Source organism: Homalodisca vitripennis, unplaced genomic scaffold (assembly GCF_021130785.1).
Source record: "Homalodisca vitripennis isolate AUS2020 unplaced genomic scaffold, UT_GWSS_2.1 ScUCBcl_3667;HRSCAF=9336, whole genome shotgun sequence".
Taxonomy (NCBI): Eukaryota; Metazoa; Arthropoda; class Insecta; order Hemiptera; family Cicadellidae; genus Homalodisca; species Homalodisca vitripennis.
In genome coordinates this window covers 1-53,236 of record NW_025779784.1, presented here as the reverse complement: position 1 = coordinate 53,236, position 53,236 = coordinate 1, and the positions used below count along the sequence as shown (strand labels likewise).

The window sequence follows — 53,236 nt, the reverse complement described above, 5'->3', positions numbered from 1 at the left end:
CAAAAAATATGTTAATGGGATTTTTAAAATCATGTATTTTACAAAAAAGGCATCAGCAAAATTTGGTACCATCTCTATTGGTTTTAACCGTAAATCGCAATTATGTGAAAACTGTTTGTAATCTTCACGTGCAATTTTAGAATTCTGGGCTCGATAACGTCGAAACCGTCGGTCGTAGCTCAAAATACGTAGTCTACAAGATTTAGAAAAATTATGTGATCCTACAAAAAGTTCCTGTAACCTTTGGTATTATATCCATCGGCTAGGCCGCAAAACCTGATTTATGTGCAAAACCTTTGTTATTATCACATGAAAATTTAGTTTCCAGTCTCGATCGCGGCCAAACAGTTAGTCATAGCTCAAAACAAGTTGTATCAAGAAATAGCAAATGATGTGCTCCTAACAAAAAAGGCCCAGTGACTGTTTGCCCTATCCTCAATGGTTTGGCCGCAAAACCGGTTTAAAATAATTCTGTTTCCTGGATCGATAGCTGCAGAATAGTTAGTCGTAGCTTATTTTAACTTTGTTATCAACAGATATACTTAATCTTCTGATAAATATTGCCCTCTTTTTATTTTAATTGCACAGAAACAACATCCTCCAGTAAAGAACGACTTAAATTTTTACCCTTATGACTAATAACCCCCCTCCGAATTTCTTATATTTAAAATAATACACAACTTATTACAAGTTCATTTATTTTGAAGAAAATTTTAATCTATACAAAAATTTTACATGTTTATTACACTTTGTATCTCACCACGTTTTCGCCAGCTCTTCCTTGATAAGCTCATCCAAGTTGCGTTCATACAAGTTGCGTTCATCTTTAATTCTGCTCTGATCTGTTTCAGAAAGTCAATCATTACGATAATGAACATCACGTAATCATGGTGAAAATCAACTGTCCGGTCTCGCCCATCTCCTTGAACATGGCCTGCGTCTGCTTCATATTTCACGAGTACAATTTTTGCGTGCTATTCAATAATATTTTTTTCCAAAATAATCTTGTTGCATTTCCATGGATACTAAAATTCTTATTGTCATTAAAATAAATTAAAATACCACTTATAAAACAAAGTGTTTACGTATTATACACAAGGTTGAGCTATTATCGTGGCATTTCTTAATAACTTTTTTAGTGATGTCTATATATCGTTTATCAGGGACTCTGCCCGACCTCCTTTTGGAAGCTAAATATATTCTTTCCTGAATCAATTAGATGTAATGTAGTTCAGAGATTAGATTGTTATCAGAATTTCGTCTTTACCATAAAGTTTCACTGTCTTTTACACGACATCCCTAATTTAGAACTATTGAAAATCGTTTTATTGCAATAAGATAAAATAAAACCCAGGACAATAGAGGTTCTTCTTGTATTTGTCAACTGCTTCAGATATTTAATAGACTATTTCGTTATTTATTCTTATGTTATCAGGTTAACATACTTTTGGCAGCTAATAAGAGTAACAATACGTTACGAAGCACCAAAATATGATAAAAATAATAAATGCGAATTTCTGACAAAGAACACAGATATTCCATGTACTCATGTTATGAAATCAACGTATGTCATGTTGTAATTCTGAGTGATCTACGGGTTGAAAGTAAACTATTGTACGTCTTAGAACATCAAGATAAATAGATACAGGCAACAGAGTATTCTCCTATTTTTTGTCTCTAACGACAGGTACTAGAGGAAACATTTTGTGTGTAATGTTATTTGAACGATCATATTTTAAGCCTAAGTGAGTTCCTTTCGAAAGCAGTGAAGTATGATGGATTACAAATCCGCTACTTACTCTATAATGACTTAATTTTCATTGATTTCGAACTAGATGACCTCCTTATTATACATCAGCTTTAATTACTTTAATTTCTATTAGTTTAAATTCAATATTGAAATATTGTGTATTCTATTTCTGATTGTACATTGTTCATGTCCGTGTTAATACTACGTAGTACAGTCGTCAGTGAGAGATTTGTCAGGCTGAGGTGATGTGGCAGTAGCAGTGATAGTGAGGCAGTACTAAAGTGATCGCTCACTACAGTCTGGAGCTCAGTTGATTGTAACATTGTTCATGTCCGTATATTACTACGTCGTACAGACGTCAGTGAGATTGTCAGTCTGAGGCAATGTAGCAGTAGCAGTTAAAGGGAGGCAGTTCTAAAAGTGGTGGTCAGTCTAGAGCACAGCTGCTAGTACATTGTTCATGTCCGTGTAATACTACGTAGTACAGTCGTCAGTGAGATTGTCAGGCTGAGGTGATGTGGCAGTAGCAGTGATAGTGAGGCAGTACTAAAGTGATCGCTCACTACAGTCTGGAGCTCAGTTGATTGTACATTGTTCATGTCCGTGTAATAGTACGTCGTACAGACGTCAAGTGAGATTGTCAGTCTGAGGCAATGTAGCAGTAGCAGTGATAGAGAGGCAGTTCTAAAGTAGTGGTCAGTCTAGAGCACAGCTGCTAGTACATAGTTCATGTCCGTGTAATACTACGTAGTAAAGTTGTCAGGCTGAGGTGATGTGCCAGTAGCATTGATATTGCGGCAGTACCTAAAGTATATTGTTCATATCCATGTAATACTACGTAGTACAAGTTTTCCAGGTTCAGGATATTTTGGCAGTAGCAGTGATAGTTAGTTAATACAAAAGTGATTGCTCACGCCAGTATGGAGCACAGCAGATTGTACATTTTTTCATATCCATGTAATACAAAGCAGGTAGGGGTGGCACACCCTTGTTGAGGCTAGCAAAAACTTGTGGGATACTTAGGGAACGAACCCTACCAATCCAACACTCATCTCCCACAGTTGATTATAACCTATCGAAACATCCCAGAAATAGCCCAGGCACCCCAGAATCTCAACATTTGCGGTTAATGATGTGCTGCTCCTCATAAGGTTGATCAGATTTAAATGAAACATCGGTTTTTTTCTGTACCCAAAGGAAGGTTTTAACTGGAAGGTATAAACCAGCCAGAATGTTAATCCCTGCTGGGTTTATTCTCTAACACATAATATATAGTGTTGGCAGGATAATACGTATTCTACTATCAGGGCAATGAGGGTGAGAGATGGTACCATTATGACTAGCACTCCCCCTTTCCTGGTACAGAGTAACAGTCTTCTGAAAATGAATCTTGAAAAAGAAAGGTTTACAAGATATTTTATTCCTCCCGTTTTACAAGATCTTCCAACCTATACCAGCCAGTTCCAAGTTCCATAAAACCACCTTTAAAGTTAGCTAGTTTATACATTAATTCCAGCTTTTTTTGGGGGGGGGGCCTACGGAAAGTTCCACTTCAGGAGGGAATATCATATGATTGACCGCTTGGAATTTGAAATGGGGACATAAATAGAGGTCTGAATACTTATACACAGCCCCATGTGAAACTGACTGACTGATATACAGATACAAATTCTAACATAGTTTCTAGAAGTGCTAGAAACTTGACATTTAGCACACAGGTACCGTTTGCAATATAACCCACAGGAAAAGTCTGAAAACCGGACATTTTTACTTTTAAACCCCTAACAAAATTTGAGACAATTCGTGCATTTTTCACCCTTGCAGGCCTTTTTTGTAAGCCCGTTAGCGGGCGAACCGTTGGAGCTAGCTCGGATCTGACGAAACATCTTTAGTCAGGAATGAAGTGAACTACAAAAAAGGTCTTGTGACTTTTTGCTCTATCTTCCCATGGTAGATGCTCTAATATTTGACATTCCAGAGATTTATTTCGCCAAAAATAATGTTTTGAGCCCGATAGCGGCCGAACCGTTGGTCTTAGCTCAAATCTGATCAAATTAGCAAATTGCGATCTACAGAAAAGTTCCAGTAACCTTTTGCCCTATCTCCATTGGTTTGGCCTAAAAACGTGATTATGTGCAATTTTTGTGTAATGTTTACGGGATTTTATTTTTGGGGTCGGTAGAGGTGAAACCAATGGTCGGAGGTCAACATAAAACAAAAGTTGGATTTAGTAAATGAGGTGATCTACAAAAAAGTTCCAGTAACTTTTTACTCTATCTCCATTAGTTTGACCACAAAACGCGATTAATTGAAAAATATTTGGAAATTTTTCGCTTATAAATTTTAACATTCCGGTCTGCCCGAAAAACCTGTTTAAATGCAAATATTTTATAATGTTTACAAGAGAAGTTTGTTTCTGAAGGCGGTAGCAGCCGAACTATTGCTCATAACTTAAAATCCTAAATTTTTCAATAACTAGACAATCTAGATATCTAAAAAAGGTTAGCTTGCTTTTGTCGTATATGCTTACGTAAGCCCTAAAATCTCTTTTAATGGCAAAACCTTGGTCGTAATTAGCAATTTCAGGAGTTGTAAATATAATGCGACTATAATTTTGTGTAACCCGTTCTGGTTTCCGGATTTAACTTGTGTTACTACGTGAACGAGTGACTACAACCCCACATCGTCAATATGGCTGAGCGTCAGCGAATCGTCAATAGTAAATAGGGACATAGTAGTGGTTAATTCATTTAATGAAATAGTGATTCATGGTCAACACTCCTAAGTAATTTAAACCCTCTGATCAACTTTTTATATTGATAAAAATTACTGTACACATATTTCTCGTAGCAACAGGACACACATTTCCCACAAAAGTAACCTCACGTACTTATTAACCCCCCGACAACATAGATCCCCCTCTCGGGAATTTCCTGGTAGATGAACTCCTTGATTAAAGTTAAACCCCCGATCAACTTAATAATATGTTAATACAAAATAATGCGATCTACAAAAAAGGTCTAGTGACTTTTTGCCCTATCTCCATCGGTTTGGCTAATAAATGTTTAATATTTTGTAATTTGTACATGAATATTTTGTTATTGGAGTCGATAGGGGTTGACACGATTGTGCTAGTTTAAATCTCAAAACATTTATAAATAGCTATTGATACGATCTACAAAAAAGGTTCAGTAGCTTTGTGTTGTATATCTGTCCAGTAAACTTGTTTACGCTCTCAATGGCAAAATCTTTTTTGTGAATTGGCAATTTTTGGGATTTTTGATTTTTTCCGACTAAAATTATCTATCTTATGTATCTTTAATAACTAAGCTAACAAAACGCCCTCAAATTCAAAACTCTGGTTGAATCCGGAATGAATCAATAAAATAGGTCTACGTTAAACTTCCAGATCCCTAATCTAATGCTCGGACTTAACCTGTCTCCGAATTCCACTTATCTCCGCATTTAGCCAACTCCCCAATCTATTAGGGGCCTGGGGGCGTAGCCCCCATCGAGCCGAAGGCGAGTTGTTTTAATAACATCCTGATATACATCAACACAGTGATCAAAATCTATAAAAAAGCGATTAGGCAATACAATTTAGTTGAAAAACTAGAATCGCGTAATACTACAGAAGTTGTGCTCAAAGTAAAGAATCCAACTACTTTCTAGTTCAACACATATCCTTCCTAAAGAGGGCCATTAGTCATTAGTCATTCTTTATTTGCACATTACGTATTATATGGGTACAATGTACACAATACAGGTGCATCGTCAAAGAAATAAAAAAAATCTAGCCTAACTAAAGCTAAAATACATTAACCCTTTGAGTGCCGGAGCATCGCTGTCAGCGATCCCGCATTACATGCAAGAAATGCCAGAATCGCTGTTAGCGACTTCTGCAGTAATGCTTATATTTTATATAGTATTTATCTAAATTGGCTCAATGACTATACATAACGCATACATCCAAAGGCTTCAACGTAACTTTTGATGTACCTGTTGGTTTTGGCAGTTTGATGGAAAAATAATTTTTTTTATTTAATAATGTGTATAATTTCACAGTTATTACAAACAAAAAAATTACAAATTAATACTTAAAACAAATTTAAACTCCACTAACCGACTCATTACCAGTGTACTAGATTCTTCTGAGTCACAAAGAAGAAAAGTCTTGGAAATTTCATTTGACAAGCAAACTCTAGGGGTTTGACTTTTTATCAATCCCGTACTATATAAATCTAATCTATCTATAGTTCTCTAACAGAAATGGTGTATTATTATATTATTAAATAACTTAAAAGTTTCATTATAATGTTTGTGTCCATCGTTATAATCAATACCAAAAGTTAGTAAACGGTGAATGAACTATTTATAGATGTCGTTTGTTGGAAGCTGGTTTGACATCCTGTGTGGTTGCTTGGTTTTTAGAGTTGTAATATAAATTAAATACAATTTCTTAACATATCAACTGTAATTTAAGTGAAAGTTAAAAGTGACTAGTTGTTAAATAAAAAATAGGTTTTGTTTTAATTCAGTGTTTTGTTAAACAAAAATTTTAAACATCCTGGTGAGTCTTTATTTTTAAACCTAACATGAATAAAGTAACTGAAAGTTATTAACTGAAAGACTTAGTGAAACCTTTTTTTGTAAACAGTAAGTTAAAACAGACCATTTAGACTATCATAAAAGACATAAAATTCCAGTTTCATTTTCAAATAACTAAACTACAACAGGAATATAACATATAACCTATACTTTGAGAAATACATTACTTTCATTATCCTAATAATATTTTTATTTAATCAGCAATAATCTAAAACAGTTAAATGTGTTTTAAACCTGTGTTTTTAAAGTTTAATATATATATTACTTAAATTGAAATTGATAATTTGTCATCTTGGAAATAACAAGTGACTGCATGTCTAAAACAGACACGTTTTAATAGTGACAGACAGGAACAGAACTACAGCTAGAGGGCCACTCTTATCTCAGAACTGATTAGCTCAGTGGTAAAGTCTGGCTTTTAGTGAGTGAGTGGATCCGAGGTCAATTCCCAGCTAGACTCTTAACTTTTTGCAGCCAACATATTTATTCATTAAAGAATTACTTTTATTTTTAATAGAAAAAAAATTTTTTTTTTCATTAATTTTTTATTATTTATTAATTTATTAATTTTTAAACTAAGAACATTAAATTAACATTAGATTACTCAGTGTCAGCACTACTACACCAGCCAGCTTATCTACTGTGTTACTGCAGCTGTTTGACATACAGGGTTGATATATTATGTCTGGAAACACCCAAATATATCCTTTAATAATTTAAATATAAATTTGAAACCTCTTACAATCGTGATAGAGATTGGGCATCTACTTTTTGGAACAATGTTTTGTTTATGGTCACACCAACAGGGGACGTCCCTGCCGAGGGTATCGTGAATATTCTTAATGGAAGCCTATACCTTGTGATACATAATTTTAAAGGTAATAGCTTACTGAATTGAATGCCACAAACCGCATCTCAAAGGAATTATTCTATCAGAAAATAGAGCATTTTTAGTATTGAAAATTTACTGATGTTCAAACAATGTAATTTTAACATGGTTCTTGCCACAAAATGTGTTACACTAATTTTTTAGCATTTTTTAAATGTTCAATTAAAATAAAATAAACAATTTATTTTAAGCTGGTTTCATTAGTACAAATTTACCAGTTTTTATTACAATGAATAAAACTTATGAGTCACTTTCTCTGATTACTTATGAATCTGTACTTGGTGTTTTCCAGTCAGCAGGAAGGTTTTAAAGAGACAAAGGTCACTAGCCTATGAGAAACATTATTGTGTTATTAATCATCTGGTCTACAGGTTTCAGTTTGTTGAGCATGGAGCTTTCACTAGACAGGTCTAAGCTTGGAATTACAAATGGACAAAGGTCATATCATTCCTGTCGAGTTAATCAGTGTCTCTGAAGCATTGCTGTGTCAACAAGTTATCTAATTACAGTAGTTCAGTTTTTATTTGGCATTTTAATGGAATTGTCTGAAAGAGAACGAATTACTCTGTTGATGATGCGAGGATATGGCGATCGTCAAAGATCTTATCGGGAAGTTTGTAATTTGTTTAATGACACTTTCCCAGAAAGGAATCCCATAAGTGTTTCAACAATATCAAAAACTATTGAGCGTTTTGAAATGACAGGGAGTGTACGTAATCGGCCAAAGTCGGGTAGGATACAATCTGCAACAGATGAAGAACATGCACTAGATGTTTTGCAAACATTTATTGAAGACCCACATACATCGCTCAGAAAAGCTGCACAGCAACATGATATGCACCCTATGTCTGTGAGTAAGATTTTGAAAATTAATAAATACAAACCATTTAAAGTTCATTTAGTCCAACAGTTAAGTGAGGATGATTACGACAGAAGAGTTGAGTTTTGTGAACTTGTGATGCGCAAATGTGATGACAATAGAGATTTTCTGACCAACATACTATTTTCTGATGAGGCAACTTTTTTCCTAAATGGCAATGTTAACAGGCACAATTGCCGTTACTGGGCTAGTGAAAACCCACATTGGATTACTGAGTCCCATTCACAGCAACCACAAAAACTGAACGTATGGTGTGGAATTTTAGGTAACAAAATTGTTGGACCCTTTTTCATCAATGGAAATTTAAATGCCGAACTTTACTACAATATGCTCCAAAATGAAATAATCCCAGCTATTCAAATTGCATCAGGAGAATACTTTGATAATGTATGGTTTCAGCAGGATAATGCTCCACTCCATTATGGGAGACAGGTAAGAGAGTATTTGGATTTAAGGTTTCCTCATAAATGGATTGGCCGAAGAGGAGAAATCGAATGGCCTCCAAGATCTCCGGATTTGTCACCAATCGATTATTTCCTATGGGGTCATTTAAAATCCAATGTTTATAGAAGAAAGCCTCATAATTTGGAAGACCTAAGAAACAGGATTATAGAGGAGATTGCTTTGATAACTGAAGAAATGTTAGGCAACTCTGTCGAATCATTTTACACAAGATTGGCTCATTGTCAAACCGTAGAAGGAACACAGTTGGAACAATTGCTTTGACACCAAATGCAGGTAAAACGTTTGTTGTAAGACTTTTCTAACAGCATACATTATTTTTTATTTGTAATAAGAAATCAATAACATAAGTATTTCCATAATTGATACTGTAATAAAAACTGGCAAATTTGTGCTAATAGAACCAGCTTAAAATGAAATTTTTGTTTTTATTTAATTGAACATTTTAAAAAATGCTAAAAAATTAGTGTAACACATTTTGTGGCAAGAACCATGTTAAAATTACATTGTTGAACATCAGTAAATTTTCAATACTAAAAAATGCTCTATTTTCTGATAGAATAATTCCCTTGAGATGCGGTTTGTGGCATTCAATTCAGTAAGCTATTACCTTTAAAATTATGTATCACAAGGTATAGGCTTCCATTAAGAATATTCACGATACCCTCGGCAGGACGTCCCCTGTTGGTGTGACATAACAAAACATTGTTCCAAAAAGTAGATGCCCAATCTCTATCACGATTGTAAGAGGTTTCAAATTTATATTTAAATTATTAAAGGATATATTTGGGTGTTTTCCAGACATAATATACACCCTGTATATCACAAACCCTACGATGTCTAAGTACCCCTGTGGCATCTGTAACATTGGAGTGAAATACCAAGCTATCCGCTGCTCTGGACTCTGCAATTTGTGGTATCACTCACGATGTCTAAATTGGCCGGAAAAAAAACTAAAAAACCTGACCCCTGAAGAAACCATATCTTGGATATGTGAAAAGTGTAAACATAGCTCAGAATCTCCTAATATTAACATAGAAGAGCTTGAAAACAAAATTCAAGACCTCTCTGAAACTAATAATCTGGACCATGAAACGTCTCTATCTATCGCTGCAGAAGTTGGAAATGCCCTGTTATATGAAAATAAAATACTTAAAGAAAAACTTCATCAAGAAAAACTGAGAAAATCTGAGTATCAAACTAGAACTGGAAGACAAACTAATAGCAGCAGAAGAAGTAACCCACGACCTCTCCGCTGAAAATATCAAATTACAAGAAGAAATAGATTTTCTGAAAAATAAGCTATACGCTGAACAAAATCATAAACAAGAACTGATTGAGCAAACTGAAATAGAAAAAACACAGTTCTGTGATCAAATAAATAACCTATCCTCACAGAACTTGAATCTCATTACTCAAAATAGCCAACTTGAAGAGCAAGTAAAACAAGAAAAATCTAACTTTATCTTACTAAAGGAACAAATATACGACCTTACAAATAACATGACAAACCTCAAAAAAGAACTTGAATTAAAATCCAATTTGTTAAACAACATGTCAGAAAACTGTGAAGAACTTGCAGAAAAACTTTCTGAACAAGCCAGAACGGCCCATGAACATCTAAAGAGTTTTCCTAAAGGCTTCTAAGACAGCTCTTAATAGTACCAGACTTTATGCTACTAATAATGACATTCCAGATAAAACCCTACTTTTACACAGTCTGACGCCCAGTGTGACAGGGAGAACCAGTCAAACTCCGACACAAAAAACTGACCCACGAACTGACCGAGAGAGACAGCCAAACTCTGACACAAAAACTGGGTTACGAAATGACCTGGAGAAACAGACAAACTCCAACCAAAAAACTGAGCCATGAATTGACTGAGAGAGACAGTCAAACTTTGACACACAAACTGAGTCATAGTATGACTGGATCCGTAGACAAGATGCCATTTAATAAAAGGAAACAGCCTTCTAAAAGAAGTGATAAGAGGAATTTTTTCAGCGTCTCCCTTCAGGTCGCAAAAAGTGCACGGATATCCAGCAAGAAACACTGCACTCTAACTGGCAAATCCAGCACAGATCAATCAGAAAACCCAAAATTTGAACTCAGTAAAACACCACCCCTACATGCAAAAATAAAACCTATAAATCAAAGTACTGAAGAATTTTTTGCACAAAATATTAACTTCTACTGCCAGGTTATGGGTAAAAATAATGACCTTGAACCAGTTATCAGCAGGACAAACACTCCAACTACATCACCTAATTCCTCAACACTTCAACTGCAGCCTTTTTTAGTAATAAATCCCACTATCGAACAAACAACCTAAATAAAAAATCTCTCTCTATACTCCATCAAAACACAGACCGGATTGCAAACAAAATTGACAGGATAAACGCTCTCCTATACACGCATAAGGCTGACGTAGTAATTCTAACTGAACATGGTCTAAAAAAAGAAACAATGCTCAACACAAGAATAATTGGTTACTCCTTGCTAACAGAATATAGCAGAGAAAATCACCTAAAGGGAGGAGTTGCAATCTTCATTAAAGATCACCTAAAAAACAATAGCACAGCTCTTAACATCCAGCACTTCTCGATTGAACTCACATGCGAAATGACTGCCATAAATCTTAAAATAGGTAAAAGTCTATTCACGATCATAGGGGTTTACAGGACAAAAAGTAATCTTGAGACCGGTCTTGAAGCAATATCTGATGCTTTGGAAACCATACAGACACACAGACATCAAGTCATCTTAATGGGGGACATAAATATTGACTCTCTTAACAGAAATCATGACTCTACTTTATTGACTGAAACCTTAACCAGCTACAACTTATATAGGCTAGACCTCCCACCTACCAGAATTACTCCAACATCAAGGGACGTCAATTGACTGTGTATGCAGCAACATCCCAGAAGACAACCTAAAGGTAGAAGTAATTGAAACAGGAATTTCAGACCACACAGGGCAAATATGCACTATAAATCATACCTCACCCTCCCCTATGAACCACACTATAGCAGAAAGAAGAAATATGAGCGAAGAAAATCTGATGTCTCTAAAAGAACTCTTAAACCAGCAAAACTGGACAGAGGTCTATAATACCAACGAAGCTGATGAAGCCTACACTAAATTTAGTAGCACCCTTCTTACCGCCCTTAACGAAGCATGTCCAAAAATAAAATCAAGACAAGGAAGAAGGAAAAAGAATTATGCTCTGTCTGACCCCACAGCATACCAGTTGAAAAAGGACTTTCCTCAAAGCACAAAACATCTATAATACTACAGGTAGGGAGGAACATAGGCAAACTGCCATATTATTAAAGAAGGAATACGATCTCCAACTACGTCTCTTGAGGAAACAAAACACAATATCAACAATTGCAACGGCTGAAAACAAAACAAAATCAATACGGAATTTTATTAATCTAGAAAGAAAAGCAAAATCAGACAACAGTGCCTTAACACATCTCAACATAAATGGAAACATAGTATCTGAACCATTGGAAATGGTAGACCACTTAAAACACCTACTTTATTAATGCAGCCGATCAAACAATAGCAAGTAAAAATCCAAATACTAACCACTTAACAGAACCAATCCCACAGGGAAATATTCCCAACTTAATCCTAAGCCCAACTGATCCAGAGGAAATTTCCAAAATTATCAATGAACTTAAACCAAAAACTTCCTCAGGTTATGATGAAGTCTCCTCTAGGCTATTAAAATTGTGTAAAGACGACCTTATAGAGCCTTTAGTTCATATTGCTAACAAATCATTCTCTACTGGAACCTTTCCATCAGCTTTGAAACTTTCAAAAGTATATCCAAAACACAAACAAGGATGTACAGCACAACCATCTAATTATAGACCGATATCCTTAACCCTTTGAAGGCCAAGCCATAAATTCATTTGTACTTCTAAACACCCCAGCCATTATATCCAGATTACTTGCCAAAAAGGCCAGCCTCAAAATGGCACTTTTGACACACTCCTACAAACACTGGTGTAAACTCATCTATAAATAGTAGTATCTTAGTGATGTTTGTTTTTGTTTTATTTAGTAGTATATATAAAAGCATCAAAATATATTTTTTGTAACAATTAAACTTTTTTATTATTATTATTTTTATTTATTTTTTTCAAAAAATTAGGATGTTTTTTTTATTTTTTGTGTTTGATTGGTGACAACTAGGATAAAAAAAATTATTTCAAGGAAACCATTATTATTATAAGAAAGTATACATATTTTCAAACATATATAGAAAAAATCATATGGATATCTTCAGAAATAAAGTTTTTAGAAATATTTTTATAGAAAACTACAACACAGCACACCATGCGAATCAACATGAAAGTTTGGTATAACAAGTGTTTACCTTGTAACTTCTTGTTTGTCCATAGGCCATGTGAATTACTGTACAATGGTCACCTTATTAGTTTTCTCTTGTTTACACAATTGTCTTCAAAACACTTTATACATGAACATTTAAAAATGTATAGTAATAATAATTATAGTTAACAAATCTATATACAATATTTACACGGTCTTTTGTGCTTCTTTATGCACATTTGTGTTTATGGAAACACTCTGCATGTACTCCTTTGGTACATTTTAAACAATGCAGTCTTGTTCTCCTTCTTTGATTTTTTGTACTGCAGACACAGCAATTCTTTTCTTTCTTTTCAGGAATCTTATCCATTCCAAACCGACTAAGGGGCATTTGGCCATCACCTCCTCCTAAATTAGCTGGAATGTTCTTAGCAATTAGCCAGTCTTGAGCAAGTGTCTCAATAACATTTATTGTGAAATTCAAACGTGACTTAGGTTTGTCTTTGCAGTTCATTTTGTATAGAATATAAGAATTCAAAATCATTCTAGACAAAATATTGAATGTGATCTTACGCCAATATTTTACGGTACGCCTCTCGTCTAGATATGAATATAACATCTGGTCCGTGGTGTCGATCCCACCCATAAATTTATTATACTGGTGGATCATGTCTGGTTTTTGTTTTTATTACCACTTTTGTTCCCTTATTCTTGCTTACTTGTACGTTAGCAGCTTTGCTATCAGAAGACACAAGAATCACCTGACTTTTTTTGAGATGACTTCTCTCTATAAGCTAAACCTAAAATTTCCTTACTCCTCATGTATCTTTTATCCCCTACCTTGTATTTTCCTAACAATTCATCAGGGATTCCTCTCCTATTCTTCCTGATTGTACCTGTTACAAATGTCATTTTTGAATATAAATATTCAATTAGAGGAATGGACGTGAAAAAGTTATCAGTATACAAGTGATAAGCCTTGTTCAGATAGTTCCCCATGTCCAATAATTTTGTAACTACAGTAAAAGCTAGACCTCTTTTTTCTTATGTTTTCCTGGTCTTCATTGCTTTTAGCTCCTTTATAACAAAAGAATGCTAAGCAATAATTTGAGACGGAATCACACAGCACCCAAAGTTTGATCCCCCATTTGTGGTGCTTTTTGTTAGGCATATACTGCAATAGTTGGGTATGATTTTTGGTTCCAACTAGAGACTCGTCAATGCTTAGATGCTGGTTAGGGATATAATATTGACGGAAAACTCTATTAGCATGGTCTACAAGTGGCTGAAATTTTGCTGTGGGGTCATAATATGGGGTACCGTGTTTTGCCAATTTTTTATTGTCAACCATATGAAAAAATCTTAAAATATCTTCAAATCTATTTCTGCTGAACAATCGAGAATACCATGGTGTAACCTGAGAAGAAGAAGAAGCTCCAGTACATATCTATAGAAGGTTTTTTATTCAGTCCCATATTCAAATTTGCTGCTATGAAAGCTTTCATTTCCGCAAAAGAAACTTTTTCCCATACCCTGTTCATTCCACTACTATTTATGGCATCTTGAGCATAGCGGTTGGTCTCGGTAACAAAATTTTCAATAAGGTTATTAGTGAGAAAAAGCAGCACATACATAATGGGAGCTGAGTCTGGAGGTGGGCAATGTCTTGGACCAGGAATCTCATTGAATGAAAAATCATGTTTAGGCCTAATAGATGAATCATCATTTTCACTGACAGGAACCCATATTCTTTCTGGAGAATAGGCTAAGTCACTATCATTAGGAGTAGCATTAGTACTACCCTTAGGCCTACCTCTAGGCCTTGGAATATTTGTTACACTAGGGCCTAAGCTAACATTTTGCTCAGAATCAGAACTAGAACTCACATCAAAAAATCTAGGCCTAGTTTGTAGGGGCACACCAAATCTGGTTTGTGATGTAGACGGTCCTAAATTGGCAGGATCGAACGTAGGATCATCGTCCGTATCGTCCAAGTCACTAGTGCTGTCTTTCAGAAGAAAAGAGATCATAATTGGAAGTGTCATTACTAATAGTCCCTTACATTAGCATTTTGAAGACAGGAAAACAATGTGTCCTCACTTACAGGCGATGCTTCACGACGTCTTTTGTTACTCATTGCTAAATGTAAACCAGAAAAGAAACATTACTAAACTTCACAGCAAATGTAACATAACCTCACATTACAACGTCTAAGAACAAAACCAAGTGTACAAAGCCACAACGAACAAACAGCTGCTACCAAAGAGAACCGAACATCTTGTTTGACACGTCACTGCCTTCTGAATTGCATCTTTCTACTGAACAAAAAAAAGTAAAAACATTTTATAATAATTATAATAATTTGAAAGGATATATGTTTACGTTTCGTTTGATATTATATTACAAAACCGAAAATAAAGAGGTAAGGGAATAATTTAATCAAATGAAGGGTGGCCGATTTCTCGGCACGATGCCGTTTTCGAACTGATTTTTCTATGCCGATATCTCGGCTCACGGCCGTTTCGGAAAAGAAATTCGAGAGCCAGTATATCGGCCCGTGGCCGTCAAAGGGTTAATTCCAACCATATCAAAAGTTTTTGAAAAAATAGTTCTATCTCGTCTTTTAAAACACCTAACAAACAATCAACTTCTGACAAAATACCAACATGGTTTTATGCCTGGAAAATCCACAACCACTGCTTTGATTAGTCTGGTGGAATTCATCATTGACCAACAGGAAGAAGGAAATACAACTACTGCTATTCTGCTTGACTATAGTAAAGCTTTTGATTGTCTTGACCACAAACATCTCCTTAAAAAGCTGTCATCACTAGGAATTCGGGGAAACAACAAAAGAGTGGTTTAAAAGCTATTTAACAGACCGAAAACAACTGGTGGAGATAAAACACTATAACAATGGAAAACTAGAATTAGTAAGATCACATCCGAAGAAGATCACAAGAGGAGTCCCTCAAGGTTCGGTTCTAGGCCCTGTTCTGTACATACTCTTTACAAACGACTTTCCTAAACTCCTTGAGCTCTATTGCAACTGTTTTAATGTACGCAGATGATACAGTGTTATTACTTGGCAGAGAAAACACAGAACAACTAGAAATTGATTCCTTCACAGCCATAAATATGGCAATCCAATACTGCCACAATAATGACCTTGTCCTCAATGAAAAGAAAACAAAACAACTAGTACTAGGAAGAAACAGAGAAGTTGTCACACGAATACCAGAACTTGATGAAGTTAGCTCCACCAAATACCTTGGAGTTACAATTGACGAAGACTTATCGTGGACACAACACATCAACTTACTCTGCAAGAAACTTAGCACAGGACTGTATGTGCTGAGAAGAGTGAGAAGTATAAGTGACACCACAACTACCAAGACTGCATACTATGCACTCTTTGAGTCACACATACGCTATGGAATAGCTGTATGGGGAGGAACAACTAACACTAACCTACAACGTGTCTTCCTAAAACAAAAAAGAGCAATCAGAATTCTAGGGAACCTTCAACCAAGAGAAACATGCAGAGACACTTTCAAGAGCCTGAAGATCCTCACAGTCATAAGCATCTACATTCTAGAAGTTGTGACTTATATACACATCAAGGCGCCAGACGCGGCAAGAAATGGAGCACAGATCCACCACTATAACACCAGGCACGCAACCAACTACTGCCTTCCTGTGCATCATCTTAGTAGGACTGAGAAGAAACCCAGCTACACTGGCGCCAAAATGTGGAACTCTCTACCAGAAGACCTTAAGAAGACAGAAGTACAAAAGTTTCCACACCGCCTGAAGAGTTGGCTTCAGGACCGACCCTTCTAACAGCCCTAGCAGAGTTCTATAACTGGAAACAACATTTCAACTAGCACTAACTTGAAATTATTTTACCACTTTGATAGAGCATTCTAACACAAACTTTGACATGTCCATTTTTTAACTCCAACTTGTTTCATTTTGTATCGTCAATGTTAACTTTAGATTTTTTCATTCTATTTCATATGTACATTTTTCTCTGTAGAAGTTTCATATGCAGCCAGATTGTATTCATTTAACACTGCTTTATTTTTTAATGTTTAACAGTTTTAACATTTGTGTCAAGTAATAATCACTGATCATGTAACATTACATGTTTTATAATATGTTAATTAATGTTCTACCACTGTAATAGTTAGTAACTTTGTATTTGACGCCATTACTAATCTTAACGATTATGTAAATAAAGAAATTTTGAATCTTTGAATCTTTGATGCTTTCCACAGTGGATTGTTACATGAAAGAGTTTGGGTACTGCTTGAAAGAAAGCTGTAAGAATTATTTCAGGATCAAACTGAATTATGTAATAACATGGACGATGTGGAGTACCAGACGAACTCGGCAGTTGAGGATCCTGATTACGAGACCAACCACGCCAATGGAGTGCTCACAACCGGATTGGAATACATTTTTATAAACTTATGTACTACAATATTTTTTTTTATCATTTCAAATAAACATTTAAATATATTTTGTTATAATTACTCACCACATATTTGTAAATAATAACTGAATTTGAATGAGTTAGCGGAGATTTATATAAACTTTTTCACATTTTTATAAACTTTTACATTCATTTTGGTTTTCACATTTACGTATAAATATTGTTTATATGTGTCCAAAACGAATAAAATACAATTTACTTAGCTACGATGTATTCAACATTCCCACTGCCAAAAAAAGGCGCTCCCTAGTGCGAGCGGTAACTAGAGTTACCAGCTGGCAAGGAAGACTGTCCTCAGGAGCTACTGGTAACCACAGTTACCGCATTCCCAAAATGGAGAGAGTGATAAATTTTGTGATTTATGAGTAAGTTTCATATATTTCTATCATATTTCATCTAAACGTAAGTAAAAATATATTTTTAAAATTTCAGCATATAGGGAACTCTATATAGGGATTTTCAGCAGCGAACGTGTTAATCCTTTTTACAGCCCTCAGGAGATTTTTGGAATTTGTCAAATTGCTTTTTTAGAATTGTTTACTCTTTTATGCTGTTTGTCTTAACTCTTTACAGTTGCTTTTTTCATGTTATTTTAAATTAGTCTACAACCTCTTGTTGTTATTTATACATATTTTATTAATTGTTGAATTTTACTTTTGTTGATTAATTCCATTATTTTAAATCTTTTAATTGTCATTTAACTGAAGTAATTTATTTTAACTAATTGATGGCGTTATTTTAACAACTCTTTATACACCTTAACATACAAAAATTATCAAATTATAAAGAATATGAATTTGAAGTGTAATAGTTTATCTGTATTTCATAGTCTAATAAATATAGTGTATATCTAGACTTGGCGTTGTGCTGCAATACTGACGTTGTTAATACTTGTAAAAAGTTTTTAAAAACAATAAATTAATTGACTGATTGTAAATTGCTTTATTTTATTTGCTAGAACAGGGTTGCTACAGGAGTCCAATAATGAAATTCCCTGACTTTCCCTGATTTCCAGACCAAATTTTTCATTTTCCCCTGACTTTTTTGACGCAATCCCCAGGGTTTTTAGCAATTAATGGGTGGAAAAAAGCGGTGTTGAGGCTAACAGGGTGGCAAATATAAAAAAGCAAAAAATAAAGTGAACACAGTGTACCGTAAATTAGTTAATTAAATTTCATACAATGTAAATTTCGCAACCTAATCAGCCAGTATAATATAATATTATTTTACATCCAATGTTCCGGAACTAAATTATTGGGCGGAGTAACTACCTAATTGGCACGCGTATGAATTTTTTCTTCTAACCCTTTGTAGCAGCCCAACTACGTAACCGATCAGACCTCGCGCGCTTTGTCCGTAAGTAAAATTTATCTTTTCGTATTATTAAATTAGCCCTTTGATGCCAAACGTATAAAATGAATGTAACGTAAAGTAAAGATGTGAATAGTAAAGTAACTTACCCTTGAAGATCTTTTATTTGCTTGATGGAGATAGATAAAGGTTGTGGCGTCGTCCTTATGGCGACGAGCACGTTGTTATAAATAGTAATTTGTATCATTAAATGGCTAATACCGTCGCGAATTTGTTTTAGGCGAGTTTACGTAGCTGATGTATCTCACGTGTTGTTTGAATAGATGGCTACCATTTCCCAACATCTACTCCTCTTCTAGAAATAACCGTTCTTAGACTATAGCTTCAATGTCTCGTGCCAAGACGCCGACACCCGGGTTGTGAGTCTACCTATTGCGAAGGGGAAGTGAAATATTATTGTTTTGTAAAGTAAAACGTCGTACGCATAATTCAATAGAACATTGGATATTTTAGGCCCACCTAGAAGATATAATTTTTAGTTATTATAGTCTAATTGGCAGCAACGTGGCATTACATAACTTTTCCTTTACCATCTAAAAGTGGTGTTTTTAAGTTTTCGTAATTAAACTGAACTTATAAGTAAACTTTGTATTTCTAGTATTTATTACTACGACCTCAGAAGTCACCACCCCCATGTGTTATCGTCATACGGTACACATATTTATTGCGCCAATCTGCTATTGATGTGCCTACTCTGCCATCAACTGGGTGAAACTGAGTGAAAACGCCACAATGCCTGCCATTAAAATAGAATATTTGTCTAAAGATGAGTTGGTATTTGAACTGATATCTAGAGGTATTAAATTAAATAGTGACAGTACAGTAAATGAACTCAGAAAGTCCTTAAGACAGTGTTTGAGAAACAATATTTTACCTACTCCTAGTAGCCTATTAAAAATAGACCACAATCAGGAAGTAAAACTTCTCAGTGAAAAAGTGATATTATTAGAACATGGGTGCAGTGAATTGAACAGTGCTAGTTCACCTTTAGAAATCACCAAATTCCAAGAAAAGTGTAAACATTTAATAAACCGTTTATTTTTAGACAACCAGCTAGAACTAAGTTCTGTACATAGTGAAACTTTATCAGCTTTAAAGTGTAGGCTAGTAAATGTTGAACAACAGTTAGCTAAAAACTTAGTACCTACAGTGAACCTAGAACAGCTTAAAGTGTTAGAAGCCAATTTAAATGAATCATTAGAACAAGATGAGGCTATGGAACAGGCAGTGAAAGAACAAATAGGCCCTATTTCTGTACAACCACCAACAATATCCACAGCCTACTGCCAGTACCCCCCACTTTGCCTATAATGCCTATCTATAATGCAAACAATGATTGTATTAGTCAACCTATGTCTGGTTTAAATATGTTTAATAAGTTAAACAACCCTGTAGAATGTTATTTACAAAATTTTACAGTAACAAATGGCTTAGTAGTACCTGAGCTAATAAACTTTTTGAAAACTTTGTTAAAACTAAAATGTGAAACTAGCCTATCAGAAAATGAAATTTTAGCATTGTTACCATGTTATGCAAAAGGTCCACTTTTAGCCAAAATAATAACAGTGTAAGTCTGTCATGCCAAATGTCAACTATCTACACAGGGAATTAATTAGTGCTTTTATCCCTGTAGGCCTAATTGAAAGACTGAGACTAGATTTAGTTTATAGGCCACAAAGGTTTGATGAGCCACTGTATGAATACATCTATGACATCAAAGAGCTCAGTCAAGTTTTATTGTGTAACATAAGTGAACAGGACTTGGTAACTTGTATAAAAAGAGGTATTAAGCCTACAGATAGAAATAAGTTAATTTTTGAAAACAATCCCATTTGTTTTACAGATTTGGAAAATGTGTGTATAGCTAGTAACAATATAACCTTTAATGATAACTTAAGGGACAATTTAAGTAAGACATTTGTTAACAACATGTATCCACCACATGTTGAACTTAGAAAAAGTAGGCCTACTGTCAAAAACCCAAAGTTATGTTTCAATTGTAATAGGCCTGGTCACTTAGCAAAAAATTGTTTTAGGAATCCAAAAAACTAGTTGATAGGGGAGTGGTATTACACACAACACCTAAAAATATCCCTCCCCGGTTTCATAAGTTTAAGAATAATAATTTTATAAATAGTAATACAGTAAGAAAAGAAAAACACTATTTTATGAGAGTCTATGGTAAGGTAATTAAAAATTGGAGTAAATTAAACTATAGAAAAACCTAATTTAAGACTAAATGTTAGACAGTGTAACAATATGCCTTTAATTGAAGCTATAGTGGGTAAAAATGTAAAAAACAAACTGCTTATTAGATACTGGTGCTACAAGAGATATAATTAGTAAAGAATTTTATGATAGCCTATTATTGAATAAAAATGTTTCTAAATTAATGAAGTCAGATGATAGAATGTTTGCTGCAAATAACACTGAAATAAAATGTTTTGGTTACTGTTATGCTAAGATAAAAATTTCTAAATTTTGTTGGAAAGTAAAATTTATTGTATTGGATAATTTAAAATGGGACATTATATTGGGGAAACCCATTTATATCTAATAGCAAATTAATTTTAGATCTTGATGGAGATTCATGTTATTTTAAATTCAATTGTAATGAGAAAATAACTATTGTCAGACAACAGCCTTTTGAACATGAAGTAAACAGCATTGATGTAAAAATAGGGTGCACTAGAGCTGAGGCTGAGATACAAAACCTTATAGGGGATTTTCCAAATGTTTTTACTCCAAAATTAGGAGAGGCTCTAGATTTGGAAGTGAGATTAGTTCTAAATGACCCCACACCTGTAAATATTAGGCCTTATTTTATGAGCCCTCCTACTGTAAATAAGATGAAAACAATAATACAGGATTGGTTGGACCAAGGAATAATTGAACCCAGTACTTCAGCCTACTCCAGTCCAGCCTTTTTAACCAAAAAGGACAGACTTGTAGTCAATTATACCGAATTAAATAAAAAGTTACAGAAAATTGATTTTCCCATTGGTGATTTAAATAATTATTATCAACATCTTAGTGGAGCCAAATATTTTTCAATAATAGATTTAAGAAAAAGTTTTTTGCAATGTCCATTATCACCTGATAGTCAAGATCTTACCTCATTTAGCACTATATTTGGTAAATATAAATTTAAACGAGTACCCTTTGGTTTACATGTTGGTAGTGCTGTATTGTCCGCCTATCTGGATAGAGTCCTAGACAATATAAAATTTAAATATGTGATAAATTTTTGTTGATGATATCTTAGTGTACAGTAAAGACCTTGATTCGCATTTAGTACATGTCAGAGAGATTGTAAATAGACTAAGCAAACATGGCTTAAACGGCAAACCTAGAGAAAGCAAAGTTTTGTTTTGAGGAAATCTCCTTTTTGGGGAATTTAATTAAAAATAATACAGTAACTATAGATCCCGAGCGAACAAGGAGTATAAGAGAATTTATGCCGCCTAAGAACGCCAAACAAATTTCACAGTTTTTAGGTATGACCAATTTCTTTTCAAAATTTATAAATAATTATGCCGAATTATGTAATCCTTTAAATCGTTTAAGAAGGAAAAACGCTAAATTTATTTGGACAAGTGAATGTCAAGATTCGTTTGTAAAGTTAAAAGAAGCTATAATGAATCCTCCTGTACTCCAGTTAGCCGATTTTTCAAAGGCAATTTATAGTAATGACAGATGCTAGTGGAATAGCCGCAGGTGGTTGTTTGTTACAGGAAAACGACCAAAATGAATTAATGCCAATAGCCTATTACTCTAGGAAATTTACTGATGCCGAATTAAATTATACTGTTTATGAAAAAGAAGCTTTGAGTGCACTAATTTGCATAGAAAAATGGCACGAATTTTTAGAAGTAAGAACCTTTAAATTAATAACTGATAAACCAAGCTTTATCCTATGTCCTCAATCACAAAAGGAAGGTAGGAAGACTTGCCCGGTGGATCGAGAGGATTTTGAATTTGCCATTTGAGGTGGAATTTAAAAGTTCCACCGATAATGCGCTGGCAGACGCCCTTTCACGTATGTTTGAGGGCGAGTCAACAGGAACAGCTGATCCGAGCCCCAGTGACTGCCGGAACGTTGCAGACCAGGATAAAAATAGATTATCGATTTCCTTCTGCCATTCAAACTCCTCCCGAAGGCAAACATGTAAACGAACATCTAATGTAAAGCCTAAAATGCAGATAAATAATAAGTGCAATAACAAGGATAATTTGTGGTTGTTAATTAATGATTTGCCATTAGCGTTTAAAGATTTAGAAAAATATCAACTTCAAGATAAAGAAACTCAGCGAATCATTCAATCTGTAAAAAGCAATAGTAACAATTTATGTTATTTTATAAAAAACAATTTACTGATGTACAAAAGGAATATAAAAAGTAAGAGTAAGATATTTTTGCCTGTACAGTTAGTTGATTTAGTATATGAATTCTTCCACAGTTCTTTAATAGGAGGTCATTTTAGGCATTGCTAGAACGCAAAGAAAAATTAATCAGTATTTTTATAGACCTGATTTAGACGAAATTTTAAAGGCAAAAGTGAAAGCATGTAATGTTTGTAAAATGAGTAAAGTGTGCCAAAGAAAATATGAAGGCGAATTAGTATCTGTGCCATTTAAGAACAATATGGATTGTTTATTCATAGATCTTTTAGGTCCCTTAGTGAGAACTAGAAACAGCAATGTATATTTACTTGTAGTTGTAGATGCTGCCAGTAAATTTCTATGGCTAATCCCTTTGAGGGAATGTAAGAGTGCTGAAATATGTAATAAATTAGACCGCATAATTTTTAACAACTTTTCTGTACCTAAAATAATAGTGTCAGACAATGCCGCATATTTTACATCACTGTATTTTAAGAAGTTCTTATTTAAGAATTTTATTGAACACCGTAGACTAGCGCCTTACAGGGCTAATGGAAATCAATCAGAAAGGCATATTAGAAACATATCTACATTATTACGTAGTTTCTATCATAACTGTCATAGTAATTGGGATAGTGACCTAGGCTATATACAATTAAGTTTAAACACCGCCCATAATGAAAGCACTGGTTTTGCTGCCTTTGATTTAATGTTTAATCATTCCTGTAATAATGCTTTATCTAATTTATGGAAGCTAAATGATCTAATTGGTGAGAATTTGTCCAAGGAAACTGTTGTAAACAATTTAAAGAGAGCTGTGGTCAATGTAAAAAGGAGTATAGCACATAACAGTAATAGACAAAAGTACTCAGAGCAAAATGTAAAACATCCTTTAAGTTGCATTCCTTAGTATGGATTAGAAACCCACTATTTAAGCAATAAGGTAGAAAAGTTTTGTGCAAAATTAGCACCAAAAATATGTAGGAATTTATAGAATTTTATATTTTTTAAGCCCTGTAACTTGTATTGTACAACACACTGAAAATGTTTTGAATGTAAAAAAAGGTTCATATTGTAGATTTAAAATTAAATTAAGACCTGTTCTGTATAAAAAAAAAAATTTGTAGCATCCCTAGCTTAAGGAACCGCTTGCTGCCAAATTTAAAAGATAAGATAAAATCCAGGAAGTTAACTGTTTGGTGAATTCTTAACGAATGTGTCAATGGAAATAAAATATAGAAAAAGAATTTGTAAATAGACTTAGTATAAAGAAATGAGACAAAGTTGATCCTGACTGTTTGTAATGAGGGAACCAAATATGAAAAATTGTCTGTGTTTTGTATGTATGCCGAAATGTTGAATTTTGAATTTTGTAGATATATTTGAAGTGTTAAAATTCATGTAGATGTAAGATGTATAGGATGTTGTATGTAAAATATATATATTAAGAGTGATGCAGTATTAATAAGAAAATGTGAGACTTAGCTTCTCGTGAGGGGACGTTTCATTCCAAAGTATTCGATCCATATTGGGTAACTTGTCCGCAAGTCTCAGGGTATTTAATGGCAAAACACTATACACAAAACACTGGTATGAATGCAAAAAAGAAGTATGAATGTGGCGCCTATATAACAAAACACTACACTACACTTGTTTACGATTTAATCGCCTTAAATGCCCTTATTCTTGCAACGACCCCGCAAATTCTAAAACGCTGCAACGTGCACTGCAATGAAAATAGTTTGCCTAAATTGATTTTCTATTTTTGGTCCCTAAGCGAGCAGTCATAGAACTGCATTGGCATGCGATCTAGCGGATTTCATAGGAAACTTTTGAAACCCCGCGCTATCGTATTGTTATGGTTGAATTTGAATGTATATAATTAATAAAAGGTTGAATTAAGTTTGTTATTTAGAATATGTTTAAAGTAAAGCGACTAATTAGGTTGCGAAATCAAAAACAGGGGGGATATTCTGTACCGTAAATTAGTTAATTAAATTTCATACAATGTAAATTTCGCAACCTAATCAGCCAGTATAATATAATATTATTTTACATCCAATGTTCCGGAACTAAATTATTGGGCGGAGTAACTACCTAATTGGCACGCGTATGAATTTTTTCTTCTAACCCTTTGTAGCAGCCCAACTACGTAACCGATCAGACCTCGCGCGCTTTGTCCGTAAGTAAAATTTATCTTTTCGTATTATTAAATTAGCCCTTTGATGCCAAACGTATAAAATGAATGTAACGTAAAGTAAAGATGTGAATAGTAAAGTAACTTACCCTTGAAGATCTTTTATTTGCTTGATGGAGATAGATAAAGGTTGTGGCGTCGTCCTTATGGCGACGAGCACGTTGTTTATAAATAGTAATTTGTATCATTAAATGGCTAATACCGTCGCGAATTTGTTTTAGGCGAGTTTACGTAGCTGATGTATCTCACGTGTTGTTTGAATAGATGGCTACCATTTCCCAACATCTACTCCTCTTCTAGAAATAACCGTTCTTAGACTACAGCTTCAATGTCTCGTGCCAAGACGCCGACACCCGGGTTGTGAGTCTACCTATTGCGAAGGGAAGTGAAATATTATTGTTTTGTAAAGTAAAACGTCGTACGCATAATTCAATAGAACATTGGATATTTTAGGCCCACCTAGAAGATATAATTTTTAGTTATTATAGTCTAATTGGCAGCAACGTGGCATTACATAACTTTTCCTTTACCATCTAAAAGTGGTGTTTTTTAAGTTTTCGTAATTAAACTGAACTTATAAGTAAACTTTGTATTTCTAGTATTTATTACTACGACCTCAGAAGTCACCACCCCCATGTGTTATCGTCATACGGTACAACAGTTTAATATGTATAAAAAGATTGACTTAAATGATCAGGCTTGGACTCAGCGCAGCGGCAGTAAGTTTATTTGTGTAAAGGGATTTCATATTTTTCCCTGACCAACATCGAAATTCCCTGACTTGAGACCGGATTCCCTGACTTTTTCCTTGATTTCCAGTCCTGTTTTTTTTCCCTGACTTCCCTGATTTCCCTGACCTGTAGCATCCCTGTAGAACAAGATAAAATAGTCACCTTTAAAACAGGCCTTTGCGCTCTGACGCTTGACGATATCTTCCACAGTGAGATCTTGCTGGTCCTTAAGCTCCGAGGCCTCCATGAGCTCGGCCAATCCCGGCAGGTTGCGGCTGCCTTTCACTGTCTCGAAGTCCTCGTCCATCAGCTGACAGTTGGACTTGAGCTGGTTCGATCTCCTCCTGCAGCTGGTCTAGTCGTGCAACCGTGACACTGTCCGTTGCTTGCTCGGCAAACGATGGTAGATCCAGGCTCAGCTCCGAGGACATGCTGTCTATAGAACCCTCTCGATGCGTGCGGCTGAACAGTAACGAGTCGAACGAGAGGTCCCTCGACAGAGAGTGGAGGTGGGGGTGAGAGATAGGGCTCGATCCGGTAGATGAAGTACCGGTGCTGTTGCCATCGCCTCTCGGAGACTGTCTGTTGTACCTTTCGTCTCCACTGTTAGAAGCCTAAAACATTACTTTTCAGATTGAACAATAATATTGACTGACCTATGTAAACTATTTATTGATTTATGTTATAACAAATAAAAAATAGATCACATCACAACTTTACCAGGGTTGATCCTAAATAATGAAATGCTTTCAAAAATTGGCAATTTAAAGATTTTTGCTCTTTTTTTAGCAGTTTTTTAACACTTCCCATGCCGTAGATGGATATATCAGCATGGTAAGACTTTGACCAAAACGTTAAACACAAGTATATGCAATATCACATATTGTGTCTCTTGGAGTAGGAAAATCAATGGATTATTAGTGGTGTGCGAAGGGTTAAATTTTCTTGATATTGGTGATGAGTATTTTTAAGATTCTAATTTTTACAATATCGTAATAGAACTTTTACATTGTTCATGGGTCCATTCAGTTAGTGATGTTACAATTTTATATCTTATTATTTATTACTATTTAGGTCATCTTAGGTCATTTATTCAATACTACTACATTTATTCAACATCTCTTTTACAGTTTTATTATCCTTCTTTATGTGCACTTCATTTTTATGTGGTTGAGTACTGTCTGTACAAAACTGCATTCCAAAGTATTAGGCTTCAAAATAACGCTGTGTTGAAACAATGGTTACACAATGAAATTCTTCTATCTACCCTGGTATGTGAGACATGGGTAATGTTGTGTTCTTAGTTCTGGGTCTCTTCTAATCAGTCTGGTCTTTATGCAGTTTTTGTGAGGTATATGCTTTGGTTTTTTAAGTTCAACATACTCTAGAGATTCTTAAATTTAGTGTGGGCAAGGTTTAGAACACTTTTAGTTTTAACCCTTTGCATGCCACTAGTAAATCCATTACCTTTCCTATAACGCCAAGACATGTAAAAATATTTCTTTCTTTAAGTTCAAAGCTAAATTTTATTATAAACTATAAGAGGTAAAAGTAAAACAAGTATAAAACAGAACATTTTACTTAAAATTAGCATATTTATTGATAAAAATAAAAAAGAACTATTTACAAAACTGATTATTTCAAAAAGATTTCAAGTTTCATTGTATAATGTAATTAAACTGAAAATTTAATTACATTTTACTATAAAGCAAGATAAATATTTCAAACTAATCACAACATTACCACACAATGAAGAATAATAACGAGATGCGTAGTAGACACACGCGAACGCAAGCTCGTGACAACCGAGAAAGCAGTAATACACGCCACGGATATGTTTGGTTGTGGCTCTGTAGGAGACGCAGAACTGACAAGCAGGTGGTAGGAGTTAGACAAAGGGCGCTCCCGTCCCCCTGCTGCTGAGTGAAGGTCGTTTATAAATACTTCCTTGGCAACCGTGATAAGTACGGAGTGTGCACCGGCATTTCGAAGGCTTTTTATGAACTAAAAATTTTTTATTTATTGTCATTTGTCAATTTTACATTGCTATAGACAACATCAAGAAATAAAATGTATAATACATTACACTACACAAAACATACATACTATACATTATGTTAATTTAAAGTACATAATAATATAATTAACCTAAACATGATCCCAGTATAAGACTAAGGTAAAGTCCACACTGCCCAAAGGCCTGTACCATCCAAACACATTGAAGTGCTTATATAAAACATGGAAAGAATACTAGTAATAGACTCAGGTCAGCCGAAACAGAAAAAGCCATTTTCAGAGAGTGAGAAACTGCCACACATCCACCTATTCTAAGGTAGATTAATATTACTCGTAAAAAATTCCTCAAGTGAATAGAAGGCCTTACTTATAAACCAACACGATAATTTACATGTTGTTGAAGTTCTAAACTTCTGAACTCTTGTGGAAGTTCATTAAAACATTTAATTTGCAATGTCTATGACTAGCTATAGTCTTCTGTAGCCTGCAAGAAGGTATAATAATATCCTGTGCCCTTCGAGTATAATAGTCATGGACCTCATTAAAACAAATAAATTCATTTTGGTTTTTCTTTATATGTATTAAATTTTGAAATATAAAAATGGAAGGAACTGTCATTATATTTAAATCAATAAAACATTGCTTACAATCATCCTGATAAGGTAAATTGGTAAAAATTCTCACTGCTTTTCTTTGCCATATGAAAACCTGGCTAGCACTCTTTCTATTTTCCCAGAGCATTGCAGCATATAGCAAGTGAAAGTGAAATTCACTAAAGTAGGAGACAAGCATCATATCTCCATCAACACAAGATTTTAATTTTCTAAGTAGAAAACGGGCCATAGACAGTTTTGAAATTACTGTGTTGGTGTGAGCCTCCCAAGAAATATTTGGCGTTTTGGCTAAAGTCTGCCATTCTGATATATCTGTATATGGCGTGTGAAGATTAACATTTTTTTGTGTGTGTTTAACCTTATGTTTTAAGATTTTTGACACCTGAGGGAGAGGGTAGATTTCAATTCCCAAAATGTAGTGTTGTGAATTTCATAACATAAAATGATGACAAATGCTGGAATCCTATTAGTCTTATAGCGAAATATTTCAATGTGGAGAGCCATCATCTTCAGTTTACAGATTGTTTTTGGTTGAACATGTGTTGCTTTTGGTTGACCAAAGATGGCGGTAAGGCGGTAACATTTCAACAATTTAATTGTGTACGCAATGTTACAAAGTGGTGCGAACCAGAAAACTTAGTCTTAGACTTAATCAAGGACTTGTTAAACATTGTTCTTGACATCAATATCCAGTGTACGGAAAAAGATTTAAATCTGGATAAGTGAATATTCACTGTGTATGTACAAAACTTAGCATAACGAACACATATAGAACTATAGCAAAAATGTGGAAGGAACAATTTTAGTTGATCTATAATGCTGTAATAACCCTAGAACTGGCAGTCATGTTTTCCACAGATGACAGGCTACTTTTACCAGCACTTTAAACATTTTGTAAAAAATACATTTTTACTATAAACCTATATGTGTAATACATTATTTCTTTCAGGAACATGTGGAGATAATTATGGTATGATAAACATTATGCATAAACCATAAAAAGATACTACACTAAGTGGTGAGACTGCTCCTGGTAAAGTGTGATAATATTATAAATATTAGAATCCGAGAACCAGTTTATTCTTCATTTTATCTAGTTTAAGAAACTATGTAATAGCATCCACGTTTTCTTGAAGGAAAATTAGATATATATTACAAAAACCTTTCAAATTATTTTCAAAAATAAAAAAAATAATTTTCACACTAAATATTTCCAAAATAAAACCGAAATCTTGCATAGTATAGCCTAAAACAAAGTTGTGGCGTTTGCCACTTTATTTTTGTTGGCCGATGGACGGGCCGGCAGCAATTTCCCTACAGCTGGTCGAGCCGTCTGCTTTTCCAGATGGTTAACCTCTTCTTCTAAATGTTTCTTTGGAATTCTGCCTGTTATGGTTTGTTCTAGTGTTCAGGCTTCTAGATTTCTGGAATTAGGTTTTTTTTCGCTCTCTTCTCTTCAGGCTTCCGTAGGGCGAGGACATTCTACGAGTTTCAGTGGTCGGGGTTCAAAATCAAAGCTGGCTGCCCGCTCCCTCGACGAACCGGAACGGTGTTTTGGTGTTTAATATCGTGGCCTGCCTTCCAATCAACGTTCCATGACCTCATTTAATTAATTAGGACCCAGTCATTCCAAATTCAGTGTACGTGGCATCTACCAATTCCCCACATATTGGTAGCAGATCATTATATTTATTTATTTATTTATTTATTTATACATTCCAACGGCAATGCCATTTTAACAATACAATGAATTGATGACATGCGAATAATTGGTACAAACATACATGGATACAAAGAAACAAAATTGCATGCTTAAGATAACTACAAACAATTATATAAACGTGTAAAATAACATAATTATAGAATATGTAATAATGATAATAATAAATACGGGTATGTAATAACATAATAATACAATTTGCTATATCAATGTAATAAGTTGCAATATATAAGTAAAAATATAATAAACCAACAATATATACACAACAATAATAATATGACGTTACAACAAATCCATTAATTAGATCACAAAAGTATAAACTACAACAACTGAAGTGCAAGTTAAGCACAGTATTTATAAGTAACAAAGAGCAGGAACTGAGTTATGTAGGTCAGAGAGAGAAAAATGGCAGGAAGGGTCAAAGTAAAGGCAAAGGAAGTTTGGTCAGTGGATGGGGAAGAGTTATGTTGAGCTGCAGAAGGTGGTGGATAGTGTAGCAAAGAGTTTAGACAGCTTGGTTAACCACATTCCCCTCAATCCACATATAAGGACACCCATTTCTTTTTCAGTGTTTTCAGATTCGTGCAGAACAGGTCTAGCTCGGCAGGAACGCAGTTTCCAACGCTATGTAGTCTGGCCATGGGTCCGTTCTTCAGGTAGTTTGTCCGATAATATTTGCGAACAAAGAGTTCAGTTGACCTGGTAGTGCGTGGAATTCGAAAGTTTATCATAGCAAGAAGATCAGGACAATCAAGGGATCCATTGATAAGCCTTGAGAGAAAAGCTAGATCAGCAAGCTCACGGCGAACTTCCAGCGGGCAGAGGTTGAACTGTTTCATGACGTCATCGACAGGGACCTCATGGAAAAGAAAGCCCAATGTAGTTCCAACGAGTCGAACAAATCTCCCTTGAATCCTTTCAAGCCTGATAATGTGATGTTGGTAGTAGGGGTTCCAAACAACTGAAGCATATTCTAAGATCGGACGTAGAAGAGACTTATATAAGATTGAGATGGAGTGTGTAGATAGGCCACTTCTAGCTGTACGTGACAGAAGACCCAACAAACGATTAGCTTTGGCACATATGATGTCAATGTGATGATCAGGTGAGAGTGCGTGATTGAGATGCACGCCAAGATCCTTTACAACCTGTACCCGCTGCAATCCCACGCCCTGAATGTAATAATTGGCATGTACAAATTCTTCACCCCTGTGAAAAGACATCACCATGCTTTTCTTAGCATTCAGCTGCATGAAGTTTTCATCACACCATCTAGAGACCCCATCAAGGGATCTCTGGAGACTAGCACTATCCTCAATTGAATTCAAAACACTAAACAGCTTGATATCGTCAGCAAACATAAGAAAATTGCTTTCGATGACTTCCCCAATGTCATTTATAAATATGTTGAAAAGATAAGGTCCCAGTAGAGAACCCTGAGGCACTCCAGACTTGACTAGATAAGGATTAGAATAACCACCACCAAACTTGACTATAGACAATCTTCCGGTCAAGTAACTCTTAAACCAGGATAAAAGAGGTTCAGATATGCCATATGAAATCAAGTTTGGAGACCAAAAGAGTGTGACAAACCTTGTCGAATGCCTTACTGCAGTCCAGGTAGATTGCATCGACTTGAGCGAAACTTGAGAAGGCTGATAAAATGAATTCTTCATATTGGACAAGGTTTGTGACGGTTGACCGGCCGCTAGTAAATCCGTGCTGCCTTGGTATCAAAATAGTGGATATGAGGGGCTTTAGACTTTCAAGGACAATAGCCTCCAACATCTTCGTGATAGGGGACTGTATAGTGATGGGCCTATAGCATGTAGCTGAGTCTCTTCTTCCATCCTTATAGATTGGGACAACAAAGCTTGTTTTTAAAGACGATGGGAAGAATCCCTCCTGTAAACTTGAGTTGATAAAACGCGAGAGTGGGGTGCAAATCAAGTCGCTGCAATAACGAAGTACAACTGGAGGAATGCAGTCGGGTCCCACACCCTTTGAGATGTCCAAGGAATCAAGCTTTTGTTTCACTTCCTCAGGGCTGCATCTTATCTGAGAAAGATATATGTTACAATCTCTCGGAATCAATGCTGGGGAGATATGAGTTGACTCAGAAAAGACACTTGAGAAGTGGCGAGCAAACAAGTTGCACATTTCATCAGGAACAGAAGATTCATCATCCCCAAGGGTAATATTTTTGAGGGAAAAGAATCTGTGCGTCGAAGATTCTTGACGTGGCTCCAGAAGACTTTTGGGTTAGTAGAGATCGTCCTATCCACATGTTCGATATAAGAGTTATAGCAATCAGGTTTTTGCAAGAACTCTGCAAGTAGTTCTGGCTCTGGAGAAGGCCAAGTAGTCGCTCTCACGACCTGTAGTTTTATAGATTCTATGTAGTATTTTCTTGTTGATAATCTTGGACTTTAAGTCGGAGGTAAACCAGCGAGGGAATGGTGATCTTCCGATCCTTTTAAGTGGTGTATTCTTCTTAATCAGACCACTAAGGGTAGTGATGTATTTATTGAATTTTTCCTCACTATCAGGGGATGAGTGTTCAATAGTAGAATTGAGGATGTTGACATCGGCTCTCAATTGATTGATATCACATTTGAAATAATTTGGTGATAGTATATACTGAGGTGTGATTGCTAATGAATGAAGACTTAGATCCATGTCTAAAGCAGGATGGTGAATATCTTCGTTGACAAGGGAATCGATGGACCTGTGCACATCGCAAGGCAAATCAGAGAAGAGAAGGTCCAGCTGGGAGCCTCGAGCACTCAAGATGTCGCTTCGCTGCAGTAAACCGAGTGTGTTTGTCAAGTCATAGAGCAAGTCAGAAGAAACCCCAGGACTATTGGCGCTATTCAAGTTGAAGTCACCTACCAAAACCATGTTACATTCAGGGCCTACTTGAAGGTGTAGTTGCTCTAAGGCATCACATAAGGACTGGTAGACACAGGTTGGTTGATTAGGTGGAATATAAGCAACGCAAAGCAAAAGAAGGCGATGACCATACTTCAAAAGAACGCCAACAGCTTCAATATTATCGCAGGGAAATTGCACAGATGAGGAGTTTAAGTTCCTGTGCATAGCCAAGAGGACGCCCCCTCCACTTCGCTTGTTACTAGTCATGAGTGATCTATCGCATCGGTAGACCTGAAACTGTGGGAGACCTAGCTCAGCATCATGAACACCAGGATCGAGATTGGTTTCAGTGAGTGCAATTAATTCGTAAGAGCTAAGGTTTGCATTTAAAGATATTTCGGTTAATTTTGTTCTAATTCCATTTATGTTCTGATAGTAACCCTTTAATTTACATGCATTGCCGTTGGATGAGTTTAGTTTTTTTTAGGTGCATTTGTTTTGACGATCCTTGGGAAGCCACTCCTGTACTTGATTGTCAGGTCCTTTTCTCCAGCTGTCAAGCGCGATTCAAGTTCCCGACGAAGATTCCTCAGTGAAGAAAGCTCCAAAGGGGTTCGATCCCTAGATAGTTTCACGTCTTTAAGGGATGGGTTTAAGGAGGAAATTTGTTCAGTTGAGAAGCTACTCAAAACCTGATTCATATCACCCTCAGAGGGTAAGATTAGTTTGATTGGTCTAGGTTTTCCAGCCACCACGGAGCCCAACCTGAAGAACTTTATGCGAGATACATCAAAGTCTGGAATTGAACTATGAATTATGGAAGTTAGAAGACTAGTATCATGAGCTTTGATATCATGTGGTAGATTATTAGTTGACTCAGGGGCATTGAAAACAATCAAGTTTTTCTTCCTAAGATTGCGCTCATGCAACTCCTCAATTACGCTATTGATACTTGAACCACTGCCAGAACCATCGCTTTGCTCAAGGGTAGTCAACCTCCTATCTAGCTCTTCAAGCTTGGGCTCAATAGTATTAAGCTTTTCTTGTATGGACTGAATTTCAGTTTTAATAATTTTAGTGTCATCAGGGACATCACTTAATTTATTTACCATAGTGGCCAGGCTATCGACTTTACCAATTAGAGTGCTCAAAACAGTCGAAATATCGGGCGATGCTTGAGTGTTTTGGGGAACGCAATCAGCCCTAGTGCAGTACCACTTGATGGTGCTGTTGCTTGCAATTTTAGTGTATTCAGTTTTTGGGACGTTTGCGCATTGCCTATGGAACCATCTATTACATGGGTCGTCACATTGTAAGCCCTCCTCGTCGTCCTTAACCTTCTTGACACAGACGGGACATATTTCCAAGCATATGGTATTCATAATTGGAAATGAAAAGGATAAAGTAGAGATTGGGCTAGTTTAGATGTATTGCGGTGTTGAAATGTGACTAATACAATCAATGAAATAACAGTTATCATACATACATAATAAACAACAATAATAAATATCAACAACAAACATAAATATATATATAATATAAATATAAATATAACATAAATATATATATATAAACATCAAACAATAATAAATATCACAAACAAATGCAAATTAACATGAACAACAATTGTGGTATTATATAGTCCGAGGTGAAATCTAGAAGGCCGTGGAATTTCAGGTCATGCAGTTCACTCCTCACAGCAGTTCACATGGTGATGACAGCAGACGACCGACACAGGAACATTGAATGTTGAACCATGACATTGACTATGGAATGATGGAAATGAGCCGAACCAAGGATGTCAGGATCGGCAGTAGCAGTTCAAGAATCGTGGGTTACAGAATGTAGACAGTTAGTGACACAGTTTCGCACATATTCGTCGTAACTCACAGTACTCAGAGAACAGTCCAGATCAGGCAAAGGAAGCAGATCGACAATTTCAGCACAGGTATAGACTTAAATGTACCAACAAAGCAAATGCTAGAATAGACAGTCAGCCATCTTGCAAAGCAAAAAGAATTTTTTGCAATTTAGATGGAAGGCTAGGCGTAGCAGGTGGTGGGAGTGGAAGAATTCTACACAACTATGAGAGCTAAGTCCTAGTTTTAAGTTTTTTTAAGGGGTAGACGTTTTTTCTAAATTTTAGTTTTCTAAATTTTCTTTACAGTTTTTACTCAAATGTAGATACTTTTTCGAAGTAACATGTTTCTAATGTGCAGGTCTGAGCCATGCAGTTCTTGCAACCAACTGTTACCTAAGCCTAGTTCTGTTATAATAATTCAAAATGTTGGATTGCAGTATTTCATGAACTTTAGTAACTTGTTTTCACTAAATATTTAGGCATTGGTAAATGGTTGATGTTTTTCAAGCTTAAAATTTACTTTAAACAAAATTAATAAATTTTTTCCTGACCAAGTTTAACTCTTAACCTATCTTTTTAACACCACCTATAGTTTAGCCTCTTGCTTTAACCAAACCTTGTACTTAATTATTTGTACTTTTTAAACTTAGCAAGCACCTTTTGGTATTTTACAATTTAGCTTTGGCTCAGATATGTGCAAGAAAAGTTGAAGAGAAGGGCAGATGCAGTTGGTGGCCGCTTATTATACTGCAGCCTTTGAATAGCCTACTATTTGTTTTTAAAGTTTAGGCTTTCTGGTTACTATTTAAAACCCCCAATCAGTTTCCCCAGATTATTTACTATGGGTTGGCTTATAATGAAAAGTTTTCTTGTTTTTTATATAAATTTCATTCCTTTCCAATCTTTCACCTTATCATCTGATTGATTAAAAAATAACCTCTCCACACCAACCCTTGGTTTCCAAATGCAATTTATTGATGTTATTCATACTTGATGATTTTTTTGTCTACTATGTTGAATATTTTCAATTGTTACAATGTATTGTTAATTAATGTTAGTCTATACACAAGGTAAGTGAAGCTTTACTGTTAAATTTATCTGATTATTTTCTACTTTGAACTATGTCAGACTTTTATGTAGGCCTATGCTATTTGAATGTTCAGGGTATTTCAAACTTAAAGGATTTATTTATGCTAACAGTATGAATTTTTTTCTTAACCTTCTTCAAAACTTTAATGTTACTGTGAAAATAATTCTTTTATATCCTTTTATTAAAAGCCTTTTGCTTCTTTTGACTAGTGCCTTTTAAATTTAAACAGTTAAACTTAATATGGAGTATCCTTTAGTTTGAACAATTAATAAAAATAACATAGGCCTATGTTTGTTTTGTAATGATTATGAAGTTTCAGCTTGGGGTTGGATTTGACATGCTGACATACACATAAGTGATTTTAACCCTAGAACTGGCGGTCATTTCATCCTGTAGTGTCGGGCTGTTTTGGAGCTTCGCGCAAGGTTTTTTTAAAAAAATTATTAAAAATATAAAATAAAAGCAATATAAATAAGAGTATATATTTTTGTGTTCAGAATTAAACGTAGAATTGCACTATATTGTAAAATTAACCATCAAAAATTTTCTAATAAACACTTTTTTTTAATCAAATATAAAATTTACGAAAAATATTTTCTTAAATTTGGGGGGGACCATACCTAGCAAATGAAGTTATAGTGAGAAATATTTATAAGTGAGATAGCCATTCTGTGTCAAATTTTATCTAGTTTCAGAAAAACATAAACATTATACACATTTATGAAAGCATCATAAAGCTATAGAACAAAAAGCAGCGATGCGTATAAATTCTGAAAATCGGGTGTACACGTAAGACTTTGGTAAGACAAGTTTTTCAAATACATTTATCTATGAATACATGTTATTTTGCATATTTTATTACTTAGAATAAAATAGAATATACAGTAGTAATGAAATAATTACCATAAATTATTTTTTGAAAAGTAAAAAAAGTTAAATTTTGCCATTATTCAAAAATTTTGCGAAAAATTTTCATTCAGCAAAATATAAAATAGTTTCTAAAGCTTGTACTATATCAAAATTTATAAATTTATGGTTTATAAGTAATAGGAAATATTATGTAGTTGGAAAACTATAAATATAACTAAAGATATTAAAAAAAATAGAGAATAACCCAAACAGTTATTATATATAACCAAAGAAATTACAGGAAATATATATTTTATTGTGAAAACTATCTATTTACCAAAAATAAATAGTTACTTCAGAGTTAAAAGAGTGCTATAAATAAACGTTTAGTAAGTGAAAACAATAACAAACTATGTGAAATGAATTTTAGCCAAGTCATTTTGCCATAGCCTACACAAAGCCGGTTATTTCTCAAACATATTTCAGTAAATAGAAATTGATTTATTCTAAAATATATATGTTTACACTACTACGACATCAAACAACACACTACACATTAAATACGACACTAAAACACGCGTAAAACTATTAAAAACTTACAAATATCCACAGCTCGGCACGAAAGTGATACAGAACGGCAGCGGCAATATGGCGGTCCACAACAAACGGCGTCGCGTTTTTCTTTTACGTTCAAAATAACAAGCTTGCTACGTCATAACCATAATACAAAGAGGAATAAAACTCATCTGTTCCTTAGCATTTTCTTCCCGAATCCAATGGTGCATGAATTATATCGATACATTACCGGAGTATATTATAAAAAGTAATTATAGGAGGGAATGTTTGATCGACAAAATTTTTGACGGTTAACAACCACAAAAGCGGCATTAACCGACATAATTATGTCGATTAACAGTTCTAGGGTTAATTACTTACAAAACTAAATTTTTCTTTCCAAAATGTAGTAACATCCTTCTTTTGCAAACTTTTAAAACTTTAGTTTGCCACCTTGAGGGTTCACTGTTAGTTAGAAAAAAATAGGTTTCAGTCAAAAAAACTTTATAAAATACCAAACCCTAGTGGACTCTTTGGATTGATTGATATGTCAGCTTGCTTGATTCAACTTCAGGTGTTTAACATAACCTAATTTTCAGTTTAGGCTAATTTAAGCCTTAAGTAGTTTAATTTATTTTTTCCTTTGGTCTATGCTTTCTAAATTTTAACTTTCACTGGGTTTTTTGGAGCCATGGTCTCAAAAGAGATTTTTTTTTGGGGGTGTTCTAATTTTCTTCCAGTTTAAAGGGAGAATTTATTATATAGATTTGTGTCTTATTCACTTGGGCCTTGTTGAGTTTTCTGTAGTGACCTGTAGCGCTACTATACGCCTTGGACCACATATTTTTTTTTGCACTTCTACAGTACAGTTGCTCTTGGTTTTAATTAATTTTTGTTTACTTTGTTTTCCTCTCTTAATTTTTAAGGATTTGAAAGGTGTTTTGTTATGTTTTTTGAATACATTGAACTTTCACTACTTGCTTGAGAGGAAACAAATTAAGTCTACCCCCCACTTGATGGCAACCGCAATTTTTGTTCTGAAAGCCAAACTTGTTTATTTTCTTTTCTGCCTTCACCTGTTAGTGATACTGGAAGTTGAATTAGTGGTAATAATAAAGCAATGTACTATATGCTTTTTATTTATTGTAATACTATAAATTGTAATAGTTTTTTTTACAACTTGTACTTTTCGCACACACCACAGTAAAGTTGTCCTTATGTTTTTCTCTTTGGTCACGCCCTCTGGTAATTCATGATTTTACCTCTCCAGTCACCGTGACATTGAGGTGTCCCAAGTCAGGGAAACTTATTAGGTCGGCCCATGTTTTCACACCTGAAGAAATATTTTGGGCCTATCTAAGACCAAAGCGCCGCTGCCGGGACGTTTATAGGGATAGATTAGGGCTTAGTGACGTTAGTTTAGTTTTTTCTGTCTTCTTCTTCTTCTTCTCTTCCTTACACGACACTAACACTCTGATACTTTTACTCTTCCTCTTTTACAGTACATATACACGGGGGATCGGGGTTAGCATTGGCTGTTTAGAGAATTTTTTTTTGCTTCGGCAATTTTTCTAGGCTGTTCATCGGGAAGTGGACTTTATGTTTATTTATTTTTAACATTCCCGAAGGCAGTCGCGCAGCCTGCTATCCTTGGTTCGTCCAACCCATTACATTTAACAACACAAGCTTCCATTTTCTTTCCCCTTTCCTTTTTGTTTTTCTCTTGTAGAGTAGGGTCAGTCCGTTGGCAGTAGGTGGAATTCATTATTATTTAGCAACGTTAAGCAGCGATGGATATGTTTAGTTATTGTTGTTGAAAAATTTGTTGAAGGTTGTAGTTTGTCTAAATATTTTTTGTAGTTGGTTTTTGTTGTTGTCTCTTTGTGTCTTTAAGACTTTATAATTTTGTCTCTGAAGCTGCTAGATGTTCCAGCGGCTATATTTGTTTTTTGTTGTTTAGTGTTTATCTTGGAAGTGTTTTTTTACTGTTGTTACTGTGATCCTTTGAAGACTTTGTTATTGTTAAAGATTTAGAGGTTTATTGATTGTTAACCTAGTTTTTTGGGTTTTGGTCCTGTTAGTTTTTTGGGTCTCTTTTCCATAGGTTTCAGGATATTTTGCCTTTCCTGGCCAACACTTAAGAAACTGTAGTTTTTTTTAAACTTCCTAATTAAACCACCTTACCACGACCAAATGATTTCCTTACTCAGTTATTCTCCGTTAAGCTTTTGCCATAGCACAAGGTACAAGGTTTTTCTTTCACACCTTTTAAGAGCCTGAATTAATTTGTTCCAATTCTCTAAATTTTTAAACTAGTAAAATGGAAAAATAAAACTTTATTTTGTCTTTACCCACTGGCCACCATGTTTTTTTTTTCTCAGCCGTCCTGTAGGGGAGGAGAGTACTGGCCCACTTTTACTAAATTTTGCCAGTACCAGGTTATTACCTAATTAGTCTTTTCAACGCAAACTTAGGTTTGTTGATATTATGATGGGTGTAATTTTCTCATATTTGTAATTTCGCTTTGAGATGGTCTCTTCATCCTTTCTGATCCCCCCATCATTGAACAAAAATACAGAATTCATGTCTGGAATAATACTTTCCTGGTGGTTCAAGGCGTTCCACCAACCGTTCGGGGTTTCCATCCGGGTGCCTAAGTGGCCCTTGGGTTCCGGGGTGGAGATAACCGGATGGTGGAGACTTAGGGAAGTACTTTGGCTAATAAGTGTACACTTACTTAATTTCCTTCCCAACCTTACTGGAATACCTTCTTTGAGCCTTTGACCATCGAGCGTATTAGTAATTTGGAAAGAAACGAATAAATCCATCCTTGTGTCAAAACTTCAGACCTTCATTTATTGGTAGCTACCACTGAAAGCACTTAAGATTGTTTGAGTTTTTTTTACTCCCACAAGGCTTTTCCTCAAGCCTCTTTAAATTAAAAGATTTATTCTTGACTAGTGTGGTCAGTCGGAATGGATTCTAGCCGTTACGCTTTTGGAGCGCCTCGCGAGCGTGCAGGAGATCCATACTAGTGCAATTTCTAGCAGATTGCTAACGACAGTGTTTTGAACCAGCGATACCAATTGTAGTCTCCAATCTATCCGTCTTTGACTTCCTACCTTATCCTTTTAAGTTTTTTCCCTTATCACTCCCGGAGTAGAGGGGGAGGATGTGGCGTTTTGCCACTTTATTTTTGTTGGGCAATGGACGGGCCGGCAGCAGTTTCCCTACAGCTGGTCGAGTCGTCTGCTTTTCCAGATGGTTAACCTCTTCTTCTAAATGTTTCTTTTGGAATTCTGCCTGTTATGGTTTGTTCTAGTGTTCAGTCTTCTAGATTTCTGGAATTAGGTTTTTTCGCTCTCTTCTCTTCAGGCTTCCGTAGGGCAAGGACGTTCTACGAGTTTTCAGTGGTCGGGGTTCAAAATCAAAGCTGGCTGCCCGCTCCCTCGACGAACCGGAAACGGTGTTTTGGTGTTTAATATCGTGGCCTGCCTTCCAATCAACGTTCCACGACCTCATTTAATTAATTAGGGGCCCAGTCATTCCAAATTCAGTGTACGTGACATCTATCAATTCGTCACAAAGTTATAAACCAACATAATAAACCATACCTTGTGATATATCACTAATTTTTAAAATGGTTAGATGACAATCTTTTCTGGCAAGTTTTATGACATCACTGTTGCCAAAACAGAAAAAATGTCACCATATAAAGCGTACAAAAATTCGTTTAGTTCATGAGCTAAGTGAGGACAATTTTGATTCGTCGAGTAGGATTTTGTGAAATAATGATGAGGAACATTGATAATAATAAAATGAGATTAAACAACATTGCTTTCGCAGATGAAGCAGCTTTTATGTTAAACGGTAACGTTAACAGACACAATGCTCGTTATTGGGCTGATGTCAACCCTCATTTGATAAGAGAGCAATATACCCAGCACCCTGAAATTAAATGTTTGGCTTAGCATTGTGAGCAATAAATTTGTTTGGCCCTTTTTTTATTTATGAAAACCATAATGCCGAGGTATACCAGTAAATGTTACAAAATCAGGTTTATCCAGTTATCCCAGTAGTAACCAACAACTGCAATGAAGTTTGGTTCCAGCAGGATGGAGCACCTCACACTATGGCCTGCATGTCCGCGAGTATTTAAACAATATTTTTCCAAATGGCTGGATATGCAGAAGAGAAAGTATCGAGTGGCCACCAAGATCACCAGATCTATCTCCACTTGACTACTTTGTGTGGGATCATATTAAATACGTCTATAAAACAAAAATTCAGTGCATTAATGATCTTAAGGACATAACAATAGCGGAAATTCGAAAAAATCCTGCATGAATCCATACAGCGTGTCGTTTTACGTTTCTACAACAGGCTTGGACATTGTACAGTTTGCCTAAGAGCTCTCAACATAAAGTCATTATGTAACATTAACAATTTTAAATATACAAATGTGTTGAATACCTGAGAAGCAGGTCCAGGGGCAAGGGACTGTATCTTGTGCAGCAGCCAACCCCGTCGGGAAGCTGACAGAAGGCGGAGAGGTCAGCTTGTATCTCCGTCGCCTCTCCCGGGGCCGGCTCTGGCTCTCCGTCAACTCCTGACACATTGAAAACAGTTGTAAGAAACACACACATGTTTAAGCCTACAGAAGCCGACCGGCAATGCATTGTAAGTACTCTGTCCAACAGGACTGAAAGAGGATAAATTGTTAATAGTTAAATACACACAAACAGCCCAGCTGTATACATTTTAATAATGCATTCTTAAACAATGCATATTGTGTGTTCTTATATATTTTTGGCCATGATGTTGATTTTTAAACTATCAACTATAATTGTTAAATTAAAGTTAAATTAAGAATTTACAAAACCATGATCTTACCAGTTTTGATGTACGGGTCAGAAGTATGGGCACTCACAAAGAAATCTCAAAAAAAGTTAATAACCTTTGAAAACAAAATACTAAGAAGAATTTTTGGACCAGTTCAAGAAGGAGACATATGGCGGATCAGGAAGAACAGAGAACTAAGAGAAATATACCAAGATCCCGATGTGATTGCACTGATCAGGAGTAAAAGAATGAGATGGATGGGCCATGTTGCCCGTAGGGGAGAAGATAAAATGATAAAGAAGGTGTGGCTAGGGGAACCAGAGGGAGTGAGGCCCATTGGGCAGACCTAGGATGCGATGGAGAGATCAGGTGGAGAAGGATTTAAGAACGATTGGCGCTACACTGGAAGTGGCTCAAGATAGAGGAAGTTGGAGAGACATTGTTGGCGAGGTAAAAAACCATCTGGGTTTCGAGTGGCCACAGGAGTAAGAGTAAGTAAGTAACTATAATTGTATCCATACATAATGTATTGGATCTATAACAATGCTACAAAATCTTACATCTTCAATATGCTGATTCTTAAATAAAAAAAATAATGTAAATAACAATAATTTTTGTTGAATGAATGCTTTCCAATGTATATTTACTTAAATGAATACAAATTTATGCAATTTTATTACTTTCTAAACATTTCTTTTCTGTAAGATTATATGAATGTTTATCTGTCCGCAGTACATCTAGAGAATGACAATGAGAGCTATGTAGATTTGAAATTTTACATGCAACTTTAGTGAAGCCTGTTACACGACATATGGTGTGGCATAATCTTACCTTGTCTTGGAATGATTAATAGCATCTCTCACACCAATAAAACTATTCACAGCTCCAGATCCAATTAGGTAAAGTTTTCGAATTGGAACTGTGACTCAATTGTTGTTTAAAACCCTATGCACTCGAAGGCAGTATTTTATAATCTACTGGCCACCGCCATTTTGTCGGAAGTGTGTATTAAATTTTTGCCGTAATATTGTCTCAGCTCGTATGTCCAGCTGTACTGGCAAAGATATAATACGTCCATAGCTCGTAAGGCCAACACCACTGGCCACTAAACATAGCAGTTTAATTTTCTAATATTCTCTTTGTTTTAATAATGAACGGTGAGTGTTGAAAACCTAACGAGCAGCTTTATTTTAAAGTAATTTTTAAGTAAAGCAGTACATTTTAAAATTAGCCTATAATTTTTCTCTAAACATTGACTTTGCAAATAAGATGAATGACGCATAGTAGGCCTATACACTGAAGTGATTGAAAGGATAGAAACCTAGAAAATTTTTACTAGACGTGTCCTAACTAATTCGTGACTACACATAGCTATGTATTTTTAGTTTTTTTAAAGTTTTATTCCGTAAAATAATGTAAAAACTAAGAAAAATGTAAAATAGTTCATGTCTGAGTATAACATAACTATAAAGGCGTACTTTATAACATTTTATTTGCATATATTTGTTAACAATATTCATATAAGAGGTAGAGGCAAACAACAAAATATGGCCAACGAGCTGTCAATGAAAGTAGCGTCGCCATCTGTACTGGCCATACGAGCTACATTGTGGAGGCAAAACTAACGCAGAGCTGTCTGCAACCTTGGTGTGGAAAAAGGTTAAGAATGTTGTCACAGCTTAAAGCAGCAGAACTCTAAATAAAAATGGAATTACAATTTTGGCATTTTAATGAGGGAATGACCAGTTTGTCCTCATAAGCTGTCATATTGTATCAATCTAGTCTTCCCTTAATGTAATTCATATACATTTGTTAGTTGTAATTTTAATATTTTTTGATTACAAACGTTATTAGTTTTCAACAAGAGCAGATACAATCTGAAACAAATCTAAAAGAATGGATCTGTAAATTTTATTTCCTGAAGCTGCAAAGCCTTCCTGTTACTGTTAGAGACAGTTTCCCAGATCGTGTGATGTCTCTATTGCAAACCGGTTTCAAAAGCTTGAGAAATTATTTTAAAAAGTTGCACATAAAGTCATATTTTAGTTTTCACAGTAATAATTGCGTAACTTACCACAGGACATGAAAAGTCGTGACAATGGATTGTTTTCGCCTTCAGAATAGTTTGTCGTCATTGTTTGCGTGTAGTGGTCCGAAGTATCGAGTCTGGAACACAAACATAATTAAGATTTAGATTAAGCTTTGCTATTGGTGGATGACATTACTACTCCAACACATGACGGTGTTCATTATACAATGCTGTAACCTCATACTTTCCAACAAACCTGTTATACTACCAAAATTTAAATTGGTGGACCTTCCTGATGATATAGAAATTAAATTGCATAAAATATTAACAGACCTTTCACAGTACTTTACCAAAAATAACTTATTGCTTAGTCTTGAAAAGACTAATCTCATCTCCTTTCAAAAAGAAACATTAAAAATAAATCTGATCCAAAAATCTGTACAGGTGATTTTGAAATTAATCAAGTAAATGAAACAAACTTTCTAGGTTTTGAAACTGGACCATAGCCTCAGCTGGGACGCACATGTCCCAGAAGGTTATGTCAAAAATTATCATCTGGTGTTTATGCATTGAGCAAATTAAGACACCTATGTGAATCATAATACACTGAAAATCGTATATTTTTCTTACATTCATTCAATTATCAGTTTTGGAATCTCCTTATATGGTGCAGCAACTAGCCAAAAAAATCTTGATTCTATTCTAAAAATGCAAAAAAAGTCTATTAGAATTATTCAGAACCTGAAACCAAAAACCTCAGTTAAAGAACACTTTTCAAAATTAAACATTCTTACAGTTTATGGCCTTTATGTTTACAAAGTAATTGTATCTTTAAAACAAAGATATCATGATCAAATATTTAATAGTGATTTTCACAAGTATAACACCAGACAAAGTAAAGATTTTGCCATTCCCACTCATCATTCGGCATTTTTTTGCAAGAAACCTCAGTATGCAGGAATTAATTTTTTTTACAAAATTCCAGAACATATTAAGGCTGAACCATCATTCAATAAGTTAAAAAAAAAATACTTAAGGATTACCTAACAATTAAAGTATTATACTCTTTTAAGGAATTATAAATGCAATAAAGTAAAATTAGCCTAGCAATTTTTAAGAAATGTTGAATACTTAAGTTAATGACACTATTCAATGTATTGACTGTAATACCTATGAATAAAGAATTATCTGTATCTGTATCTGTTGATGTACAGAAGAATCTCAAGCTTCGAAGCCACTGTGTTAACCAGTATAAGTAATATTAATCAAACAAAACATTGTAATTAATATTTCAGTTTATTTGTTCACACACAACTTATCTAGTGACTTCAACTTTTGAACGTCTTATGCGTACTATGATAAATCATCGGCTTTGTTACCAAATTCACAGGTGCTCAGGAGCAGTGTCGTATATAGAAAATTATTTTGGGGGGAGGGGGCTGACACACTGAGTGGTTTAGGAGGTATAAATCACCTTTCAAAAATATGGGCTGAGGAATATATCTCCGAGAAATTGCCGACCTTTAAGACTTTGTTAATGTCTTCTAGCTTAAAACAAACTATTGGGTGTAATTCTTTCAAAAAATATTGATGGGGAGGGGTACTGGAGCCTCGTGATCACCCTCCCTTATATAACCCGATGCTCAGAAGAGTTTAACCCTTTGCGCTCGAAGGTAGTATTTGTTATTTGTCCTTGGAGCTCGTATGGCCAGCTCTACTGGCCGCCGCCATTTTGTCGGGAGCACGGATTAATTTTTGCTGTAATAATGTTATCTCAGCTTGTATGTCCCAGCTGTACTAGGCCAAGATATAATACACCCGTTAGCTCGTAAGGCCAGCACCACTGGCCACTAAACATAGCAGTTTATTTTTCTAATATTCTATTTGTTTTATAATGAAATGGTGAGTGCTGAAACCTATCGAGCAGCTTTTGAATTAAACAACTAAGCCTTCATTTCAATCGTTTTAGCGCCAAAGCTCAGTGCAGGCAGTAAGGTTATGTACAAAAGACTGCGCAGTATGCAGTGACAGAAGGGCTGGCAAAGAAAAGAAAACGTAGTAAATTTTACTGCAAGACTTGTGCTAGCCAACCCGGACTACACATCGGTGTTTTGAAAAATTTCATTCCGTAAAAAAATTTAAAGACTAAGAAAATTGTAAAATAGTTGTGACTGTGTATATAGTAATAAAACATAGAACTGTAATGACATTTATTTTCTTACATTTGTTAATAATATTAAATGTAAGATTTATATTTTCCTAAATTCATGCTTATCTTAGTATTAGAAAGTTTATATAAAAGTAAATTTTAAATTAGCCTATTTTCTATTTAAATTAGCAATTCTTCTCTAAACATTGACTGTGCAAATGAGACAAATGGTGTGTAGTGGGCCTATACACTGAAATGATAGAAGAGATGGAAAATAGAGAAAATCTAGAAAATTTTACTAGAAGACGTGTGCTAACTATTCTTGACTACACGTAGGTATGTAATTTTTAAAAGTTTAATTCCGTAAAAAAATTTATAGACTAAGAAAAATGTAAAATAGTTTTATGTTTTGAGTGTAACATAAATGTAAAGGCATACTTTATAACATTATATTTACATATCTTTGTTAAAAATAATACGTTTAAGAGTTTAAATTTTCCAAATGTAAGTTTATCTTTGTAATAGAAATATTCATTAAAAATAAATTTTAAATTATTTTTCAATTCTTCTTTAAACATTTTAAATTACTATGCAAATATAACGCGGAGGAAATTGAAAAATAATTCCGATCTGGTGAGGCAAACAACAAATATGGCCGCCGAGCTGTCAATAAAAGAAGCGCGGTCAGCAGTACTGCCCATAACGAGCTGCGAGGACAAACTACGGCAAAACTAACAAGAGGTGTCTGCAACCTTGGTCAATGGCCAGTACTGCTGGCCTTTCGAGCGCATAGGGTTAAGACCTTTGGGTCTATCATTCAAGTGTTATCATTTTAATAATCTCAATGTCAAACGTTTTTTTGCTTTACATGAGTATGAGTGTAACATATTTAAACACAATTTAATTTCATTCAAACTGAATTTGTCCTTTTATTTTATGAAACATAAAACATTACTGTACCTATTTCTATTTCTCCACGGATGACCCTAGACCTAATCTAGCCAGTAATAGGCTAGATAAAACAAGGTGAGACTAACTCTGGTTGAAGCAATGACAAAACATAGTAACAAGTAAAGAGAAAATAGTTCCAATGAAGAAAGTAAATAGAGTTTTTCAACGACGCAGTCTTTGTACTACAAAATTACTTTACTTTACTATTTGTGTAGTCAAATTATTATTCTATTGTAATTAAACATAGTAAGAATATATCTTTGGTTGCCTAATGTTTTTGTTTCTAACTATACATCAACTTAAACTGTATTTTTTATCATTTTTGACTAATTATTGCGTATCTACGGTACTCTCGGTCCCAATTTTCTTGCGATACACATAATTGACAATCTGGTATAAGGCATCATTTCTTGTGGTGCGATTCCAGAAACGATGCCATTACAAAATAACAATCGCCTTACATTAAAAAATGTATCAAAATAACACAATTAGATTATTTATTTAGTATTATTGCTCCTATCTTCCGAGACTGAAATCCGTTACCATATAACAAGGAATATAAGTATTTCAGTGATATAAAAAGTTTGACATACATCGATCACATAAACTGAAGTTTTAGTTAAGTAACGAATATATGTCAACAATACGAAACCATACTTATGGAGCTGAGCACTAAGTGAATATAAGTTATAATGTTTTCTCCAATGGAACTTAGGCATCCGGCTCAACCCTAAATCGGTGATAGAAATTATTTGCATATACAGTAACTGTGGTAGCTCAGTAAGTTGTATGCCTCATTATGTTACAGGGCTATCCCCTGAAGAACCGTGCCGATCACATCAATCCATCTCCCCCTTTGGCCTTTGGCTGAGCTCATGAAGGTGGGAAAGACCTTTTATAAATTGAACTTAGACCAAGAAATCCCAAAACATTTTTACAGTCCATTTGATATGTAGAAAATGGTGACAAATTGTTCTAATCAGCAGAACCATCTATCATCATCTATTATAACAACAAAACTACGGAATATTTTTTAATACCAAGTATTTTTTAATAGGATCACGCATGTGGAAGTTAATTTACACCAGAATACACAGTCCTGCAAAACCTGATAGTTCAGGGCCAAAGATATTCAATGATGACTATCTGAAGTCCATAATCAGTCTTCTGGTGTGACTTAATCTTTTAGGTTTCTCCAGTGTTTTAGGAAGGGAAGAAGAGATTGCATGTGTTTTTCTATGGTTGGTGAGAACTGCATGTTAGTTGAGGAAAAGATGGGGATATGAGTTGAGGAATTACATGACAACTCGAACGTCAAAACCACAGGCAGTAAGTTATGCGCTCGTTTAAATCAAATGGACATAGTTCTAGAACTGATTGAATTTTGTGCAGGCATAGTTTCAGACAACGTTGGCATTAGACAAGTCATATAGGCCCTATGTGTTTGCTGATATATGTATCCATCAAAGGTATTTTTTCTGAGATTTTTGCTTGATGATCCATAAGCTCCTACCTACCTTTGGCACTTCCTCTTTATCTTTCAAAACATTCCACTTTGAAACAATAGTGTTTTTGTTACATGAGTTTTTTGGTATTTAAAGAAATCTAATTATAAACATAAAACTGTTGCAAAAATAAATACTCCCTGTTCTTGTATGAGATTCTTTTAACTCACAATGACGCAATTGTTTAGTTTTCTGGAAACACTTTAGTTGGACAATGTTTCCTAACTAAGTTGTGGCAGGATCTGTTACATGATTAAAAACAAAATGTTCCCAGTTTACTGAATATGTTATGCCAGTGCTTACAACTTAATACTTAACCCTTCGACTGGCAGGTTATTTTAGGGTGATTTGCATATGTTTATAAAATTCATAAAAAAATCTTTTGTACTGCTGTTATAAGCTGTATTTGGTATCAATTTGTTCAAAATTTGAATATGAATCAAAATAAATATATACATTTTTTTTAAATTTGAATTGTCATAAAAGTAAACAAAAGGGTGGGGTGTATCTTGGGAATATAGTTTTGTAAATAAATTTAAAATTGCAATATAGACAATTTTCACAAATTTATTCTAGTTTTTGAAAATCTAGTTATATATTTTTAGTGTATAAACTGGACATGTACACAAAACACATTATTCACAGCAATGGAAACATAAATTTTATAAAACAGTTTATATTTAGGACTACAGAGTTTTATTGTATACTATAATTTAGCTAATAAGTTCTACACAATAATAAATGTATTATTTATATGATAAAGTATACTGTTTTGAAGTCTTACATAAACGTTTTGGTTGATGGAAAGTAAAAAAGATTTTGAAATATTTTTTGGCTGGACAAAAATAAAAACTAATCTTAATTTTTCTTAGTCCATCAGAATTTTCACAATCATGTTTAGACATTGCTGAAGTTTAGTAAGCTATAAAAGTTTTAAGATATGTAATTTACTTCCTTATAGCCATAAAATATAACTGTAAATACATGAATGCCTCACAAAACTTATATTGGGTATCTTTTGCAATAGGTAACCTAGATGAACAAAAATAATTGTTATAACACTCTTCACTAGTTATGACAATACACTCTTTAACATTTATTGTAACTAACTAAATAAATGACAACCCTATCACAGTTCTCGACCAAATAACGACAGTGAAGCGCTACTAAGGAAATTACTCATCATCACTTTTGTAATGTCAGAGTTGATGTAGAGAAGTTAACAAGTTATATATACAAAATAATTTCTTTGCGTTGTATATATATATAAATAATGTTTCAAATCACCTGGTTACATATTATAATGAGTGACGAGAGCGGGCACTGCATTATTTTGAGTGCTGGAAATTTCCATTGATGTAAGTTGAGACACAGTGGCAGCAGTATAATAAGCGGCCACTGCCACAATCGGATCATGATTAATCGATTTTAAATATTGATACTATCAAAATAACAACGTTGACCTATAGATATTCACAATTTAATCATTGCCAGCTGTTGTTATTTCATGTATGTAGAGAGCAGGTTAGTCGTAACGAGAAGAACAATGGCAATGAATGTGCAGATGTTAGCCAAAAATGTATTTTTAAACATTGAGCAATGTTTTAAATTCAAACTTCATAAATCCACTAAGTTCTGCAAACATCTAAACTATAATCTAATTGGAGAGTTAAAAAGAAATCATTAAAAACCGGTTTCAGGTGTTGACTGCATTGCTGATCATCTTTGCAGAATATATGGGTGAATCTCACCAAATGTAGTAATTTAAGTCCTTGGCAAATTTTTTCATAAATAAATATATTATTTTAGGTAAAAAGTCTGTTATTTTATTTACCTAAACACCTTTCTTTAGCTCTTTAATAATTTAAAACAATAACTCCATATGATTTACTTAATTATGCCTTCTTATTGGAAGAAAAATACAAATCGGTAACTGTCTTTGAGCTATCGTCTGCTAATTCACCTCAAAATATAAGTCATAAAACGTACGTTTAAAATAAAAACTATTAGTCAACATTACAGCTAAAGACAGTGGCTCAGAGAAACCAAAGTCCTACAAAAGAAATTTAGTTTCATTAATAATATTCAGTTGCCTTTGGTCCTTGTCACCGGGGAAGTCTACGTCAACGACCACTAAGCTACGATCCCGCGAAAAGTTAGCAAGACTTGATTTGAGCGGTAAAAATTACGTCTTTGTATGTGAGGTGAATGTATCGAGTTTACTTGCTGTTTTAGTGAAGATTGCATCGAATCCAGAAGCTTCAAACAATTAATATTCAGGTAAGAAAACTATCAGTACCTTAATTCCTCAACAAGTCGGTAACGCTAATTTTTTTGTAAACTATACAGTTTAAAACATTTCTGAAAGCTATCATATGCCGCCGTTATTAGTAAGGAACATACCCTCAATCTCCTAACCTTTGTTCTCAACATTAAACACGGCAGTACTAGGTTATATCTGAATATTACAAATCGGTGACGCACAAATCGGTGACGTTAACGATGAGGTATAGCGTTATCGATTTGTTGGAAATACACTTCTAAACTGTGTGACTTGCAATAACTGTTGTTAAATAATTTTTATTTATATAATGTTTGAAAGTTATGATTAAAATTCATTTTAATGTTATTTTTTACTTTTTCTAAATTAACGTGATTACTACGAATAGTATAAACAGCCTTTAAACAGTTTTTCATATGCTCTGTAGCATGTTGATTTAGAACAAACAATTGGATTATAAATTAAACAACAAATTTGTTAAATTACTATTTATTGGCATATTGTAATTATAGAAACTTTTGATTTTCCTCAAAAATCTTAAATTAACCAAATCTCTAATACATTTATTTTTAATTTAAAACATACTTTTTAAAAACTTTGCAACACTTTTCTCTGTTTTTGATTCTAGGTCGTGAAGAACCATGGTACGTTCCTCAAAGCTATCAGCAAAGGAAAAGTATGAGAGACAGAAAGCATTGACAAAGGAACGTCAGCGAAGGTATAGAGAACGAAATGAGTGAAGAAAAGAAAGAAGAAAAGAGAGAAGTATGACAGAGATCGTCTTGCTCGATTGAAAGCAGAAAATAAAATAAAGAAAATATCAGACATGACTCCTAGAGAACAAAGAAAAATGCGAAAGTATTGGAAAGAAAGAAATCTTGTTAGAAGCCTGAAAAATAAATCACTGAAAGAAGTTACAGATACTCCCCCAGCTTCTCCTTTACAGGACGTGAGAGAGGAATCTGAACAAAAAAGAAGAGGGCGCAAAAAAATCCGAAGAGACAAAGCAAAGGCCTATAGAACTATAGCCAAGCAACAAGAGAAGATTAAAGAATTAGAAAAAAAGTTAGGAAAGTATAAAAAGCGGTTGCACAGAGAGAAAAAAAAACATTTAATTGACTCATCCCCATCTCCAAGAAAAGAAGTACGTAATATACTAAGAGGTGAAAAAGTCTCCCCGCGAGTGAGGAAACAATTGTTCTTGGGCTATGCCCTGGAAAAACAGCTGAAGTCCCAAACAAAGGAAGTCGCACATTCAAAAATAAAAAATCAAATATTACACAAAGTGGTCGGTAACCAAATATTGAAAAAATACCGAGTACAAACACACTTCAGAGATATAGTGCCTTATACTGCAAACAAAGTGATCGAAAACAGCCCCAGTACCTCTTTTGAGTATACACAGCCAACTAAAACTTCCATCACTAAAGAATTGTCCTGAAAAATTAATGAAATTTTTTGAAGACGACCGTGTGAGCAAAATGTGCCCAGGGAAAAAGGAGTTTGTTAAAAAGGGTGGCATTAAAAAACAAAGAAGAATTCTATTGGACACTTTATCTAATCTTCACAAAAAATTTCCAAAAAGGAGACTCATGGAAATATTTCGAAGGCATCATTCTGTCGTTCCAGAACCCTTTTGGGTTACATTTCCCAAAATGATTGACAGGGAAACATGTGCCTGCGTAAAAACACGCAAATATGGATTTGCTAATAAAAGCATTAAAATTAACTAATGTTATAGCGCAGCGGTCTCCTGCTGAAGTAGTGAAATTTGTTGTGTGTT

General features: G+C 34.6%; 1 protein-coding gene across 1 annotated transcript; it reads right to left on the bottom strand.

Moving 5' to 3' along the window:
* Positions 1–26,494: 26,494 nt before the first annotated feature.
* Positions 26,495–44,641, bottom strand: LOC124372629. Its single transcript, XM_046831031.1, has 3 exons — positions 44,613–44,641; positions 42,170–42,305; positions 26,495–26,731 (listed from the first exon to the last, which is right to left on the bottom strand). The coding sequence occupies exons 1-3, from the start codon at positions 44,620–44,622 to the stop codon at positions 26,554–26,556; spliced, it is 324 nt and encodes a 107-aa protein (XP_046686987.1). The 5' UTR covers positions 44,623–44,641; the 3' UTR covers positions 26,495–26,553.
* Positions 44,642–53,236: the final 8,595 nt, after the last annotated feature.

Excerpts from the sequence above, each read along its gene's own strand:
- LOC124372629 (XM_046831031.1), bottom strand. Across the intron at positions 26,732-42,169 it reads CCCCTGGACCTGCTTCTCAG|GCTTCTAACAGTGGAGACGA; the intron begins GTATTCAACACA and ends GTAATGTTTTAG.